Source organism: Felis catus, chromosome A2 (assembly GCF_018350175.1).
Source record: "Felis catus isolate Fca126 chromosome A2, F.catus_Fca126_mat1.0, whole genome shotgun sequence".
In the NCBI taxonomy this organism is placed as follows: Eukaryota; Metazoa; Chordata; class Mammalia; order Carnivora; family Felidae; genus Felis; species Felis catus.
In genome coordinates, this window is record NC_058369.1 from 2,390,500 (window position 1) to 2,456,736 (window position 66,237).

Consider the following 66,237-nt stretch of genomic DNA (forward strand, 5'->3'; position numbering starts at 1 on the left):
GGGTTTGTAGGACTGCGGCAAGTTCAGCCTAACCGAGAGGACTGAGTCTAGGCGGGGAGTTTCTGGGGGACTCTAGGACAGTAATGTTCTCAGGAGCCTGGTCGTGCAGGGCTGAGGTGGAGAGAGGGTGTGAGGCTTAGGGAGTCTGCGGGGAGGAGATGAAATTTCTGCCAAACATTTGAGCTGAGGATTTGAAGGATGAGTAGGAGTTTGCTAGCCCTGACCCTTCAGCAGCCCCTGAACTAGGGAGGAAGTTTGCACGGAAGGAACCCGGACAGAGAAAGGGACCAGATGGGGAGCCAGCAAGGCAGGGGAGGGGGGCAGTGCTCTGCTCAGAAGGGTCAGGAGACTCACTCATTCCTTCAGTGCCTCCTTCCTGACACCTTGGCCTGGAGCTGAAGACTGGGGACCAGAAGGTGACAAAAGTCCAGTCTTTGCCTCCAGGAATCCACTGGGAGCGGGCCTTGAAGGTTCCCCAGGAGGCAAACCGAGGGAGGAGGGGTCAGGATGAAAAGGGTCCTGGGTTGACCGTTGTACCACTGGGATAATGCACAGTAGCAATTATTACTATTATTGTGGTCGTCGTGGTTCTGTCATTATTGCGACAGAAGACGGCACTCGTAGACCGTTTACTGGGTAGTAGGCCTTGTTTTCAGCATTGTGCGTACATTCAATCTTCTGAGATAGGTGACGGTTCTATTTGCTTTATAAAAAGGAAATGGAGAAAGATTGAGTCACTGCCTCAAGGTCACGGCTCAAGGTCTCCAAGCTGGGATGTGAACCTAGAAACCGAAGGGGCAGAATCTGGGCCGCTACCGACCAGGCCGCTTCTCGCCATTCCCAAGCCTCCAGCTGGTGCCGCCCCATCATCATCACCAGCCTGGACCCGCACAGTTCCCCCCCCCCGCCCCCCTCCCCCACGGTGTCTGTCCTCCCCAGAGAAGCCACCAGAGGGCGCCCGTGAGCACCTGAGTCCGTTCCTTCCCCCGCCTCGGCTCACAGCCCTCCAGGGCTCCCGCCTCCCTGGGGTAAAAGCCCAAGTCCTCTCTGAGGCCCCCAAGGCCCTATAGGACCTACTCCTGTCCCCTCCCTGCCTTCCCCTCCTCCCTCTCTTCCCCGTTCACTCTGCTCCAGCCACACGGGTTCCCTGGCTGTTCCTCCAACTTTGCGGGCCCTGTCCTGCCCCAGGACCTTTGCACTGGCTCTCTCTGCTACCTGGAATGCTCTTCTTGTAGATAGACTTGTGCCTTGCTCACTTCCTCAGAGAATGCTGCCTTAATCCTTGCATCCATGTATCCACTCCCTTCCTAAGCCCCGTACTCTGCTTATGTTTTTGTCTTTAGCGTGTACTACTAATGTCAATATACAGTTGCCTCTTGAACGACTGGGGGGTTAAGGGTGGCGACACGCCACACGGTCAAAAATGTATGCATAACTTCTGCCTCCCCCAAGACTTAACTATCAATAGCCTACCGTTGATCCAAAGCCTTACCGATAACATAAACCGACCGACACGTATTTTGTATGTTACCTGTATTATTTACTGTATTCTTACAAATAAGTCAGCGAAAGACAATGTTATTAAGAAAATCATCCCCTGCCACCCTTTCCCTTTCCACTTTCAGAAAAAAAAAAATCATAAGGAGGATAGAAAATACATTTATAGCGCTGTATTTATCAAACAAAGTGGTGTGAAAGTGGACCCGTGCAGTTCAGAGGGGTGTTGTTCAAGGGTCTGCTGTATTTTATTTTATTGTTATTTTTTTTTAAGTTTATTTCTTCTTGAGAGAGAGGGAGGGAGCGCGAGCGAGGGGAGAGAAAATCCCAAGCAGCGCGGGGCTCCATCCGACGAAGCAGCGAGAGACCATTGACCTGCGTGGAAATCAAGAGCCGGATGCCTAATCGACTGAGTCCCCCAGGAGCCCGGGGCCAGTTTATTTTAATTACTTCTATCTGTTTATTGTCTGTGTGCCTCCACTTACAATGTGAGCTCCCCGACGGCAGGGATTTTTATCTGTTTTTCTTCATTGCTGCGTCCCCAGCACCCAGAACTGTGCCTAGATCACAGTAGGTGCTCAATAAATGGTTGTGGGATTAGAAACTGGCTCTATCATGTTCATTCAGCCCATTGTAATGATGATCCTGACTATTTATTGAGTGCTTTCCGCGTTCAAGCCTATGTAGGAGGATTTTAGTCATTGATCTATCTATCTATCTAAAGCTGCGGTTTACACACCCCAAAATTCACCGTTTTAAATAGTATGATTCAGTGGGTTTGGGTATGTTTACTATGGTGTGCAACCATTACCACTAATTCCAGAACATTCTATCACCCAAAAAAGAAACCCGTCCCCATCAGGAGTCACCTCCCATCCCTCCCCCTCCCCCAGCCCCCACGAGAGCCCCCTTCCCGTCCGTGGATGAGCCTGTTCTGGACGTTTCACACACTGGGACTCACACCCCGTGGGGCCTCTCGCGTCCGGCTCCCTCTCTGAGCGTCGCGTGTTCGGGTCCGTCCGCGGGGCGGCGGGGGTGGGCGCCTCGCTCCTGCTCGCGGCGGGGGGACCTGCGCGTGCGCGGTGGGCTCCTAGTATTTGCACACCCATCCTTTGATGGACGTCTGGGCTGCTCCCACTTTTTGGCTGTTGTGAATCATGGTGCCGTGGACGTTCATGGGCACGAGGCTCGCGGTTCCTCCACACCCTGGCCAGCTCGTCCTACTGTCTGTCCTATTGTCCGTCCTTTCTCCTCGTGGCGTGGCATCTCTCCGTAGTTGAGCTTCGCATTTCCCTGGTAACTAATGATGTTGGGGATCTTTTTTTTTTTTTTTTCTTTTCAATCACACAAACCAGAATTTTTCGGAGCCTCTTTTCATGTGCTTATTGGTAGGTGATCCCGTGGTAGGTAAAGGTTTAAACTTTTAATTTTTTTATTATTATTAAAAAAAAATTTTTTTTAACATTTATTCATTTTTGAGAGACAGAGATACAGAGCACAAGCTGGGGAAGGGCAGAGAGCGAGGGAGACACAGAATCCGAAGCAGGCTCCAGGCTCTGAGCTGTCAGCACAGAGCCCGACGCGGGGCTCGAACCCACGAACTGTGAGATCGTGACCTGAGCCGAAGTCAGATGCTCAACCGACTGAGCCACTCAGGCGCCCCAGGTTTAAACTTTTTAGACCCCAGCGCACTGTTTTCCCCTGGGGCGCCCCCACTTCGTGTTCCCGCCCGCTGTGGATGAGACCTCCCGTTGTCCCTGTTCCTGCTAGCACTTACTATGGTCAGACTTTTTCGTCTTAGCCATTCTGGCTAATTTGCTTTTTCCCAAGTGCTCGTGGACCCTCCGTATGTCTTCTTGGGTAGAGAGCAAAACCTAATACGTACGGAGGTGTGCAGTACGCATATGCCTGAGTGCCTGGTACCCACCAGGCCGGGTGTCGGGCGCCGGGAACAAAACCGTAACCCTCACGGACCCGGAGCCCCTCGGTCGCCTTGGATTGCGCCGGCTTTGAGAAAGCGAAAAAATGCGCCCGCCAAGAGCCTCTGCGATGGCGGGTTGGGGACAGCGCTGGGGACACACGGCAGGACAAAGACTCAAGCCTCCCTCAGGCTCCTGGGGAGCTAAGTGTCCACGTGATGCTGGTGAGTTCCTTCTTTCTTTCTTGTTTTTCTTTTAAAGTGCAAGCAGGGGAGGGGCAGAGAGAGAGAGAGAGAGAGAGAGAGAGAGAGAATCCTAAGCAGGCTCCGCGCTGTTCAACGTGGAGCCCGATGGGGGGCTCGAACTCATGAACTGTGAGATCACGACCTGAGCTGGCGCTCTGACCCTGGGTGCCCCTCCGACCTGCCTGCCCCAGCCTGGGCCCCCTCACCTTTGCTCTGTGCCAGGAAACGGCCTCTCCCCCAGCCTCCGGACCCCTCATAAAATTGAACTCCTCAAGGCACGGGAGGCCAACTTCCAAGGACAGCGGAGGCCAGGAGGCCACCAGGAGCCAGGAAGGCAGGGCCTCCCAGCCATCAAGGTGTGGCAGCCACGGACTTTGTCTCTCTGGGTGGGGAAACCCAAGTCAGCGTTTAGCAACTGCCTGGGCCTTGGAGCCAGTTCACTGTCTCTCTGTGGACCTCAGTTTCCCTATTTACCCACTGGGGCCCTTCCTGGTATACGCCCAGCTCCCTGCCCGTAGCAGGCACTGGGAGAATGGATGAGAAGGAGGAGGCGCCCCCTGTGGATCTGCTCCCCGCACCTCCCCCTACTTCCTCCTCCCAGGCCCCCCTCCTCCCCTCCTCCCCAGCAGAGCTGTGGTAGGAGGGGCGGCACCCATGAACAAGGGCACAGGGACTCCTCTCCCCCCAGAGTGAGCCTCTCCCTGCCCTCAGCTGCAGTCCCAACCCCGCCTGTCCCTGCCTCAGTGTCCCTTTAAACATTTTATGCATTTATTAAGCACCTAAGGTTTACCTGACATGTGATGAATCTCACGCTTATTTTTAAAAATTTTTTTTTAATGTGTATTATTTGAGAGGAGAGAGACGGAGAGAGAGAGAGAGAGAGAGACAGAGAATGGGCAGGGGAGGGGCAAAGAGAGAGGAAGACACAGAATCTGAAGCAGGCTCCTGGCTCTAAGCTGTCAGCACAGAGCCCAACTCGGGGCCGGAACCCGTGAACTGCGAGATCATGATCTGAGCCAAAGTCCGACGCTTAACTGGCGGAGCCACCCAGGTGCCCCCTGAGGGGGTCTGTCTTATTGCATCACAGGAATTCTTTTTTTTTTTTTTAAAGTAACTTGTTTTTTCAAGTTTATATAGAGAGTGGGAGGAGGGGAAGAGAAAGAGAGAGAGAGCGAATCTTAAGCAGGCTCTGTGCTCAGCGTGGACCCTGACCTGGGGCTTGAGCCCACAGCCCTGAGAACATGACCTGAGCCAAAACCAAGAGTCGGACGCTCAACCGACTCAGCCACCCGGGAGCCCCGAATGTCAGGTTTAAAGTAGACAATTGGAGGACTTTTGTCACGTGTCTACCTCCGTGAAACCACCGGCATAATCAAAATGGCGAAAACCCACGCCCATCAGCCCAGAAAGTCCCCCTGTGCCCCGGCCTGTCCCCACCCCCACCCCCCCAGACAACCAGAAACCTCCTTGTAGTCACTCCAGATCTCTGAACTTGGCATTTCCCAGAATTATACGTAAGTGGAACCGAACAGCACATCCTCTTTTGTGTCTGGCTTCTTGCGTTCAGCAGAAGGCAGCGAAGGTTCGCTCAGGCTGTTGTGTGTCTTCCCCCTTTTTATGGCTGAGTAATATTTCAATGTATGGGTGGACCACACTTTGTCCACTCACCTGCCGGTGGACCTTTGGGTCACCCCTGCTTTAGGGGTGTTATGAGCAAAGCCGCTCTGAAGTTACTTTATTTTGTTTTTCATTTTTGAGAGAGCGAGCATGAGCGGGGGAGGGGCAGAGAAGGGGGGGGGACAGAGGATCCGAAGGGGGCTCTGTGTGAGAGCAGACAGCCCGATGGGGGGGCTCGAACTCACGAGCCACGTGACCATGACCTGAGCCAAAGCTGAATGCTCAAGGGACTGAGCCGCCCAGGCGCCCCTGAGGGCAGGTCTTGGCCAGCGAGGTTTTCTGTGTTCATTTCTCTTGGGTGCGCGTGTTAGTTACCAACTTCTGTGTAACAAATCACCCCGAAGCCTGATGCTTGAGAGCAAGAAACATTCATCGCCTCACACAGCGGCTGAGGGCCAGAGCTTGGAGAGCCCCTAGATGGATGGTCGTGGCTCGGATCTGTCACACTGTCAGCCAGGGTGGCTTCATCTGAGGGTCCCCCCCCCCGCCCCCTGCAACTGGGGCCTCACTGGGCGCTGGCGGGAGCCTCCACCCCACCCCACCCAGCTTCTCCGGCAGACACTACAAACTCAAGAGGGAGCCCAAGATGGAATCCAGAAACACCGTGTCACCAAATCCTGGAACCCGCATCTTCCGTAGTCGGTGTATCAGACGTAACTCACAATCGCTAAATTCGAGCCGCATCCTAGCTGGCGGGTGAATCACATAAGGCCGCGAATACCAGGAAGCAGGGCTCTCTGGGGGCCATTGTAGGGGTAATCTGCCACCGTCCATGAGTATTTAAACATTTAAGCAAACGTTAAGCTTCTACTGTGTGCTTCTCGAGAATCATCTCCCTGGCTATTTACAACAGCTCTCTGACAAAGAACGAGCATTATGCCCACTTGACGGATGGGGAAACATGCCCAGAGAAGTGAAGTCGCCCACCTACAGTCCACCCAAGAGTGAGCCGCCTAAAGGAAGATTCCATCCTGAGGCTTAAGCCCTGCATACGGAGGAGGCCGACAGCAGCGAGAAACAGGAGGCAAGAGATTATAGCGATTGCTTTTTTCTCCAGAGACAGAGAAGAAGCAGGCAAGGGAGCTGGGCTCCTTTGCGGTTTTCATAAACATTTATCGAGCACCCACTGTATGCCGGGGCTGTTTTCGTGCTGGGGGCACCACAGGGAATGAGACGGACAAAGTTCCCTGCACACGTGGCGCTCACACCGTGAGTAAGTGATTTCACTGGTCACCGTCCAGCCAGCACCTGGCGCACAGGAGTGTCGCTGGCGCAGGAAGGAAGCCCAAGACGCGGCTGGACTTGGCGACCCCACGGGGACCAAGACACATGCGGTCATTGCCTTCCCGGAGCTCACGGTCTGGTGGTCACTGTGGATGGCAAACAGCACCCGGAACTTTTGTCTATTCGTGGGGGGAGCCCCAGGCCCCTTGCCCGGGCTGTGTGTCCCACTCAGGTGCGGATGGAAGTCCCAGAGAGGAGAGTTTCAAGGAGCCGATCTTCCCACACACCCAGTCAACTCATAAATGGAGCCTTTGACCCTCCCCTCACCTCGTATCTCAAGATAGGCTAGAACAGCAAGTCAAGGTGCGGCTTGCTGTGGATCTGGGCATGGCCAGGCGGGGAGAGGAGGTGGGCGTCCTGCTGGGTCAGGGCTGGGAGAGATGCCATTGCAAGGACCCGTGCCTCGTGGAGCCTCAGTTTCCTTGTCTGCCTGCACTAGGAACACTTCAGGCCCTTTTATTCTCTTTCTGTCATTCAAAACACGTTGATGGAGCACCCTCTCTGTGTTGGAACCTTGTTCTAGGTCTCTTTTGGTGAGAGGCCAGATGGTAAGCATTTTAGGGCTGTCGGAACTATACAACTCCATGCGTTCAGGGTGAAAGTGGCCCAGGTCCATACTTACGTGAGAGGGCCTGGCTACGTTCCAATAAAATCAACTGGGCAGTAGGGCTGGTTCAAAGGGCTTAAAGCGTGCTGGGTATACAATAGGCATCTCATTAATTCTTGTCTCCTGCCTGAACACAGCAGGCGCTGCACTGGTCCGTGCCTGGTTTACAGTAGGCACTCCAGAACGCTTTTGCCCTGTCTGGTACGCAGCAGGTATTAACATTAGTGCTCGGCCCATGTCTAATTGGAAAGCAGATGCTGCTCCAATGCATAGGCCACATCTGGTATACAGCAGGTGCTACGGGAATGCCTGGTCCCTGCCTGGTTTACAGCAGGCTCTCCATTAACGCTTGCTTCATATGCATATGGAACATAATACCCCGCAAATAGCAGGCACTGCGTTAACGCTTTGTAAGTGGCTCGTATACAGTAGGCGCTGGAGTAATGCCTGGTTCGGTGCCTGGTTTATAGTCAGTGTTCCATTAATGCTTGTTTCCTGCTGGGCATATAGCAGGCGCTGCTTTAGTGCTGGGCTCGGGCCCCATATACAGGAGGCGTTCCTTTAAAGCTTAGCGGATGAGAGGAAGGTTCGTTTCCGGCCAGGCAATGCCAAGGCGCCTCCCGGGAGACCGTGAGCGCTGGTACCCCAGCGTCTCGCGGCGGGCCGAGGTCCCCGGGTGCCGCGACCGCAGCTACGGGGTCCACGCCGCTCGCTCCGGGGCCCAGCGGACCGCCCGAGCGGGGCCGCGCGGAGCCGAGCACAGACGAGCCGGCCGGCCGAGTCCGCCACATTCCCACAATCCCGGGCGGCCCCGCCCGGCTCCCGGCTGCGCGTCCCCCTTCCCACGTCGGCGCAACCTAACCCGCGGGCGCGCCCGACGCGCCGCGCCCCGCCCCGCCCGCGCGTCGCCCCGCCCAGCGCAGCCGCTAGTCCCGCCCCCGCGGCGGGCGCGCGGGCCACCGCCCCCTCCCATTGGCCGCACTGCCCGCCCGTCGGCGTTGTCCAGGCGCGGGTTAGGTTGTGCACCGCTTGTCGCTCGGTCGCGGCGGCTGCGGTTGGCGGCGGCGGCGGCGGCGGCGTCGCGGGCGCGGGCGCGGGGCAGCTGGGCGGGAGTGCGCGGCCGAGCGGGGACCGGCGCTCGTAGGCGGCCGAGGCGGACCGGCCGGCCCCGGGGGCCGAACGCCTAGGGCCAGGCGGGCGCGGCCGGGGCGGCTCCGGGCCAGGGCCAGGGCCGGGCCGGGGGGCTGCGGCGGCGGCGGCGGCGGCGGGGGCGGCCGGCGGGCGGCCGGGGCCGGGACGATGACTCTGGAGTCCATGATGGCGTGTTGCCTGAGCGATGAGGTGAAGGAGTCCAAGCGGATCAACGCCGAGATCGAGAAGCAGCTGCGGCGGGACAAGCGCGACGCCCGGCGCGAGCTCAAGCTGCTGCTGCTCGGTGAGTGGGGCCGGGCCTGCCGGGGTCCCGCTGGCCAGCGGGCGTCCGCGCCGGCCGGGTGGGGCCGCCCCCGCCGTGCTGCCCGCGGCCCGTGCCGTCCGCGGCGGGCCGCCGTCCCTGCCCGTGCTGTCCGCCGCACGGCCCAGCCTCCTCCGGGGCCGGCCTTGCCGGTGCTGTCCACGGCAAGTCCCAGCCCCTGCGCGGTCAGCCTTGCCCGTGCTGTCCAGATCAGGCCCCAGCCTCCTCCGGGGCCGGCCCTGCCCGGTGCTGTCCACGGCAAGTCCCAGCCCCTGTGGGGTCAGCCGTGCCTGTGCTGTCCGCGTCGGGCCTGGGGAATCCTCCCCTACTTCTGCCGTCCACATGAGATGTCCAGGCCCTTGTGGGGTCAGCTCCTGCCTCTACTGCCTGGGAAGGGACCCAGAACCCTCGAGGGTCAGCCCTGTGCCACTTCTCACCGCAGGAGCCCCTTGCCCACGCAGGGCTGGCCGTCTGTCCCTGCTTTACCGAGTCTAGCCGGTCGCTGCCCCAGCGCTCAGCAGCGGACCTCTGGGCTGTCATCCGCTAGCTGTGCCCCTCACCTCCCGGGATCTTGTCTCGGTTCTTCCCAGCAGGTGGAGCCCTGTTCCTGTGTGCGGGGGGTCCGTCCCCCGTCTAGCACCCCATTCCCGCTGCGGGGAGAACCTCCTTGAACGGTTTTACATCCCTTCCGGGAGAAGACAGCCTTCCGTTCCCTCGGGGTTTCTGTTTCGGGCCGAGGCCAGGGTGCGGGCACTGCAGGAACTATCCCAGATTCTTAGAAGCGGCCAGCTCACCACCCTTCCGCAAACCCCTTCCTTCTGTCTCGGTGAGAGAGGGCTCTCCCAGGTCGGCCTCCTCCTGCAGAAGATTCCTGTCCCATCGCCCCAAGGCACACCTGTTGTAGGGACGAGTGGGCCCGGCTGTTGGCAAAGTGCTGTCACCCTAGTGAGGGCTGTCGCAGGGCACCACCGCCAAAGGCAGGAAGGTCGTTTACAAAACAGAAACCCTGGCCCTTCCCTGCTCTCCCCAGCCCTGCGCCCTGCACCACGGGGAAGGCTGGAAATGCTCCCTCGCCCTCAGGGGTAGCCTGGACGGGCCCAGAGTGGGAGCGGGCGGCTGGCCCAGGCGGGTGCGCCCAGACAGTGGCGGGGGGTTTAGAGGAGCCGAGCTTGCAGGTGAATGAGTGGTGGGTGGCCCTTTGGGAGGTGGCAGGTCTTGAGGGGGATGCATTGCGTTTCCTGCTTGTGGTAACCCACGTGGGCCCCCCATTTGATGAAGTACCTTTCTTGTTGTTTTTTTTCCAAACATACGTCCCGATTTACCCGAAGACTGCAAAATAGGCCATCCTTGCAGAAAAGACAGGCAGAGAGTAATCTTCACGTTTGGGGGAGACTTGCAGTGGGGCCGAGGGGTCTTTAGGGGGACAGCATGGCTCTGGCTGGCTTTCCCAGTGTGACACAGACTTTATCACGGGAGGGGGGCTTCGGAAGTTCTCGGCCTCGTAAGGGTACCACCAGTTGGCCTTTGCCGGGGGCTGTGTGAGCCTCCAGGTGCTCCCGCCCCCTGTCCCGAGCACGCAGGCTTTGGGCTGAGTGGGGTTCGAGGGGGCAGGTCAGCAGCTCACGCTTCTGCAGCCTTGGTGTGCGTCTCCAGTGTCCCTGGATTGGGGGACCCAGCGGGGCCACCTGCTGAAAGTGTCGGTGCCTGTCTGTGGGCGGGGGTGGTGCCTGTTTACAGCCCCACACCTCTGCCGCCCCGTGACCCCGGAGAGGCACCCAGCCGTCCCCCTGCCAGCCTGCACTGTGGGGGGTCACGCACCCGTCCCCGAAGCCGTGACGTGCTAGGCATGGGGGGCAGATGGGAAAACCAAGGGGTGGGCTTGCGGGTCCGAGGTGAAGGTCTGTGGCATAGAGCACGGCAGCAAATGCCTGGGGTGCCCTGGAGGCAGGGTCGCCCCCATTGGGAACCCCCCCCCCCCGCCCCAGGCCATGCTCCGTGCCAGCACACGAGGTCCAGTGCGGGCTGTGGAGCCGGGGTGTAGGCTCGTCAGGTGTTTGGGGAGGGCTTTCGAAGCGAGTTCTCCATTTGTCCGCCAGAAAGCTGCATCCACACGTGCGTGTCTGGTAGGCCGTGTGTGTGCGAACGTGTGCGATGCGCGCATGCAGCTCTCTGGTTACCGTTTTGTCCTGTCCGGAGCGGGAGTAGAGGGCGCGGCTGAGCGGGGCCAGCTCCTGGGATCTGGGTCCTGAGGACTCAGAATTGTGCGCGGGAGGACCCCGTGGCCTGCGGGCTGAAACCCCGTCAGGAGCTCTAGGGACAGGGGTCCCGGGCAGGCCTGGCTGGCTTCTGCCTCCCGTGACCTCTTCTGGCCAGGTCCTTTGCTGTTGTGTTTCTGTCACTTGGCGGTGCCCCTCGTCTGTTCCTTAGGGCGGGTTTATTTGAAAATCGAGATCTTCACGGGAACCCCGGTCACTGGAGGTGGCAGCGAGCGGCCCGGCTGAGCCTCCGCGGCTCTGGGACTTCTAAATAAAGCAGGGCGGTCAGTTCCACAGGCTTCCTGTCGGCTGCGCCGGCCCCCAAAGGGCAGTGGAAAGGCCCGGAATCTGGCATGGGGTGTGGTGGCCTTGGTGGGAAGGGCGCGCCTCCCGGGGCTTCGAGGCGCCGAGCGGAGCGTGTGGAGCGTGGCCGCCGGCTCCCGGCAGGGCGGTCATGCTGCGCGCCCTGCGACCCCGGAGAGCGGGAGGCACCTCGGGGAGCCCCTGGGCTGCGGCGGGCCCGTGACCCACCCCAGGATGTGCCGACGCCCCTTAAATCCAGATTTCGTTTCTCCTGCCCAGAGGGTGTGCTTTCTTGGGGCGCAGTCCGTGTTAGTGCTGCGGGAGCCCCGCGCTGCCCTCAGAGCTCCCCCTCCCTCAGTTTCCCTGCACGTGCGGGAGGACGCCAGCGCCTGGACGCGGCTCTCTCTCCTTCCCGCGGGGCCGCCAGGTGTGCCCCGGGGGCGCTGAGCTCTCATTGCGCAGATGCACTGATGGAAGATCGAGGCCTTTCCAGGCTCTGCTCCTTCCCCGCGTGCGCCGTGCCAGCCGGGCTGCGGTGGGACAGGAGGAAGTGTTCTGCCTCAGATATCTAACCGCAAGAGGTTTCACTTTCATGTTTTTGTGGTGGAGCCCTCCCGGTGCAGCCCCAGGAGCGCGGCCACGGGCATCGCCGCTCGCGGTGCCCGGCGTTTGGCGCTTACAGAAGTCCGGGGCGGGGGCGGGGAGGTGTGTTTGTCCCCCTCGGTCCCAGATGGTGCCCGGTGCGAAGTTCAGCCGGGGCGGGCGGGTCTGGTCTGGGGCTCCGGGCCACGCCGGGTGGACTGAGTGGGTGGACTGAGCCGGACCCACTGCCCTCGGGAGGAGGGGCCCCATCTGCGGGCCCCTGCCGGGTACGGCTGTCCCGGCGGGCAGGGCGGCCCGGGAGCCGAGGACAGCCAGCCTCTGGGGTCCGCGGGCTCGGGCTGCTCACAGAACCGCCATCCCGGCCCTCAGGTGTGCAGCCTCTCGCAGGTGTTTGTAGCTCCTGTGCCCACGGTCCCGGTGCCTGTCTTCTGGGGCAGCCACCGTATCTGTCCCCTGTGGGGCATCCGGCCCGCGTCTGGGTCCCATCCCACGGCCACTCAGTCGCCGTGCGGTGTCGTCCTTGCTCCCGCTGCTGCTCCCCACCTTCGGGTCTCCGCCACCCCGGCCCCCGGGGCAGAGCCTGCAGTCTCAGGAATGGTGGCCGGTGACTTCCATTTGCTAACGGAATTCACATCCCCCAGGGAAGCGGGACGGGAGTGACTTGGTGCTGCCACCACAGCCCTTGGGGACCCGAGCCTCCCTGCTCAGGTGGGCCCGATGCCATCTCACCTGTGGCCCTCTGCTCTGATGTGAACAGATGGGGACCCCAGCGGACAGCTCACGGTTACCCTCCTCGGGGGCTCCTGCTGGTGGGTGTGGGGGGCTTGCTCTGAGGGCTCCCTGTGCAGCCGGCTCGGAGCAGTCGGGGGGCGCTGGCTCTGGGGCGGGACCACGGCTCCCGCCCTCGGTTTCCTCCTCCGTCTGATGGGAGTGACTGTCCCGGGATTAAGTGTGATGGTGCCACTGGGGCCCCTAGGCACACAGCAGGTGCTCGGCAGGCAGAGGGAGCCCTTTGATCCTGTCGCTGCCCGTCCTCCTGGGAGGCACCTGTCCCCACCCCTCAGCACCCGGCCGGCAGGTGTGGGGTGGGGTTTCTGTTCTGCGTGACTCCCGGTCTCGGCGTTGTCTTCTGGAAATCGGAAGTGAGGGTGGCGGGGAGGGACAGACGGGGGCCGCCATCTCATGTCTGTTCGACCACACCGTCCACCTGGCTGGCAGTTCCCTCTGCCCCCGAGCAGGGCCACCCTGTCCTGCCGCACGGGGACTCACCGTCTCACTGCCTTTCCTCCTTACCTTTCCTGAGCCCTGGCAGCTGGGTGGCGCTCTGTGCCCCGGGCACTCGCAGACTCCTCTGAAGGGGCAGCTCCGGCCGGTCCCCTGGGAACTGGCCTCGTGTTGGCCCCGGGGCATCGTGTTGAGAGGGACAGGAGGTGTCAGGTTAGAACCCGCCCAGAGTCCCTTGGGGCAGGCGCGTAAACGGGAGGCTGTCGCCATCTCTGCCCAGCTGGCCTGTCCTCCGAGCCTCTGTGGAGGTGTCGCTGAGCTGTGCGGGCCCCGCCCCTCTTCCCCAGCCGGGCTGGATGGGGGGCTGGGCAGGACTGGGGGCTCACAGGGTCCTGGGTACCTCGGTGCCCCAGGAAGGGCTACGGTAGGACTTGGCACACGGGGGCAAAGGCGGGGGCGCAGTGACACGTGTGGGGTGAAGGACGCCCGCCAGCATCAGCAGGGACAGCTGTCCCACCGTTGGGCTGGGAGGAACAGCCGACGTCACGGCCCGGCGTCTGCGCCCCGCGGCCCCAGCCCCGGGGTGTCCTCCCTCCTCTCCCTCGTCACCGAGGTGCACACTGGTGTCTTCTCGCTCTCTGGGCCCCACACCCGAGCGACGAGCGCTCCGCCCCAACGCCGAGGCCAGATGGCCCCAGGCTGTGGAGGTCCGACGGTCCCTGGCTGTGTGACCCTCGGAGCGTATCCCTCTGCGCCTCGCCAGAGGGGATGTGGGGACAGTGGTGTCACTGAAGGAATGAGTGGGTTTGACTCGCCATCCTCAGCTGCTCAAGGACTTTACGGTGTCTCTGTCCTCCCGGGTAAGCTCAGCGTCCCGTCTCTGATATCAGACTTGCTGGCACAGCTTGAGGTCTCAGGGGCATCCGGGAGTCCCAGGTCGCAGGGGTGCTCTCGCGTGGTCTCCCCGCAGTCCCAGGAGCTCCCGGCTTCACTGCCCACAAGCCGGAACCGTGGCGGCCCGCCCCCGGGGTCCAGGGTTCAGCGGTCCCATGCTTCCTGCCTGTTAGGCCTTGGCCCCGACGGCGTTGGGTGCCTTTCCCGCCCGTCTGGGGCTAGGGCTCACACTTCCTTCCTCCCTGCCCCCCACCCCCTGCCCATCCCCCAGAGCTCGGTCCCTAGTGAGGGCGGACAGCGGCATCTCCTCCGACTCTGGCTTCCACTTTCTTCCCTCGTCTTTAGCTTGTCTCAGCTGGGCGTGGGTCAGATGCGGCCCTCCTGCCAGGGATGCGTCAGAGCGCACCCGGGGGGTGTCCACGGGCTCCCGGCCCTGCTGCGTCCCATCTGATCCTGTGGGGCAGGCGCCAGGCCGGGCTGCCCCCCAGGGGCTCCCTGTCCCTGAGTTAACAACCAGTCGGGTCCCCCGCCCGGCACCGGGACGAGGAGGACCCGCGGGGGATGCTTGGCGGAGCCAGCCCGTTGGATGGGGGCCAAGTTCGTTCTGTTCATTCACAAAAAGCTTGTGCAGCATCTTCCGTGAGCCGGCCTGGGGGGCGGGGGCTGGGGGCTGGGGGCAGGCGGCTTTGGGCAGGATCCCCCCCTCCCCCGCCGCATGAATAACTGGGGTGGCATTGTCTGGAGCGAGAAGGGGTGGAGTGGCAGGGGGCCGAGGACACTTCTAGGAAAACCTGAGGTTGCGTTTCTGCGAAGGGGGCTCCAGTCGCGCTGGGGGCGGCTTATGTCCCCTGGGGGCACAAGTGCCCACGGACGTCTCCTTGAAATGATGAGCCGCAGGCAGGCCAGGGGCCCACGGTCGTGGACTTGGGGGTCTGCCCCCAGCCAGGACCTGGCGCCGGCACGGTTCCTTCCAGGGAGGCGGTGTGATTTCATCACTCGGCCCAGGGCGCCCCACCGCAGGGACCCCTGCCACCCATCTCACCCTGCGTCCGCGGGGGTTCCCACTAGGCTCTGAGTGCGCTCCGCAGCACGGCTGGGCCGCTGTAACCACCTGCCTGGACGTGGGGGCCTTGGGGGGCCTCCGGGCCGATGCCGCTTCTCGGCGGCTGTAGGAAAGTTCCAGGAAGTCACACGTGGGTGCTGGAGTGAAGACACCGGTCTTTGCCGGAGCGAGCGACTTTGGAGCTCCTGGGTCCAGGGCAGCTGTGCCCGCGTGGTTGGGGGCGAGGAGGGGCGCGGTAGGCGAGTGTGCGTGGGGGACTGGGGCCCGGTCTTGGGTGTGTCACACGCTTGGGCACGAGGTGGGGCCTTCCCTCCCTGGTGGGCAGCCAGAAGGTTTTGAGCCAGGAGGGCATGTGCAACCAGATGTCTTTCAGGGGGAGTGTGAGCGTGGGCCAGCCAGGTTGCACCGGAGGCTGGAGACTGAGCGGGGCGGTGGGCCGGGCAGGAGAGAGCCCCGTGGGAGGCGAGGGGGGCAGGGCTGAGTGGAACCCGGGGCGTCGACCACGGCGCGGGGCTGGGTGAGCGGCTGGTTCCAGATGGGCTCAGCCGTGAGGTCCAGGCAGGCCTGGCCTCCGAGACGCTTGTGGGCAGGTGCACATCGGGTCAGGTGTGTGGCAGTTCCTGGGGCCAGGGATTCTGTCACAGGCCCCAGTCCCAGCTTCCAGGCGCTACGTGACGACAGATATGGCAGGGGCTCAGTCTTGCACGGAGCCTGGTCCCCTGCGTCCAGCCCTACCCCCCCCCCCCCCCGGACGCTGCGGTGGCCCAGCGCCTCCTGGGCAGCGGGCCTGGCCTGTGCCAGGGCAGAGGGCCCTGCTGGCTCCCGCCTGCTGTGCTGCGGCACCGGGCCTGGGAGGCTTCCTGCTCCATTGACGTAGGCCCAGAGTGTACGCCACATGCGATACGTGGCGTTTTTCTCTGAGGTCCTCCCCTGTCCACACCTGCCTTTCTCTCCATTCCCTCCTTTCTCCGTGGCTGCCGTGGGCAGGGTCACTGATTACCCCGTTTCCCAGGCAGATGGGGACTGTCGGCCATGCCGGTCCCTTTTGCGTCTCTCTTCCCCTCGGCTTTATTGACACGTGAGCGATGTCGATGCTGAGCAGGTTTAAGGTATGCAGCTTGATGGTTCGATGCGCTCACGTACCGCAAAATGATTGCTGAATCAGGTCAGTTAACGCATTATCTCCCATTAGGGTACTTAGCACATCGTCCCACGGTGTCTTTGTGCACTTCGCTTCTGCTGGAGTTTGACCACAACCTCGGCCTTTGCTGTGGCTACTCTGCCGTGTGGGGGGCGTTTCCAGACTAGACAGCAGGCTAGGTAGGGACCGTGTGACCTCGGCCACGCAGCTTGTCCGGTGCCCCCGACCTCTCCGGGAGCTGATTGTGTGTTTCAGGCTTCCCCGACATCCTGCTTATATCTCGGTTTTACGGAGAGTGTCCCTGCCACCCCCCCGTCCTCCCTCAGCCCGGCTTCGTACCAGATGTGGGGCTGCTCTGGCTCGGCGTCGAGGGCCCCTTCACGGGCACACCTGCCTCACCTCCTGTCCCCTCTCGGGGCTCACAGCAGTACGTTGTGCTGATTGACACAGCCGTGGGCGTGGGTGTGGGTGGGTGGGTGTGGGTGTGCGCACTCGTGTGCCCTTGTGTACATGTGCGGGTGTGCACACGTGTGTGTGGACGTGTGTGCACGGCCCCCGGAGCCTCCACGGGGGGCTGCTTCCCTCTTTTGCCTTCATTTTTATTTTTGTTCTGTAATTTTAATTACAAAATTTTTTGATTTTTTTTTTTTTTTACAAATTTTGTTTTTAATTTATTTTTTTTCCAAGTTTACTTATTTTGAGAGAGCGCCCAAGCTGTGTAGAGGCAGAGAGAGCGTTAGAGAGAGAATCCTAAGCGGACTCCGTGTTGTCAATGCAGAGCCTGATGTGGGGCTTGAACTCCCGGCCAGGAGATCACGACCTGAGCCGAAATCAAGAGTCGGACGCTTAACCAGTTGAGCCACCCAGGCATCCCCCAATTTTTTAATGTTTTAAATAAGCTTATTTATATATTTTGAGAGCGGGAGAGCACGTGTGCGTGCAAGCGCCCGCACGGGGGGGGGGGGGGGGAGGGGCAGAGAGAGAGAGAGAGGGAGAGAGAGAATCCGCAGCAGGCCCCCCACCGTCAGCATCGTGGAGCCCAGCTCGGGGCCTGAGCTCGCGAACTGTGGGATTATGACCTGAACCGAAACGAAGGCTTGGAAGCTTAACCGACGGGGCCCCCAGGCGCCCCTTGCTTTCATTTTTAAGGAGCCGGTGTGAGGTCGGTCCTCGGCTGCACACGGTGCGGTCCACAGGCCCCTCCCGTGGTCTTCCCCCGCCTCTTATGGGAGCCATGGCCTTGGTCTCTCCCATCCCGAGGTTCCCACGTGTGCTGCCCTCGGGGCGGTGCCTTGTGGCCTCGGCGTGCGACCTGCCGTGTCCACACGGCGGGCTGACCTGCGGGGCTGCGTCGGGGGCTGTGGCTGTGACGCGGGTACCTGGTTAGCTGTTTCCTGGGAGCGAGCCTCCCGAACAGACCAGAACAGACCAGCCGGGCAGTTTCCCTGCAGCAGCGTTTTTGTCAAAAGTAGGGCTTCTCAGGGCAGTCCTGCCCCCTGGAGGTCACTGGGCCGTGTCTGGGGATCTGTGGTTGTCACACTGGGGGGCTCCTGCCATCGAGGGGGTGGGGCCGGGGATGCTGCCCGACCCCCACAGCGACCCCCACAGTGCCCGGGTCGCCCCCCAGAGAGTGAGTCGGCCTGGGGTCAGCAGCGCCCAGGGGACAGGCACTGCCCAGGAGGAAGGCACGGGAGAAACTGCGTTCCTAGCACGCACGCCCCTCCCTGCGGTGTGTGGTGAGGGGGAGCAGTGTGGGACCCTCGCCGAGGGGCGGGGGGCCGGTCAGGGCGCGCAGGTGGCCTCCTGTCACTTTCACAGCAGAGGCGAGTTGTTTGAAGGGGGGTGGATGGAGGAGGGCGGGCGGGTAACCACGTTACCTGATGACGGACCCAAGGGGACCCGAGGTCGTTTCACTTACCCCGCGGCGGATCCGAGGCAGTTGATGAAGGAACCAGACAGGCAGCCAAGGCCCCGCTTCGTGCGGGTCTGGTTAGGGGCTCGGGTCTCCCCGAGTGCGGTCAGTCACTCAGATAGTGGCTCAGGGCCTCCCGGCCGCAGGACAGTGTGGACACGCGGGGCCCGCAGGACCGGTCTCCTGCGGAAGCTCCTGGGCCGCGGAGGGTGCCGGCTGCAGACACCTGCAGAGAGAGCCCCCGACTCGGGCAGCGGCCACTGTCCACCCCCAGGGCGCGGGGCTTTGTGGAGCGCGGATCGCCTCATGGGCCACGGCGTGGGAGGTGCGTGGACCGACCCAGAGCGGTGAAAATAAGCCTGAGCAGCGGGTGGGGCGGGTCTGGGGCCTCGCTCTGCGAGTGGGTCCCGTGGAGGGTCGTCAGACAGCAGTTTCAGGCGTCGCGCTCTCAGGAGTTACAGGTTGTCTCTGCTGTGTGATCACGTCACTCCGGGACTCAGTCTCTGGGGGTCCGGGGTCTGGGTGGCCCTGGTTCGGGGTCCCCACGTTGCAGAGCACGTGTCGACCACGTCCGGCTGCGGTCCCCCCCGTGGCCTCTCTGCCCAGCGCCGCTCGAGCGTGCTCGGTGTGGCGGCCCCCCCTTCCCCTCGGCCAGTGGTGCCGGGCGGTGCGGACCCAGTCTCGGAAGTGACGCGCCGTCATCTGTCCTCTGTCGGCTGCAAGTGAGTCATGGAGTCCGGCCCGCGCTCGCTGCCGGGGCCTCGGTCTCCCCCTCGGGAAGGGGGCGTCGTGGAGGTCCGTGGGCATTAACAGCCTCTGCAGTGGCTGGCCCTGAGTGTGGGGTGCCCCCTCCACCTGGGGGTGCGAGGCCGACGCAGGAGGGGAGCCCGGGCTGCGTTGTGCTGCGGCGAGATCACAGCGTGCCGGTCCGGGGCTCCGTGGGGCCGGGATGAGGGTGCGGTGGCCACGTAGCCCCTTTCCAGCTGGCTCTCCGATCCTTTTGATCCTGGAGGCTGAGGCGGGGGCCAGCGTGCTGCCCTGGAGCAGCCCGGTGAGCCCCGCGGCCGCTCGTGCTTCCGGGGGAGAAGGGAGACCCGGGGCTGATGTCGTGCGTGCCAGCTCAGCGGGCCGGAGAAGGGAGCGGACGCCGGGCTTGGCGTGGCTTCTGGGTGGGCGTGGGACACGGGGCTTGGACTCCTGGTGCCGCGGTCGCTCCGGGTGAGCGTGGAGCGCTCAGCAGGCGGCGTGACGCTGGGTGGGTTTGTGAGTTCAGGGCTAAGGGGGAAGGAGCTTTCGGGGACCTTTGTGGGGACATATTCGGTCCTTAGAGCGTCCAGGCTTCTGTGCGGCTGCCCGACTCTTGACCCAAAGGAAGGCCGGCTTCGGTGGGGCCCCTGGTCGGGGGCCCGCGGAGATGTCGCCACGTGACGCTTGGTGTCCACGGTGGGCGTGGGAAGGTCTGGGGGGCCGGCCGGCCGTGGGGGCCCTGGAGGAGGAGTAGCTTGTCACCTGAGAGTCCAGGGGCAGCGGCATGTGGCGGAGACACGGCCCCGTGCCTCCCCGGGGCACCAGACCCAGCGTACCTGGCAAGCGCTCACGGAGGCCAGTCACCCTGCCAGGTGGCTGGGCCGGACGCTTGGGGTACCTGCCCGTGTCATACCTCGGAGCCGGACGCACCGCAGGCGCCAGCCCCCCAGCCCCAGTTTCCCATCGTGTGGCAGGGTCGTATGCTTGGGGACACGAGGGAGGTAAGACGGGGGACGCGCCTCCCAGACCGGCGGCGTGCCGGCCGCGCGTATCCCACGCCCGCCCCGAGCGCCGAGCTCTTGGGCCCTTGGGCCCTTGGGCCCTTGGGCTCTGACTCCCCCGTGGGCCCTCCTCTGCCGGGTGGGCCCCCGGCCTTGGCTCCGGCCTGTCCTCACGCGCCCTGCTCTGCAGGCACGGGCGAGAGCGGGAAGAGCACGTTCATCAAGCAGATGCGCATCATCCACGGGGCGGGCTACTCGGAGGAGGACAAGCGGGGCTTCACCAAGCTCGTGTATCAGAACATCTTCACCGCCATGCAGGCCATGATCCGCGCCATGGAGACCCTGAAGATCCTGTACAAGTACGAGCAGAACAAGGTGAGGCTCTCGGGCGGGAGCGGGCGGGCTGGACGCGGCGTGGGGCCCGGCCCCCGGCCCCCGGCCCCCGGCCCCGGTCCCCGCCAGGGCCTGCCTGCTCGCAGCGCCTGTGCGGGCCCGTCCCGGCCGGGCCTTAGCGCTCCCGTCGTAGGGCAGGGAAGCCGGCCGGGGGACGGGCCCCTCAGCACCCTGTGTGATGCTCTGGGGGATCCCAAGGGAGGGGGCGTTTCCCTTCCTTTTTTTAAAGCTTATTTATTTTAAAAGGGAGAGCGAGCGAGGGAGCGCACCTGTGGGGGGGGGGGGACGGGCAGAGAGGGAGGGAGAGAATCTCAAGCAGGCTCCACGCTGTCAGCACGGAGCCCTACATGGGGTTCTGTCCCACAAACGGTGAGATCATGACCTGAGCCGAAATCAGGAGTTGGACGCCTAACCGACAGCCACCCAGGCGCCCCTCCTTCCTTCTTCTTTTCTTTCTTTTTTTTTTTTTAATGTTTATTTATTTTGAGAGAGAGAGACAGAGACAGAGCGTGATGGGGGGGGGGGGGGCGAGAGAGAGGGAGACACAGAATCGGAAGCAGGCTCCAGTCCCCGAGCTGTCAGCACCGAGCCCCAGGCGGGGCTTGAGCTCATGAACCTCGAGATCATGACCTGAGCCGGTCAGACGCTTAACTGAGGGAGCCACCCAGGTGCCGCCCACCCCCGTTCCTTTTTTTTTCACTAACAGCTGTTGGGACAATTCAGCCACCGTGCAGGCCTCCACTTAAGTGTGCAGTGCACGGGTTTCTGACGCACAGAGCTGTGAAGCCACTACCACATCCAACGGGGAACATTCCCTCCCCCCAGAAAGAAGCCCTGTCCCCCTCAGCCGTGACCTCCCCTACCCCTTCCTCCCCCGGCCCCCACGAGCCCCCTTCCCGTCCGCGGATGAGCCTGTTCCGGACGTTTCACACATGCGGATTCACACCCCGCGTGGCCTCTCGTGGCCGGTTCCCTCCCTGAGCGTCGCGTGTTCGGGGTCTTTCCGCGGGGCGGTGGGGGCGGGCGCCTCGCTCCTGCCCGCGGCCGAGGGACGTGCGCGTGCGCGCTGGCCACGTTCATCTGTGGACGTGCGCGCGCGCGGAGGACACACTGTGTGAATCCACTCACCGCCTGATGGACTCTTGGATCGTTTCCACGTTTCGGCTCTTGTGAATCCTGCTGTTGAGACGCTCACGTGCAGTCTCCGCTCTCGGGGGCCTGTTCTCAGGAGTGGAGACGGGGGGGCGGTCCCAGGGCAGCTCGGGGTCTGCCCTTGGGCGGAGCTACCAGCCCACTCTCGCCGCAGCGTCCCCGCCGCCCCGCACCAGTGGGCTCGCGCTGCTGGCCTCCCTCGGCTTTGCTTTTGTAGATCTGTTTTTGGAGTGTTTCCTTCAGCCCCAGAAGTCTGCCCTGGGCTAACATGAGGTGGTTTAAATTAATCCATTTGCTTCGAGGCTTAAGAAGGTCAATCAACTAGATTGCTGATGTATCTCCGATTGGCACCTTCCTCGCTTGACGCCTGGTTCACAGATGATCAGGGACCCCCCAGCGGGGCCTGATGTTGGGCTTGTTGGGGGGGTCCCTGCCGTCCTGGCCGTGAGCCGCGCGTACGGGGCCTGCTGGAATCTCTTGTCCTCTGGGTCTGGGTCAGTGTGACCTGCACCGCCGAGGCCCCTTCCAGCGTCCCGACCGTGTGTCCCGCGGGTCCCGTGTTTGGACCGTAGGTGTCCATCAGCGTCCAGAACAGGGGCCACCGGCTGTGGCCTGTTTCTGTAAACAGTTTTATTGGTTCTCACCACGCTTACTCGTTTACGTAGAGTCCCCAGTGGCTTTCGCTGCATTGGCAGAGACAGTGTGGCCACAAAGCTGACGACACTCCTCTCTGGGCTTTACAGAAGCAGATCACCGGTCCCCGATCTCCACGTGTGCACAGTCAGTGGGTTTTCGGGGGCGGTGCCTGCTTCTCCAGGCCCCTGACCGAGAGGCAGGTGAGGGCTGGAGGCCACGGCTGGGGGACCGGAGAGCATCATTTGGAGGGGGGACAAGTGGGGGCAGCCCTCGAGTCCAGGAGGAGCCTGCTGGCCTTCGGCACCCTGGCTAGGGCTCCCTCATTCCCCATTTTGAGTTCTGTCCGGCTGTGTCCTCCCTGGTCCCCCAGCTGGTGGCCGGTTGTGTGGGCCTGACCACCCTGAGGACAGGCACGTGGAGTGGGCTGCAGGAGGAATGGAGAGTCTCCTGAGCCACCTGCCTCGCTGTTGTGTGTGTGCACACGTGTGTATACGTGTGTGTGTGTGCACGCATGTCTGGGGCATCCCTCGGGGCCTGGTTCCCCAGGAGCGGCTCCCCTCGCCCTGCGGGTTCGGGGGTGCTGTGCGGGTTCCTGTCGTAGTTGTGAGTGAAGAAGCCACTGGCTGCGGTGATTAGCTCAGCTCCAGCCCCTCCCCCTCCCCCTCCGCTGGCAGGTTCCTCGGCCCAAGCCCCACCCCCAGCCTCCTGTGTGCCAGGTGGGGGGGCGGGGGGGTGCAGGCCAGACAGCGGCTCCCTGACTCGGTTCCTGCGCTGGCTGGCGGTGGTGGTCGTTCCGTCGTCCCGTTTGCCTTCGGTCCCTTTGCTTGTGTGTGTGCGCGGTCTCCTCCAGTCCCACCTGCTGCCCCGCGGAGCAGGGCCCTGACCCAGCCGGGCACCCCCCGCGGGCACCGCCTCGTTCCCGGGCCCTGCTCACCGGGGCACAGCCGCTGCCGCCCACCCTTGCCCCCGCCTGACGCGCGCTCCCGCCTAACCGGGTGACGGCCCGCCTCAGTCGGGCGCCCCGTGTGGCCGGGCCCCCGGCGAGCCCACGGCTCTCCCTACCCACGCTCGCAGGCCAACGCGCTCCTGATCCGTGAGGTCGATGTGGAGAAGGTGACGACGTTCGAGCACCGGTATGTCCACGCCATCAAGACCCTGTGGGACGACCCTGGCATCCAGGAGTGCTACGACCGGAGGCGCGAGTATCAGCTCTCGGACTCCGCCAAGTAGTGAGTAGGGCGCCCGCCCCGCGGGTCCCAGCCAGGGCCACGATGGGGTTGTCGGGCGCCTGCTGGTCGTGACACGTGGGCCACGCTGGCGAGACGTGGTCACTGTAGGCAGCCTGGCTGTGCCCGAGCGTCTGCTGTGGCCACTTTTCTGTGAGCCTCTGCTACTGTGCTAGAACGAGAAGGTTCGTTTTGGAAAGTCCCCTGGGAGAGAGTCCCTCAGAGCCGGCTCGAGTCGTGCGGCTCCCCTGGCCACGGGACCCAGGACGGGGCTGCTTCACCCCTGTCAGTGAGGGCTGCTGGGGGGACCGTGGTGGCCAGGCCGTCCCCCCACCCCTCACGCGCTGGCCCGAACAGCCTCGTCCCTGCCGTGTTACAGCTACCTGGCCGACGTGGACCGCATCGCCACCTCGGGCTACCTGCCCACCCAGCAGGACGTGCTGCGGGTCCGAGTGCCCACCACCGGCATCATCGAGTACCCTTTCGACCTGGAGAACATCATCTTCAGGTACCTGCGCCCTGGTTCCCTGGGGGTGGTGGCCCTGGGGCTGCCTGGGGCTCTGTGAACTGCAGGAGGGAGGGGCCCAAGCACCTGCTGTGGAGACAGTGCGATTCACTGGGTCCCGGCCTCTGCTCCCAGGGAGCGTCCTGCCCCGATGGGAGAGAAGGCTCCTACAGCTGCCACCGAGTTTCCACGTGAGCCGTGTCCCGGTAGTGGTGTGGGTCGTGGCAGAGCTGGCCAGAGGCGGCCTGGAGGGGAGGGTCTTCCGGGGGGCCCTCTGTGACGGGGCCGCAGATGAGGGAGGGTGATCTGGAGTTCCCGCCAGACCTGGATACGCTTCAGGGCAGTGCGGGCTTCCTGACGGCCCTGGGGACCCACACAGAGCTGGGTGACAGGAGGGTCCTGGACTCTGGCTCTCGGGCCCACTGTGGCTCGTGGCACGTTGGCAGAAGGGGTGCGGCGGTTCTCGCTTGGGGCCAGAGTCGTGTGGCCAGAGTAGACTTGGCGCCTTGAGGTCCTTGAGGACCTGGGCCGGCCTCTCAGTGGGGTCCCAGCTGGTGGAGAGTCGCTAAGTGGCAGAGGGCAGGTGCATGTCTGCTGGGCCACCGTAACAAAGGAGCACAGGTGGGCGGTCGTTTCTGTCCTGGCTCTGGAGGCAGAGCTGGTTGAGGCGAGGGCGCGGCTGGTTCCTTCCGAGGCCGGAACGGTCTGTTCCGCGCGTCTCCCGGCTCCCGGGGGTCGCCGGCCATCCTTGGCACCCCCTGGCTTGTAGGCGCACCACCCTGTCTCTGTCTCTGTGGCTACGCAGCCTCTCCCCGTGTGTCTGCGGCCAGCTGTCCCTCTTCCTGTAAAGACAGTGGTGATCGCAGTAGGGCCACCCTGTCTAGTGTGATCTCCTCCTAACCAGTGACCTCTGCAGTGGCTCTGCTCCCACGGCGGGTCCCGTGCCCGGTTCTGGGTGCGCTCGTTTGGAGGACGTTCAGCCCAGCGCCCCCGGCACGGCGCCCTCTGCTCCTTGTGTGCAGGCTCACCCTGGGGAAGGGGCCGGTGCCTCCTGGGCGTGGGTCCCAAAGAGGCGGTCAGCCGTGGCCCCTGTCCCCGGCCATGGTGCCCCGCTCCGTGGCCTCAAAGCGCCAGCTCTGTTGGCCGTGTTCCGAGGGGCCCTTTGGCCTTCACCCCTCCCTGCCGTCCGCACCCTCTCTTACCTGCCGGGCCTCTGTCGGAAGCCCTCTGGGGTCCCCGGAACCTTCAGAAGCTGTGGGCACCCGCCCGGTGTGTGTCCGACAGCCCGTTTTCCTGGTGACAGCTCTCTGTTTTAATTAGATCCTCGGCGGGGCTGTGACCTCAGAGTTCAGACCTGAGGTCTCCAGAGCACAGGCTGCGGCTTGACGAGGGTTCCCCGAGCCCCCATTTCAGGGACTCCTCGCGGCCTCACCCTGAGCTCCACGTGTCCTGTGCCTGCTGTGTCCTCCCCCTCCCCTGCCCGAGCCTGAGCTGAGTGTGTCCCCTCTTCTTGGCGCCATTTCCCTGGTGCCCCTCCCTGTCGCCCCCTCTCTGTGGGGTGCCCGAGCTCTGTCGTGGGCCCCCACCCCCTCTGCCACTGCTGTTCCCCACCCTTCGTTAGCTGCATTCTTCCGCTCCAGCCGCGCCCCTCCCCTCCAGCCGGGCACTCGTGGAGACAGCCTCCGGGCCCTGGCACTGAGCTTGGCTCTGGCCCCTCAGCGGAGTTGGGACGGCACTGAGTAATGGCCTGACGGCCCCGGTGTGTGAGGAGATGGGCCTGGTCCCAAACAGGGGCCTTGCGTGGAGACCTGGCTGCACACTGGGGAGGCCTCGCTTTCCAGTAAGGCCGTGGCCCCAGATGCCGTCGGCCCTGATGGCACTCCCCGGACTGGCCCTCACACAGGGCCCTCGGCCAGTCCCCACCCTCCTGTCACCACTGTCCCGTCCGTTCAGCGTCACCCTGGCACATCCACCATCCACCTGTGCTCTCTGGAGTCTCCCGGCGGGGAGCGCTCTGCCAGGAAGCCCTGCTCCCGTGGGCCAGGCCGGCGACAGCCCTGAGTGTCAGCCCCTCCCTGCAGCCCCCGCTGCAGCGGCGGCCAGAACCCCTGCCTTCTCGGGGCCGGGGCTGGGGCCAGGCGACTCCCGGGTAGCCAGCGGCCAACCCCTGCAGGCCGGCCTGCGTGATGGGGTGTCCCTGGTGTTTCCTCCCCCTGCTGCTCCTTCTGCTTGTGAGCGTGTTGTTAGTACCGTTACTTTCCGCGCGTGGGTCCTGCTGGGCAGGAGACCTGCTGGCGGAGACAGTTCGCTCTCTGAGCCGCCCCCTTGTGATGCCGAGGTCCTCTTGTGGAGATCGAGACCGTTCCCCGTGTGTCACAGACATCTGTGCACGCTGCGCAGACGAGGGGATGGGTCTCCAGGGGTTGCCCCCCCCTCCCCGAGCGCCTGGGCCCCCGGGCTCCCCAGTCCTGGGACTCCTTCAGGGGCAGGTGCCCGGACGCAGTGCGCCCGGCCAGGGCAGCGTGTCCCGCAGGGGCTCTGCCGGCCCGGACAGGTGGGGGGGGGGGGGCCGAGGCCTCGCAGATGTCTGTCTGCGGGCGTGGGTGCTGAGCCCCGCCGGGCTCCTGTCCCCCACAGGATGGTGGACGTGGGGGGGCAGCGGTCGGAGCGGAGGAAGTGGATCCACTGCTTTGAGAACGTGACGTCCATCATGTTCCTCGTGGCCCTGAGTGAGTACGACCAAGTGCTGGTGGAGTCGGACAACGAGGTGAGGCACCTTCCTCCGCTTCCTCCCCCTCCCTGCGGCCGGGGCCCCGCCCACGCTCACCCCCTCCTTCCCGCAGAACCGCATGGAGGAGAGCAAAGCCCTGTTCCGGACCATCATCACCTACCCCTGGTTCCAGAACTCCTCGGTCATCCTGTTCCTCAACAAGAAGGACCTGCTGGAGGACAAGATCCTGCACTCCCACCTGGTGGACTACTTCCCGGAGTTCGACGGTGAGCCGGCCTCCTCCGCCCCTCGTCCCGCGGGCTCTCGGGGCCTCAGTGCCTGCGATGCGGGGACGCGGGTGAGGACGGTGTTTCACGCGGGCCCTGGCAGAGGCTGGTGGCTCAGTTAGTGCGAGCCCGGGAGCTTCCTGGAGCTCTGGTGGCTTCACGGGCCCCCTGCCTCGGTGCTCCCTCCCGAGCCTCTGTGTCCCCAGCGGGGGCGTCCTCTTGGGGAGGGCGTGCGCTGCGCCTGGTGCACAGCGGCAGAGGGACCCGGCCGGTGCACAGCGGCAGAGGGGCGGGTGGCAGAGGGACCCACGCGGACGCTGCTCTCCCAGGCCGCCACCCAGCCGGCAGTCCGCCCCGCCTCCCACCCCTGCAGTGGGAGGGAGCGAGGCACTGGCAGCGAAGGGGTGGCCCAGAGAGTGCCCAGGGTCCAGCAGAAGGCAAAACTGAGCAGAGACGGCCCCCACCTTGCCCTTCCGCATCCCCGCAGCTGCCTCCCAGGACACAGGACAGGGAGAGGACCCAGGCCTGAGCGGTCGGGGTGTGGCCACTCCCTCCCCATTGGCTTTGTCCGGCTGGTGGACTACTGTCGCGTGGCTGTGGGCCGACGGCTGGGCCGGGGCTGTGCAAGTGTGCACGCGTGTGCAGGGGCGCATGGAGCCGTGTGTGCATGCGTGTGGCCACGTGCCCGTCCGTGTTGGGACGGGGGTGTGTCGGGGACGCGGTGGGGAGGAAGGTGGGTGCGGTTTGGAGGTGGTGGGGTGTCCGACGTAACGGCCGACCGAGAGGCGTGGGGGGGGGGGGCGGTGACCTGCGTGGAGGCCGGTAGGCGCTGGTGGAGCTGCCGCCTCGGGAGACCGCAGCTCGGGGCCTGTGGCCTCCACGCGGGACCCTCGTGGGAGCAGGGAGGAGGCGGTGCCTCTGTATGTGCGCGTGCGCGGCGGGGGCGGGGCCTCACCCGCCTCCACCTCCCCCAGGGCCACAGCGGGACGCCCAGGCCGCCCGGGAGTTCATCCTGAAGATGTTCGTGGACCTGAACCCCGACAGCGACAAGATCATCTACTCCCATTTCACATGCGCCACCGACACGGAGAACATCCGCTTCGTGTTCGCGGCCGTCAAGGACACCATCCTGCAGCTCAACCTGAAGGAGTACAACCTCGTGTGACCTCGCCGCGGCCGCCCGAGGGAAGGGGGGAGCCCCAGGCGGGCCCCTCCGTGGGGCGCCGCGCCGGCCGGCTGTCCCGGCTCCGCCCGCAGACCGGTTGATTTCGTTTTCATATTTTTAACAAAAGGTTTTTATTTCACAGTTATCAGGGGACGTACGTCTTTCTTTCTTACACCTCGTGCACCTTCTCACCTGTGTCAGCGGCAAGGCCGCCTTTTCTTGGCCTTGACTCGGGGCTCGCTTTTTTCTAAAAAAATAAAACAAGAAAACAAGAAAAAAAAAGGAAACAGAAGAACGGATGGAGACAAGTGGAGACGAGCGGCCCCGGGCCGGCGGCCTCCCGGCGGTCACGCGGGGACAGAGCCAGCCGCCGGCCTCGGACTCCCCGGCTTGCCCTCCCCCCGTTTCTTGGTCGTTTCCCTCACAGGCGCGGCTGCGGAGGCCTGGGGACTGTGACTTCTCTCTCTTTCTCTTCCTAAGTTATTGACACCCTGGACTCCAAGAAGTGGGGGTGGGTGGCGCCCCCCGCTGCCCGCCCTGGGAAGTGCCTAACCTTTTTTTTTTTTCTTTCTTTCTTTTTTTTTTTTTTTTTTTTTTTTTTTTTTGGTGAGGAAGGAAAACGCAGTGTGCCCACTCTTTGGTCAGGGAGACGGCCTGGCTCGCAGCCCTCCCCGCCCCCGCAGACCTCTGGGGGCCCTCCCAGGGCCCTGCAGGCTGCCATCCGCACACCCCCGAGGGTCACGTACCCTCCGGCCCTGGCCGAGGGCGCCCCGCTGCATCCAGGAGGCCAGAAGGAGGCCCCCTTGGACTGGGAGTCACTTTTGATGTGTTCTGTTTTGAAAGCAGTTTGGAAACAGTGCGAGTGGGGTGGGGACTTTTTCAGAATCTTCTCAGGTCTGTCCCCTGGAGGCAGGAGCGGAGGAGTCGCCCCTGGCGGGGTTCTCGGAGGCTTCCGGCAGCAAGCACTTGCCCCCACGTCTTGCAGGTCTGCCCCGAGCCCCACCCCGGGAAGCGAGCACGCAGCACACGCACTTTGCCCGGAGCCATCGAGGGCCCGCGGTGGCCAGGCCGCGTGGAGGCCGGTAGCTGGCGCCTCGGCCCCCTGGTGGTTTCCAGGCCTGGCCACGGCCACGGGCCACGCACTGAGCCAGAGCCGGGGCCGCCTTGCCTGAGCCCCCTTCTTCCGAGGGGCTCAGAGGGTGGGAACAAGCAGGGGGCTGTTTTGGGGGGGGGGGTGGGATGAGGTGGCCGTTTCATCTGACGTAGACTGAGCAAGCACTACAGTGTTTTTCTGTGGGTTGGTTGTTTTGATTTGCACAAAGTAACAGGGATGAACCGCCGGCGATGCCTTGGACCCGCCCAGGACATCTGGTCGCGGCGCGTTAGCGGTCTGTGTGGCTGCTGCTTATTGGGGCCGTCTTCAAACACGGTAGAAACAGCTCAGCCACCAGCCCAGACGCCGGTCCTGTGTGCCTGGCCCGCTTCCTCTGTGCTCCGGAGGAGAAAGGACGCGTCTTGTGGCTCCCGCACAGAGTCCCTCGAGGGCGGAGTGGCTGCGTTCCTGGTGGTCGGCCCTCTCTGGGGGCAGAATTGGCAGGGGGGGCAGGGCCCCCGCTTTCTGTGCCAGTCGTCCCTCGGTGCCTCTACCAAAAGGGCCCTTGTGCCGTGTGTGTATGCGAGGTGTGTGCTGTGGGCCGGCAGTGGGGAACGCAGGGTCCTGGCTGGGTGGGCACCTCCATGTCTTAGCGCCTCTCTGGGGCCCGGATCGCCAGGGAACTGGATTGGGCTCTCAGGGTGACGTGCGCCGCGGGCCTGAGGCACCCAAAGTATTCACTTTTCCCAGAGGGAGCAGTATGCCAAGCACCCCAAAGCCAGAGCCTGGTGCTCCCGGAACCCTGGGAGGGGGGCGGGTGCCGTGCGCCGCGGGGGGTGCGAGACCAGTTCTGTGCCAATGTCAGCGGGGGGGACCACGTGGTCCGGGCCCCTCCCTCGCCCATCTTGTGAGGTTTGTTTGTGTTGTTTTACGCCCTGGTGGACTTTCTCGAGAGTGCGGGCCTCCCGCCCCTCCCGCTGCGTCGTCAGATCCCCAGCAGAGGGGAAGCCGCGCCTGCTCCCAGTGCCAACGCCCCCCCTCCCCCCCCCCCCCCCCCCCGCGGCCGTGCGGGGACCGTGCGGGGATCCTCCGGCAGGCCGCCGGCAGACGTTCTCCGGTTATACTTGTATATTACACAGGCCTGATTTCAGACGATTTAAACCTTAACCTATTTTAAAGAAGAATATTATATAAAAATACTGTTTTTAAACCTTTTGTCATTTGAAATGCATGTATTGTGAGCGCTGGGGGATGGGCACGTTAGCTCAATGCCAACGTCCTGGGGCCAAGGCTGCCGAGATCGGGCGGGCTGGACGGCAGGCTTTGCTCATCGTGTCGGGGCCCTGACCCCTTAATCCAGAGATACCTGATGGAAATTGACTTTTCATATCTTTCTCCTGAAATGAATTCTGTTTTAAATTGGAATAAATTCTGTTCCTAAATGCCGTGGCCCCCTCTGGCTTATTTCCTGTCGCTGGCCGTGGTGGGTGCTGGGCGGTGCGTTGGTGCCGAGGGTCTGCAGGGGGCTGCCTGGTGTCTGCGCATCTGGCTGGGACCCCAGCACCTTTGGCCAGGTGTCTGAGCTCCGGGGACCCGTGGCCACAGCTGCCCCGGGATATGCCTGTGCCTCCGGCCCCGGGCAGCGACTGTGGCATCGGGGCTCCTGCTCTGAGGGCCTCTTTCTGGCCCCTGGCTTCAAGTCCATTTGTGCTGCGGGACTAGAGCATCGTGCAAGAGTAGCGCCTCCTCACTGGGGGCAGGGGACCGAGGAGCCCGGTTCTGGGCCGGGCTTGCTACTCGCCGTGGGGGCCGTGGGGGCCGTGGGGGATGCTCTTGTGGAACACGTTCTCCTCCCCCACCTGTATTAGGCCAGTCTCCGCAACCACTCCTTGGATTTTTTCCTTTTTAAAAAGTGGTAAGTGCACATAAATGTACCATTTGTGGGCGCCTGGCTGGCTCAGTCAGTTAAGCATCTGACTCTTGATCTCAGCTCAGGTCTGGGTCTGCGGCTCATGAGTTCAAGCCCGGCACTGGGCTCTGCACTGGGCATAGAGCCTACTTAAAAGAAACATACTCTTTAAAAAAAAAATTTTTTTTTTTTTGATGTTTATTCATTTTTTGAGAGAGCATGAGTGGGGAGGGGCAGAGAGCGCGACACAGAATCCGAAGCAGACTCCAGGCTCTGAGCTGTCCGCACAGAGCCGGACGTGGGGCTCGAGCTCACGGACCCCAAGATCATGATCTGAGCCGAAGTTGGACGCTTAACCGCTGAGCTGTCCAGTGGCATCAAACACACACTGTCGTGCACCCACCCTCCATCCGTCTCCAGAACTTTCCATCTCCCCAGACTGAGACCCTGTCCCCAGGAAGCACGGACTCCCCACCCCTGGCTCCCACCATCCACTCTCTGCCTCTGTGGACGGGACTCCTCTAGGGACCCCCTGTGAGTGGGGTCACGCAGGACGTGTCCTGCTGTGTCTGGCTCCTGTCACTGTGCAGTGTCCTCCGGGTCCATCCACGTGGTGGCAGGCGGCAGGACGTCCTTCCTCGCCGAGGCTGGACGATCATTTTATGGATGAGCCACTTTCTGCTTTACCGTCGGTGGACACTCGGGTTATTTCCACGTCTCAGTGACTGGGAATCATGCTGAAGGGGACCTGTGTGTGCAAACATCAGGCTGAGAGCCTGCTTTCCGTTCTAGTGACTACAGACCGCACCAGCAATCGCCAGATAGCTCACGGTAGTTCTACATTTAGCTTTTTGAAGAACCACCAACCCGTTTCCACAGCGGCCGCCCCGTTTCACACTCCCACCGGCCGTGTCCAAGGCGTTCAGTCTGCACGGCCTCCTCCAGCTTTCTGCACTTGCTCATCAGTGGGATAGGCCTTGAAGGCTGTGGCACCAGACACAGCAGGGAAGCCGGATGGGGAACAATGATGACGTGAGAGGAGGGCACCCCAGGCACGGGGGCACAGCCCGTGCAAACGTCCTGGGGCAGCACTGGGCTCACATGTCGGAGGAACAGTGAGAAGGCCCGCGTGGCTGCAGCAGAGTGGGTGAGGGGGAGAGAGGGAGGAGGGGAGGGCAGGAAGGGGCAGGGGCAGGTCTGCAGGGCCTTGAGAGCCTCAGGAGGACTAGGGCTTTCCCGCCAGAGAGGTGGGAGTCCCGGAGGGCTGCGGGCAGAGGAGGGCCAGACCTGACTCGGGTGCTCACGGGCGCCCTCCGATGGCCGCCATGGGGAGGACGGACTTGGAGGGATGAAGGCCCGAGCCGGGGATCCACGGCGGAGGGGACTGCTCTGGTCCCCGCGGGCGTGATGGGGGCTGCACCAGGTGGGGGCAGAGGAGGGGGCAGGATCCAGGAAGTGAGGCGGGGAGGAGAAGGCCCCGCGACGCAGCCGGCGCACCTGGACGTCATGCCCGCCGCGTCCAGCAGGTGCCGCTCTCGAGCTCTCCGGCCTTCCCGCACACCGGCAGGCTCCGACGCGCGTTTTTCCGCGCGAGGGCCTCTCCTCCTCCTCTCATGGGGAAACCAAGGCACGGGGTGGCCAGTTCCTTGCCCTGACGGTAGGCCAGCGCTCGCCAGCCATGGGCGCCAGCCGCGGCCGGTCCAGCGAGGCGCGGACACGAACTAAATGAAAACACACGATCTTTGTTAAAAAAAAAAAGGGGGGGGGGGATTTCAAGACGGAAAACCTGCAGAAACGGGTTGCTACGCCCACGAAGCCTGCCCCACTGACCTGTCGACGGCCACCTGGGGCTGTGAATGATGCCGCTGTGAACACAGGTACGCAAGTGCCTGGATAGTGCTTGCCATTCTCCTGGATATAAAACTAGCAGTGAAATCGAGGCAGGAAGACTTTCTCGTCTTCTCCAAAGAAACGATCAGTTAAAAACTTGGTTATCCCAGCATTGACTCCGGGCCTTTGCGGGGGGGTGGGCAGGACCTGAGGTGTGCCCAAGGGCCGGCGGGGACAGCCGTGGCCCTCAGCGGCCAGCACTCCCGGCAGCCGAGGACTGGGAGGCACTTGGGAACGATGTACAGATCGTATTCTTGTTGGGCACAAAGGACGCTTGTAAAACCAGAGACGCGGCAAGGCGCGTGCCGTTCAGGAAACAGGAGACGGAGGGAACGGACGCAGCTCCGTGGCGCATGCGCCGTGGCCAAAGCCAGGCCCTGGGAAACCCCTTCTAAGCCACCGTTCCGCAGTTAGGTCTCTCTCCGCGCAAGGTCGCCCCTACGGTCACCAGCGGCCTGGGCCACATGTCCACCGCTGGCCCGCTCGCTGCAGCCCAGGCTGAAATTTAACCGGGCGCCCGTCAGCGGTCCAGGGTGGCTAGCGCGGCCTGGGGACCGTGGTTAGTGACACTGTACCGCACAGGTGAACGTGGATGAGAGGGGATCTTAGAAGCCTTCATCCCGGGAAAACAAAATGTCCCCTAACGAGACCCCTCGTGTGATGGTTTCTCGATGGGCACAAATATCGGATCGTCACGCTGTACATCTGAAACGAACGCGAAATTACATGCCTGCTTAAAATAGATAAGCGTTGGGGCGCCTGGGTGGCTCAGTCCGTTGAACGGCCGACTCTTGATCTCTGCTCAGGTCATGATCCGGGCGTCGTCTCTCCCTTTCTGCCCATCCCCCCGCTCGTGATCTCTCTCTCTCTCTCTCTCAAAAAAAAAAAAAAAAAAAAAAAAAAATATATATATATATATATATATATATATATAATAAAATAAATAAATGAAAAGACTGCCATCTCTCGACCGAATTGTCATTGTATTTACCAAAAATCACATCACCATATTGATCCGAGTCTATGCGGTCGATGGTGGTGTTCAGATCTTCTATATTCTTGCTAATACTCTGCCCACTTATTCTACTGATTACGGAGAGAGGGGTGTCAACGTTTGGGAGCAGATTTGTGGATCTGCGGATTTCTCCTTTCAGGCCTTTCGTATTTTGCTTTTCTGTGCCTCGTGCATACACGCTCCGGGGGCCATGTCCTCTGTGAATTGATTCTCTTATGTAATGTCCCTCTTTGCTTCCTGGCTTTTTTTTTTTTTTTTTTATTTAAATTTAAGCTAGGTTTTTAAAATTTACTTATTTACATAACAGTTTCTAAAAATGTATTTATTTTTTTTAAAGAAACTAACACTTTAATTTTTTCATGTTTATTTTTGAGAGAGAGAGAGCGAGTGAGCAGGGGAGGGGCAGAGAGAGGGGGACCCCAGGCTCTGTGCTGACAGCAGAGACATCGATGTGGGGCTCAAACCCCCCAACCATGAGATCGTGACCTGAGCTGAAGTCGATGCTTAACCCACTGAGCCACCCAGCCGCCCCTAAAGTTATGTCTTTAAATTCAAGTCAGTTTTTTAAATTTATTTGAATTCAAGTTAGTTTTTAAAAATTTGTTTATTTAAATTCAAGTGAGTTTTTTTCAATTTATGTCTTTAAATTCAAGTTAGTTTTTTTTAATTTACTTATTTAAATTCAGCTTCCTTGCTTTTCTTTACAAATGTACAGCTGAATTAAGCTACCCTAAAATTTGTGTTTCCTTTTCTCCATTTGTGAACTTTATCTGCGGAGAGCTGCGCAAGATGAACTGTGGTGAGTCATTTCTATCTATCACTCAGTGTCACATCTGTGTGACACAGAGTGCTGCGTGTCCTTGTGGGTCGTCAATCCTCACCGCCAGCTGTGGCCGCAACATTCCTTTGGGTGAATATCCCACATCCGTTCTTTTGTTTTTCTTAAAAAAAATTTTTTTTTAACATTTATTCATTTTTGGGGGTGAGAGAGACAGAGCATGAGTGAGGGAGGGACAGAGAGAGAGGGAGACACAGAATCCGAAGCGGGCTCCAGGCTCCGAGCTGTCAGCACAGGGCCTGACATGGGGCTCGAACTCATGGACCTTGAGATCACGACCTGAGCCGACATCAAGAGTCGGACGCTTGACCGACTCAGCCACCCAGGCTCCCCGAGAGACGACAGTCTTTTTAACAAATGATGCTGGGACAACTGGACATTCACATGTAGAGGGAGAAGGAGAAGGAAGAGGAAAGGCAGGAAGGGGAGGGGGAAGAGGAGAGAGAGGAGGAGGGGAAGGGGAGGAGAAGAAGGAGGAAGAGGAGGAGGGAGAAAGAGAGGGAGGGGGAAGAAGGGGAGGGGGAGGAGAAGGAGGAGGAGGGGGAGGAGGGGAAGAACCTCTAGTTTCATACAAGAAAGAACTTCGCGTGGTCGTAGCTCTAAATGTAACATGTAAAACAATAGAACTCCCAGAAGAGAAGATCGGAGAACATCTCCACCTCCTCGGGTTTGCCAAACAGTTCTCAGATAAAACACCGAAGACATAATCCATAAAGTTAAAAAAAAAAATTGATTCATTGAACCATCATCGAAATTTAAAACTCCTGCTCCAGGGAAGACACAATTAAGGGGACGGAAACCCGACCTACGGGCTGGGGCATTTGCAAACCACCCGCGCGATAAAGGACTTGCGCCCAGCCTGCCCAACGGATTTTCAAAACACGGTCATAAGAAAACAAGGCACTGAAAGTACGGCCGCTTCACCGAGAAGCACACACGGATGTCGCGTGCACACACGCGAGAGTGTTCAATGCCACTGGTCCCTCAGGGAGACACAGGTGAAATCCATAAGGAGACACACACGTCTGAAAATGGCTAATACTAAAAATACAGACAATGCTAAGTGCTGGAGACGACACGGAGCAATTGGACCTCATTCATCGCTGGGGGGGGGGGGTGGCGTGGGGGGGGTGGATGCAGACTGGGGTGGCCACTTGGGAAACCGATCGCAGTTCCTCACAAAGCTAAACAGTTACCCTGGCCCGGAGATCCCCCTGCTAGAAATTTCTCCCCGAGAAATGAACACGGATGTTCGTCCGAACCCCGAACACGTGCGTGTGCGGCAGCACTGTTCGTGATCACTGCACCCTAGAAACAACCCCCGTGTGTTCTGTGGGTGAGCACTGCCGTGTGGGGCCCCACAACCGCTCAGCAGCCGGAAGGAACAGGTCCCCGGTGCACCCCCAGCTTGCAGAGGACGAATCTCAAATGCTCCGTCAAAGAAGCCAGTCTGAAAAGCTACCTGATACAGCATTCATTTGTGCGACCTCCAGAAAAGTACTTTAGAAATCATAGCAACAAAGATCAGTGGTTTCCGGGGACTGGGGACGAGGCGAGGGTCTGACGACGAAGGAGTCCCTGGAGGGAGTATTTCTAGGTGGTGGGAGCACATTCCGTCCTCTGTTCGGGTGATAATTTACATGGCTGTGTGCCTTTGTCAAAATCCCAGAACCGCACACCCAAGAAAGGGAACACGACGCCACGTACATTTCAGAATGAAAACTAAGATAAGTCTGGGGGCGCCTGGGTGGCTCAGTGCAGTTAAGCATCCGACTTTGGCTCAGGTCATGATCTCACCGTTCAGGAGTTCGAGCCCCGCTTTGGGCTCTGCATTGACGATGCAGAGCCTGTGTGGAATTCTCTCTCTCTCTCTCCCTCTCTCTCTCTGCCCCTCGCTCACTTGTGCCCTTTCTCTCTTCAAAAGAGAGAAAGAAAGAAAGAAAGAAAGAAAGAAAGAAAGAAAGAAAGAAAAGATAAATCTTATTACCAAAAATTACTCCCCAAACATAGAGACACCGTAGGAGTGAGAGCACTGGGGACCGTTGGGCACTTCCTGGGGCTGGTGACATCTTCAGTCTTCACCTGGGTTCAGATCAAGTGGATGCAAGTTTCACAAGAATTTATTGGCTTACTGGGGCGCCTGGGTGGCGCAGTCGGTTAAGCGTCCGACTTCAGCCAGGTCACGATCTCGCAGTCCGTGGGTTTGAGCCCCGCGTCGGGCTCTGGGCTGATGGCTCAGAGCCTGGAGCCTGTTTCCGATTCTGTGGCTCCCTCTCTCTCTGCCCCTCCCCCGTTCATGCTCTGTCTCTCTCTGTCCCAAAAATAAATAAAAAACATTGAAAAAAAAATAAAAAAAAAAAAAGAATGTATTGGCTTATATATTCATGCTTTATGCGGTGTGTGTATGTGTGTGTGTGTGTGTGTGTGTGTCTTAAAAATATGCAAGAGCTCGCCCTGCTATTCCCGAATGAACTAAAACGTGACAGATTCCCGCTGGCGCCTGGCACGGGGTGGGGGGAGGGGAGAAGTTAAGGGAACTGAAAAGGAGATTTATTTTGAAGCCGGAGAAACTCACGGAGGCCGGGCCTCCGGGGGGATCGAGGACCCCGGCCGTTTGTTCCGAGGGGTGAGCGGGAGCCACAGAAGACGTTAAGCTAGACCCCATGACACCTGGGTCCCGTCGTGGCGTGCTGGGGGCCTGGTGACCCTCAGGGTCCTGGGCCTGGTGCCCGCATCTGGACCCGGGTCTGTGACTCAGCCTGGCCTCCGGGTTTTTGCAAGCTGGTTATTTCTGTTCTGCTGTCCCCGGCTCTGCGTGGCTCAGACCTATTTCTGCTTTTCATCTGCCCGGAGGGTGGAAAGTCACTCAGGCCTCCGGCTTTGGGGAGCATCTCTCCTCACAGCCATCCGGTTGCGGGTGGGGGTGGGGTGGTGAGCGGGGCAGCGCCTGCCAGCCCCAGTGACCCAACGGGGGCCCTTATCCAACTTCCCATCTGCTGTTCGTTATGAATCAACAGCAAAGAAAACCACACGGGTCTTGCGGGTCTTGCCGGTCTTGCCGTGGGGGAGGGCTGACGGTTGCTGCTGTGTGACCCCAGGCACATCACTCACCCTCTCTGAGCCTTGCTGGTGCCATCTGAGAGGTGTCCCGAATTATGTGTATCTCCAGCGGGAGGGGTTTTCCAGAACTTTCTAGAGCCTTCTAGAACCTCTCAAAGCGGGGTTTCTACCGTCAAACAGGGCAAAGATCTGCTGGATTGGAGACAACCCAAGACGTCCCCTTTGGCTGTGAGTGCCCATCCAGAAAGCAGCCATGTGTCACCGTCCTATTTCTAGGGTCTCGGGGGCCCAGAGGGCAGGGGCAGGTGGCCCCATGGCCTTGTCGGGAAAGTCCCTGAACGGCACGTTCGACCCTCAAGGTCCCCCTGTGGCTAGGCTGCCTGTCCGACCTCCCCCTCCTGGTGACCTTCCTTGACCCCTATTTAAAGCCCCAACCCAAGCACCCAGCGTGCCCTACCCCCTGCTCTGCTCTCTTTTTCGCTCGGAATGTACCGTCATCCAACAGCCTTGAATGTTAAACAGGTATTTCCTTATCTGCGTCTCCATCTAGAATGTTAGGCTTAGTGTTGTCACTTTGCGCCCTGCTGTGCTCGGCACTGTCCCTGGCACACAGTGGGCACTCGGTCCTCGTCGGCAGGAAGAAGGAAGCCGCCTGGTCAGCGTTGAGAGCCTGGGGCCCTGTGGGCGACAGCAGACTCCAGGCCCTGTCTTGTTCTTCCGCCCGGCGCCCGGGCAACTCACTTCCTGGCCCTGTGCCTCGGTTTTGCATGTGCCCATTGGGGATCACGGGAAGTCGGGGCGCCGTGCACCTGAGACGGCCCCTCCACGGGAGCCCCCTGGCTTCCGCCCGTTTCTGGAAAAGATCCTTATTGGCCTTGCCACGACCTCTCGACCTCCCCTCACCGGCTCCGCTCCGCGGAGGGGAAGAAGGGGTGTGCCTGAGGCCCGCCTGGAGGCGGCGTCAGAGGCCCCCGGGAGGATGGAGTCCGCCGGTTCTCCAGAATGAGGAAGGAGGGCCCGGTGGGGCGCTGCGGGGACGCTCACTGCACCCTGTGGTTGGGCCTTTCCTCCCGGCACCCCGCCCTCCCCGGGGGGCACCCGCCCTCAACCAGTTTGGCAGGGCAGGCCGGGTCTGGAGATGGGCGGGGAGCCCTGAGCCTCCGCGCCTTCCTGGGCGCCTCCTCCCGCCCCCAGCCGCCCGCCGGACACCCAGGCCTCGCCGAGCCGGGCGCCGGGCGCTCGAGGCCGGGGAGTCGGCGTCCCCGGGGGTGGCCCCCCCCAAGAAGGGTGCGCGGCCCCGGTACGCCCGACGGCCGTCCGGGCGGGGAGCCCTCCCCGGGGCGGGGCCATGCCGCCTGGCGCCCGCTGAGGCCCCCACCATGGCCCGCTCGCTGACCTGGTGCTGCTGCCCCTGCTGCCTGACCGAGGATGAGAAGGCGGCGGCCCGGATCGACCAGGACATCAACAGGCTCCTGCTGGAGCAGAAGAAGAGGGACCGCGGGGAGCTGAAGCTGCTGCTTCTGGGTGAGCGGGCGGGTGGGGTGCGCACCGGACCCGCCGGGGGCCCCACGGGGCCGGGAGAGCCTGGCCCACTTGGGGGCGAGAAGTCTAAGGCCCAGGGAGACCAGGTCCTCGCCCCGAGGTGTGGGCAGCGGGCGGCCGGGAGGGGCTTGTGCAGGGGGGGGGAGGGGGGGGCAGGCCCCGCGTGCCAGGGCGATGAGCCCAGGCGTGCAGCCCGCCCCGGGGCCTCCCCGTCGTCCGCCGAGGGCCCTGCCCCCTGTCTGTCTGCCCCACGCTGGCCGGGGAGGGCCTGGCCCCCGCCTGCTCTGGCGGGCTCACGGCGGAGTCCCTGGGCCGGGGCACTGCCCACCGGCTGTGACCCACTGGCTCACGGATTCATTCATTCGAGAAGTATCGACTAACTCTCCGGGCGGGCGCCGCAGCCACGGAGATGGGCGATGTCCCTGCCTCCGGGGACCTCATCTTGCCCACAGGGAGACAGACGGCCCAGAAGCCAATAAGCAGAGAGAGAATTTCCGGCGGCAAGAAGAGTGAGGAGGAAAATAAACCAGGGTGGAAGGGAAGAGTGACGGGGGCGGCAGGTCGTAAGGCTCCAAGGTTGTGGCCTCCCAAAGCGCAGAGTCTTGTCCCCAACGCGTGTCCACTCCCTCCACCCCTAGGGCCCTGCGGGCCTCCCCTCCGGAGGCCAGCCTCAGAGGGGCTCCCGGGACATCCTGAGCCCTGGGGGGGGGGGGAGACACCAGGGAAGGTCTCGGGTGTCCGGAAGTCACATCTGCCTGCCCTGGGCCAGGAGGCCGGCCATCCGTATGGTGGCCTCACTCTTCCCTGCCTCCGAGGTGGGGGGGCAGAGGAGGGTGTAGAAGCCTGGGGCCCCCAAGATTGCACCTTAATTAGGGCCCTCCTGACTCTAGTCTTTTATGGAAAAGACATTCCCCCCCCCCATTTAGTTTTCCAAGGAACCTGGCATGGGGGCGGTCTCAAGTCCAGCCGATGGCCCCGTGGCTGGCCCCTCAGACCCCAACTCCTGCAACTTCCTCCTGCGATCCTTTGACACAGGCCCTTGCCTTCTCTGCTTTTTTCAATTATTTCATTTTCCTGAAGCTTCGGTAAAATCGTCAGTGAGGCTATCTGAGCCTGGAAGGTTTTAATTAAAAATTTAATTACTTGGGACGCCTGGGTGGCTCAGTCGGTTAAGCGTCCAGCTTCGGCGTCAGGCCCCGTGCTGACCGCTCGGAGCCCGGAGCCTGCTTCGGATTCTGTGTCTCCCTCTCTCCCTGCCCCTCCCCTGCTCACGCTCTGTCTCTCCCTGTCTCTCAAAAAATAAGTAAACATTGGGGCGCCTGGGTGGCGCAGTCGGTTAAGCGTCCGACTTCAGCCAGGTCACGATCTCGCGGTCCGGGAGTTTGAGCCCCGCGTCAGGCTCTGGGCTGATGGCTCGGAGCCTGGAGGCTGTTTCCGATTCTGTGTCTCCCTCTCTCTCTGCCCCTCCCCCGTTCATGCTCTGTCTCTCTCTGTCCCAAAAATAAATAAAAAACGTTGAAAAAATTTAAAAAAAAATAAGTAAACATTAAAAAATTTAAAAAAAAAGAAATTACTTGGGGCGCCTGGGTGGCTCAGTCAGTTGAGCGCCTGACTTCAGCTCAGGTCACGATCTCGTGGTTCATGAGTTCAAGCCCCACATCGGGCTCTCGGCTGTCAGTGTAGAGCCTGCTTTGGAGCCTCTGTCCCCCTCTCTCTCTGCCCCTCCCCTGCTTGCATGCTCTCTCTCAAAAATAAATAAAATACATTTTTTTAATTAAAGAATTTAATTACTGTAATTGCTATCTCTATTTGACATCTTCAGACTAGGTAGTCTATTATAGGAAGAGGGTGTATGATATATGATGTGGTATTGATCCCCTTTTAATAATAATATTATTAGGGCTACTTAGGCTATCTGTTTTTTCTTGCGTCAGTTTTGGTTATCGATGTCTGTCAAAGAACTTGTCCCTTTTCTTCGAAGCTGTCGAAGGTATGGGAATCAATCGTGTGCCCCACTCCCTCGTCCCGAGGGACATGTGAAGCGTCCATCTTTCATTCTGTTTGTCTGCTCGCTTCCTCTCGATCCACCCGGCACGGAGGTTTACCGATGCTGGCGATCTTTCCTTGCACACCTCGAGTTTATGTATCCGAACCTCAGGGCCTTTCCACTTGCTGTTCTCCCTGCCGGTGGCTCTCGGCATCACCCACGCCTCCAGGCGGCCGGTGCTGTCACTCAAGGCAACACAACTCGTGTGTCACCTCCGCAGAGAAGTCTTCCTGGATTCCCTGACCACAAAGGCGGCCCATCCTTCTCCTTCCTCCTTTCTTCAGGGCACGTACTGACGTTCTGTAGATTTGTTTAACTTGTTCTTTCCTGTCTGTCTCTCCAGTTACACGGAGGTGGGGACCGTGTCTTTCTTGTTCGTGCCTCTGTCCCCAGCATCCGGCCCAGGGAGCATAGTGAACCTGACAGAGAACAGATGCCCAGAGCATACTTTATGAATGAATAAGCGAATGAAGGAATCCTGTCTCTGGGGCGACTTCCCCTGGAGCTGCACCGCATCTTCCAGAGCTGGGAAGGTCCCCGGTGCCACGCCACGCTGACCACTGCCCAGCCCTCCCCACACCAGGAAGCCCCTTCTGCTGGCGTGCGGTGGGGGCAGGGAGGTTGTTCATGTTCCCAAGTGCTGATGGTGGCCCTGTGGACCACTCTGTGGACTGTGGTTTTGACCTCCCCCCTACCTCCCAGCCCCAAGGGCTGCTTCCACACCTCTCTCCCTTCTTGAAAACAGGAATTGAAACCAAAAGTTATTTTTTCCTGGAGGTGGCTGGTCTTTTTGAGGAAGCAGGCTGAGGGGCCGGGAGTCTGTCCCTGACAGGAAGCGATTGGCGTGTTGGAGAATGGTGGGGGGGGGGGGGGGGGGGGGAGGGGAGGGGGACGTCAGAATGAAGCCATTAAAGGAGCCAGCTCTGTCCACAGAGCTTGAGGTGGATACCGCTCCTGTCCCCAGGTGGGGAAACTGAGGCCCAGAGAGGCGAAGCGATTTGCCCAAGGTCACACAGCCAGGATCGGAACCTAGAATTCTGGTTCCGGAGCCCATGCATTTGACCTCCCTGTGAATGTGCCTCTGGAGGGAAAAGCCACAGCACCCCAGTGACAGATGGGGAGACTGAGGCCCAGGGAGGTGATGGGATTGGTCTGGGGTCGGCAGCCACTCTGAGCCAGAGCTGGACCTAGAAGCTGAGCCTCCTGCCCTCCGGCATGGCCCCGTGGCCCCGTCTCCCGGAGCATCAGAGGTCTGGGGCGGCCTTCCGCCATGGAAGGAGCCACCCGGTTCCCCTTCCTCTCCACCCCCAGGAGGAAGCAGGCCCTACCCCTCTGGCCCACCAGGTGGGAAAGCTGTCCCTGCAGCCCCCAGCCCCATTTGCGGACTTTCCCGCAGCAGACCAGGAACCTGGGGCTGGAGAGTTTCCAGAATCCTCCGTGGCTTCAGGACAGTCACGGGCTGCAAAGAGAGGGTTCCACCCAGTGGAGTTTTCAGACTTTAGGTTGTGACCCAGTCATGAGTCACAAAATCCATGCTGTGGGTGGCGACCAGGATTTTTTTGTTTTTCCTTTAACGACACAGGGGAGAAGAAAATCAGTGCCTCGCAAGTCAGCCGTTGCTCTGTGTGACCTTTGATGGGTCCCCACATGTCTGGGGGAGACCCGAGGTCTGAGAGTTGAAAGGCTACCGGGAAGGAGGTCAGAGGGTGTGGTCCCCTGCGCTCGTCTCAGTCCCCCTTCCCGCAGCCCCCGCAGGACCTGTCCGGCTCCCGAGTGTCTGTGGACGCGTGACGTTGACATGACGTTCGTTGTCCGATGCTCTGATGGCGCCTGACCCGGCAGGCTGGCCGGAGCCCATTTTGTCAGTGAAGGACCCACCAGGGCTGGAGTTTACTCCCCTGCTTCTCTTCTCGCTGTGGGACCCCGGGAAAATCACCCCACCTCTCTGATGCCCGGGTGTCTTTTGCAAATAGCAAACCGGTGGGACTCTTTGGGGGGGGGGGGGTTGGCTGAGGACAGGCACGTGGTATTTCGGCCCAGACACCAAGAGTTAAATCAAGCTCGCGGTGACTATGGATATGGGGAACTTTCTGGTTTAATACCGCTAACCCATGAGCTGTGCACTTGGACAGAACGAGGTCTGAGTCCCAGCTTGGCCCCTTAACCGGCTGCGTTGGCCCAAGGCAAGCCCATCAGCTGGTCTGGGACTCAGTTTCCCCATATGAAGAGTGGGCCAAGAGCCGTCCTTCTGTCAGGCGATCTCAGACACATACGGCTCCGTGTTGGAGACTTTCAGGCTGTGGACCCGGGGCGTGGGGGTGTTTTGGGTGTTTTTTGGGGGGGAAACTTTTTATTTCGGAATAATTTTAGATGTACGGAAAAGTGGCAAAGACAGAACAGACAGTTCCCGTCCACTAAACGGCTTCCCCTGTGTTAACATCTCGTATGACCCCGGTGCACCTGTCACAGTGGGAGAGCTCCCTCGGAACCTCACGACTGCGATCCGCGAGCGGCGCTCCGGGCCTGGGATGTGGCCGGTTCTCTGCGGGGGGGCCCTTTTTCTGTTCCAGTTTCCCATTCAGCACCTCGCATCACATGTCAGGCTCTTCCCCTCGGTTAACTTTTCAGTTTGAAATGCTTTCAGACCCACTGAAAAGTTGCGCCCGGTTCTTCTGCAAACGTTGGTGTTTTACCATATTTCCTCTCTTCTCCATCTCCCTCCCTCTCGCTCCTTTTTTTTTTTTTTTTTTTTTGTAAGTTGACTTATTGATTTTGAGAGAGAGAGTGTGGGAGCAGGGGAGGGGCAGAGAGGGGGCGGGGAAGGGAGAGAGTCCCAAGCAGGCTCCGCGATGTCAGCGCAGAGCCTGACGCGGGGCTCGAACCCACGAACCACGAGATCGTGACCTGAGCTGAAACCGAGCCTCGGACGCTTAACCGACTGAGCCACCAGGTGCCCCAGAGCAACTCATGTTCTTGGACCTCGAGTCCAGCGGACTTAACCACACCTGGTGTCACCCCAGGCCTGCCCTTGGTTGCCCACAGATATGTGGGGACACGGAGCTCCTGGGGGGGCACCTTCGCTTCTCTCCGCCTCCTCCACCCCCACTCTGCTCCCTCCGACTGTTTCCTCTTTCTGGACTCCACCCCTTCCTTTCCTGCTGCTTCCTGTTCCTCCTTCCAGTCCCCCCTCCTGTGCCGGGAAGGACCCCATGCCAGGGTCCCCCAGGAGCTGGGCGGGGCAGGGAGCTGTGGGAGGAGCCTCCCGGTCCCACCCCTCCTGCCTGGCTATCACACCATTTTACAGATGGGAAAACGGAGGCACACACACACACACACACACACACGCCAGGGCTCAGGCAGCAGGGAGTCGAGCCTTCCTCTCTGAGCTTCCAGACCGGGACTACCGAAGATCTAAGTGTTATCGTCGCAAGCCCAGGGCTGGCTTTTCTGGGCGTGGGACCCGGGCAGTCCCCCAGTGCCCTGGGCTCAGAAGGGCCCCGGCGTGCACTTGGCCCCGTGAATCGTGTAGATGGCCCTGCAAGGACCCCTCTCCCCGCTCTGGTCCATCAGCGAAGCCTTCTCAGTCCGTCTCCCAAATATCTCTCGAATGTCTTCTTTCCACCGGGTTCAGCCCCCGTCGTCACTCACCTAGACCTCCACCCCGGACGCCCTACCCCTGCCCTCGCCCCCGCAGTCTGTCCTCCTGCAGCGGCCACCACAGAACACCTTCGACGACCTGGGTCGGGTGCCCCACTCCGCATAGCTCTCCAGGGCTCCCACCTCCCTGGGGTGAAAGCCCGAGTCCTCTGCGTGGCCCCCAGCCCCCCGCACCACCTGGTCTCCCCCCCCCACCCCCCACTCTGCTCCAGCCAAACAGCCTTTTTGCTGTTCCTCAGTATTTTCAGCCCCGCGGGCCAGACCCCCTCGGACTGCCTGCTTCTGCTGCCCGAGCGAGCAAACAGCCAGAGGCCGTGGGGACACAAATGGCCGTGACTGTGTGCCAATAAAACTTTATTTAGGGACGCCAAAACAGGAATTGCATACCAGCTCCACATGTGATGAAATACTCGTGTTTTTTTTTTTTTTAATTCCTTTCAATCGTTTAAAAATGTCAAAACCACAAGGACAGAAAGTATTTGAGCCGTGAAAGCTGTCGTACAAACTGAAAACCTGCTGGGCACGCGGACACAGGCTGCCGGCTGGCTGGCCCCTCGCGCCCTGGTTGGCTGACCCCCCCCCCACCAGGGGCCTCTTACGGGGGGCTCGTTTACCCTCGCAGGCAGGCTCTGACAGCAGGGGAAACTGAGGCACGGAAGGGGAAGGCGCTCGCCCAGGGTTCCGGAGCGGGGTTGGAACCCCGGAGGCCGGGGTGGCGGGTGGCGGGAGCCCCGGGGACTGAGCTGCTGGTGTCCCCCCCCCCCCCCCCCAGGCCCCGGCGAGAGCGGGAAGAGCACGTTCATCAAGCAGATGCGCATCATCCACGGGGCGGGCTACTCGGAGGAGGAGCGGAAGGGCTTCCGGCCCCTCATCTACCAGAACATTTTCGTGTCCATGCAGGCCATGATCGAGGCCATGGACTGGCTGCAGATTCCGTTCAGCAGGCCCGAGAGCAGGGTGAGCGAGCGGGGGGCTCGGGCCGGGGCCGCGTGCTGGTGGGCCTGTGGCACTGGGGGTGGGACCCGTCCCTTCCGACCCCCGGGCCCAGGCTGTGTCCACTAGGACCCCCGGGGCAGGATGCGTGCCCTCTGACCCCAAAGCGCAACACATCTTCCCCTCACAACTTCCGGGGCAGGACCGCGTCCCCTCAGACTCCCCCACCCTCTCAGGCCGAGTCCCCTCAGAAACTGCCACCCTGTCAGGGCCGCGTCCCTTCAGACACCCCCACCCTGGTGAGACCATGTCCCCTTGGACCCTCCAGATCAAGACTATGTCCTCTCAGAACCACAGGTCTGGGCCGTGTCTCATAGAACCCTCCGTTCAGGGCCATGTCCCTTTGGACACCTGGGACAGGGCCGTGTTTCTTGGGTCCCCAGGTCTTGTTAACTCTACCCCAGGAGTTTCTGTGCATTCCAGGCAACTTGGCATCAGCTCCCCTCTCGTGCTGTCCTGTGGGCCCTGCGATGACAGGGGTGGCCTGGGGGGGGGGTTCCCGAACCAGCACCCGCTTTGCTGTAGCAATGTCAATACCATTGACCGGCGACAGAGTCCGGCTTCGGGGCGGGCAGCTCCGTGTGCACGTGTCACGGGAACACTTCCCACACTCTCCACCCTCGTCACAAATGGTGGGGAGCACAGTGCAGTACGGTTCCCGGCAGGCCTCTCGCACGTGGTCCTCCTGAGGAACTAGAAGGTTACGGCCTCGAGTGGCAGATCCCCATATCTCCCTGCCCCAGCCCCACGCCGCTGTCCGTGTCCATGAGTTTGCTTTTTCTAGAAGCCTCACGCAAGTGGGGTCATGCGGTATTCGTCCTTCTGTGCCTGGCTTATGTCACTTAACGTGATGTCCCCCAGATTCATTCATGTCGTTACCTATTGTGGATTCCTCTTCTTTTTTTAAGGCTCAGCAATAGCCGTGTGTGTGTGTGTGTGTGTGTGTGTGTGTGTGCACATGCACCACATTCTCTTGATGGACATTTAGGTTGTGTCTGCGCCTTGGCTATTGTGACTCATGCTGCAGTGAACACAGGATGTTAGTATCTTTTCAAGATCCTGATTTCAATTCTTTCGGTTAAACGCTCAGAAGTCGAATTGCTAGATCATAGGGTAGTTCTATTTTAATTGTTTTCAGGACCCTCCACACTTGTTTGCATTCCCCCAACAGCACACGAGGGCTCCAATTTCTCCACAGCCTGGACAGCACTTGTGGGTTTTTTAAAAATATTTATTTATTTTTGAGAGAGAGAGAGACAGACAGACAGAGCACAAGCAGGGGAGGAGCAGATAGCGGGAGACACAGAATCTGAACTGTCAGCACAGAGCCTGACACGGGGCTCGAACTCACAAACCGTGAGATCATGACCTGAGCCAAAGTTGGATCCTTAACTGACTGAGCCACCCAGGTGCCCCTAGAATAGCGGTTCTAACTGAGATATAACCCACGTGGTGAAGAAGCCAGTTCACAAGCTCAGTGAAGCCATCACAAGGTAAGTGCACGTGTGTAATCACTGCCCAGGACGAGAAGCAGAACGTGTCCCCAGAGGCTCCTTCCCCAAATCACTACTCCCCCAGGAGTAACCAGCAGCTATTTTGACGTTGCCTAGTTTTGAACTTCTCATACATGGAATTATACAGAACGTTCTCGCATGTCTGGCTTCTGACACTGCTCTGTATGTCTGTACTTCTTCCATCTTTGGGGGCATAGTTGTGGTTTGTTCATTTCTATCATATGTGTTTCTTTTAAAAAAAATTTTTTTTTTCAACGTTTATTTATTTTTGGGACAGAAAGAGACAGAGCATGAACAGGGGAGGGGCAGAGAGAGGGAGACACAGAATCGGAAACAGGCTCCAGGCTCTGAGCCATCAGCCCAGAGCCCGATGCGGGGCTCGAACTCCCGGACCGCGAGATCGTGACCTGGCTGAAGTCGGACGCTTAACCGACTGTGCCACCCAGGCGCCCCTGTGTTTCATGAAGACCTACACATCTCTGTTGGGTATCTATGTAGAAGTAGATTTGGATCATAAAGTAGATTAGATTAGGAGGAGACACCAGACCGTCTCCAAGCGCTTGACTATTTCACACTCCTGCCAGCAGTACATGAAGAGTTCAGTTGCCACTCATCCTTGCCAACACTAGATGCTGTCGGCTCATTTTAACCATTCTGGTGGGTTCTTGGAAGTATTTCATTGTGGTTCTGATTTGCATTTCCCTGATTAAGAAGGAGGCTGCACACCTCTTCACAGGTTTGTCGGACATTTGGATATACCATTTTGTGAAACAACTGTTCAAATCTTTCGCCCATTTTTGTTTTTGGCTTTGTTTTGCCCTTTTTTTTTCCCTTACTGATTTATAGCAGATTCTTTGTATGTTCTGGAGGAGAGCACTTTGTTGTGTATTTTGTAAATATTTTCTCCCCATCCATACCTTGCATCTTCATTGTTTTCACAGTGTCCGGATGAATAGCTCTTAATTTTAATGAAGTCCAGTATGTCAGTCTTCTGCTTACTGGTGTGTTGTTGGATTTTTGCTTTTTGTGTTTGTTTGTTTGTTTGTTTGTTTGTTTGTTTTTGGTAGCCAGCTTAAGAGATGTTTTTCCCCCTCAAGGTCATGATGAAATTCTCTATCACTATCTTTAACTTTTTTTACTTACTTGTTTTTTAAAGCTTTATTTATTTATTCTTGAGAGAAAGCATGCTCATGGGAGCAGGGGAGGGGCAGAGAGAGAGGGAGAGAGAGAGAATCCCAAGCAGGCTCTGTGCTGTCAGCATGGAGCTGGATGCGGGGCTCGAACCCACGAACCGGGAGATCACGACCTGAGCTGAAACCAAGAGTAGGATGCTCAACCGACTGAGCCCCCCAGGTGCCCTCTATTGCTGTCTTTTAAGTGGAGCTTTATTGTTCCAGATTTAGATTTACCTTGTACCTGGAATTGATTTCTGTGTAGGGTGTGATCACGTTTCTTTCCTTTTTTATCCTCCTGGTGCAGATATTCAGTGGTGGCAGTGCCCCTTGACATTTTCCCCACCGTACCAGTCTTGTCTTTGTGATCAATCGGGTGTTCAGATGTGCCTGGATCTGTTAACGCTCGCTGTTCTGTTCCGTTGGTCAATTTCTCTGCCTTTGAGCAAACATCATTTCATGTTAGTGATTGTAGCTTCCTAATACGTAGTCTCGGAGCCTGCAAGTGGAAATCCTTCCACTTTGTCCTCCAGAATGGCGTTGGCTGCTCCGGGCCCTTTTGCATTTCTACATTAAGTTTAGAATTATCTTTTCAGTGTTTACGCGCACACACGCCTTTCTGGGATTTTGGTAGAATTGCATGGAATCTGTAGATTAATTTGGGGAGAACTGGCAGCTTAAAAATGCTGAGTCTTTCAATCCACGAACACGGCACAGCCTTCCAATTATTTAGATCCTTTACATTTTTTCTTTAGCGGGACGTCTGGATGGCTCAGTCGGTTAAACGTTCGACTTTGACTCAGGTCGTGATCTCAAGGTTCATGAGTTTGAGCCCCGCGTCGGGCTCTGTGCTGACAGTGCAGAGCCCCCTTTGTTGTTGTTGTTTTTTAATGTTTTCTTTTTTTCTTTCTTTATTTAGAGAGCATGAGCAGGGGAGGGGCAGAGAGAGAGAGAGAGGGAGAGAGAGAATCCCAAGCAGGCTCCATGCTGCCAGCACAGAGCCCGATGCGGGGATCGAACTCACAGACCGTGAGATCATGACCTGAGGTGAAATCAAGAGCCGGGCGCTTAACTGACTGAGCCACCCAGGTGCCCCGCAGAGCCTACTTTGGATCATCTCTCCCCCCCGCACCCCTCCTCCGCTCACACAAATAAACATTTAGTAAAGAAATTTTTTCTTTGTGATGTTTGTATATTTCAGCGTGGGGAGATTTCACGTGTGTTGTTAGATTTATTCCTAGGTATTTGATATCTTTTTTTTTTTTTTGCTACTGTAAATGGGATTTAAATTCTTGAAAACGTCCACCAGTTGGTGGTTAATATGTAGCCACACATCGGATGTGTGTCTGTTGATCTCGCCAAGGTAACTATTCTGACAGCTCATCGCTAGACTGTGTTGGACTTTCTACGTGCAGTCATGCTCTCGGCGAGTAACCACCGTGTGACATACTCCTGTCCAAACCTGACGCCTTTCGTTTCCTTTCCCTCTTGGGTGGCCCTGGCGAGGACCTCAGTAGAAGTGGTGGCCCTCGTCGTCACACTCCCAGGCACAGAGGCACACACGCCCCCCCACGAGCATACACGCACGTGCCCACACGGACACACGCACGCACGTGCACAGGCCAACGCAGAAGTCTGAGCCGCCGTCCCCGCTGGAAGGAAAGGAGGACGGGTGGAGGCAGGGGAGGGGCAGCACGAGGGGCCGGCGGGCGCACGGCTCCGGCTGCGTGTGCCTCGACCTCCCCGCGGGACCTGCACGCATTGTTTCATCACGCTACCTGTCTGTCGTGAGGGCACCTGTAGCGACTTGCCTCATGAGCGTCAAAGACGCAGAACTGATGTCCCTGCACGTGCCCTCTCTGCTGCCCCTCTGCCCTCCACCTGGGGACAAAGGCGGGCGCGAAGGAAGGAGCAGAGGCGAGGCGGGGGGGTCTAGGAACTGCGGTGTGTGTGTGTGGGGGTCCGTCGCAGAGGGGCACAGTGGCTCGCGGGGATGTCTGACTCGCCCCATCCCTCCCTCCCCAGCACCACGCCAGTCTGGTCATGAGCCAGGACCCCTACAAAGTGACCACTTTCGAGAAGCGCTGCGCCGTGGCCATGCAGTGGCTGTGGAGGGACGCCGGCATCCGGGCCTGTTATGAGCGTCGCCGGGAGTTTCACCTGCTGGACTCGGCCGTGTAGTGAGTGCGGGGCTCGGGGGCGGTAGGTGTGGGGCCCAGATGCAGCCGGTGGCGAACTCGTCCCGGGACAGAAGGGGCCCAGGCTGGTTGGCTCCCACTGCGGGAGGTGCTGTGGATGGTCTTGCTCCCGGGTGACGTCGTTCCTAGGGGGACACAGCTCCTAGGGTGACGTCGTTCCTGGGGAGACACAGCTCCTAGGGTGACGTCGTTCCTGGGGGGACACAGCTCCTAGGGTGACATCATTCCTGGGGAGACACAGCTCCTGGGGTGACGTCGTTCCTGGGGGGACACAGCTCCTAGGGTGACGTCGTTCCTGGGGGGACACAGCTCCTAGGGTGACATCATTCCTGGGGAGACACAGCTCCTGGGGTGACGTCGTTCCTGGGGAGACACAGCTCCTAGGGTGACGTTGTTCCTGGGGGGACACAGCTCCTAGGGTGACATCGTTCCTGGGGAGACACAGCTCTTGGGGTGACGTCGTTCCTGGGGGGACACAGCTCCTAGGATGACGTTGTTCCTGGGGAGACACAGCTCCTGGGGTGACGTCGTTCCTGGGGGGACAGTGCTCATCACCACGCAGTGACACCCCCTGGGCACGATGCTGGGCATTGAGGGCGATTTGACACCTGCAGCCTGTTCCCAGGCCGTCACTTTTCTTGGGACAGTGCCACTCCTGGGGGTGACAGCTCTCCCAAGGTGACACCCCTCCCCCGGTGACACTGTTCTTGAGTTCACGCTGTCCTTGAAGTCCTGCTGTTCTGAGGGTGAGGCTGCTTCGCCCCGTGCTCCCTCAGCCTCAGGGTGATGCTCCCGGGGCCACCTGCAGACCCAGAGGTCCGGCCCCTCCCCAGCAGCTCCCCTCCCCCCGCAGGGTCATCTCTGGGCTTTGGAGGGGGGTCTGAGAAACAAAGGGAGGCTGCGAGACTAGGCCTCAGGGCTCCTCACTCCACAGCTACCTGTCCCACCTGGAGCGCATCACTGAGGAGGACTACATCCCCACGGCACAGGACGTGCTCCGGAGCCGCATGCCCACCACCGGCATCAATGAGTACTGCTTCTCCGTGCAGAAGACCAACTTGCGGTGAGCCCACAGCTCGGAGCTGGGGAAAGCTTCCTGTAGGAGGGGGCAAAGGAACTGGGGCCCTGAAGGATGAATAGGAGTTTCCCAGTACCAGTCCTCAAGCGGCTTCCAGGCTGAAGTAGGCTGAGCTGGATCTAGACACCTGGAGACCCCATGCAGTCAGGTGTGGGACCTGGAAGAGCCCGGAATGAGGCCACCAGAGGTCCAGGAGGGCAGGTCTTCCTGAAGGAGGGGACATTGGTATTGGGGCATTGAAGGTTGAATAGGAGTTCAGTCGGATAACTCGAAGGGCTGCTGGGTAGGAGGAGACGGAGACTGTGTGGTCAGCGGTTTTCCAGAGGGATCGATTTGGGCCTGGGGAAGCTCAGAGGGTGATCCCCCCGATGGGGTGAAGCTGGAGGTCAGGGGACTCAGGAGTGGGCGGGAGCCATGATCCAGGCAGGAAGCGCTGGTAAGGGCCAGGGCAGTGGTCGCGGGGATGGAAATGAGGGGATGGAGCAAAAATTGTTCCCGACGTAGAATGGGCAGGACCAGATGAGCCCAAGGATCAGAGAATCTGGGTGATGGGGTAAATGTCGGGTCACGGTGGTGGTGGCAGCGTGGGGGTGTTAGACTAGACAATGATGTCCTTTGGGGCACGTTGAGTCTGAGGGATCTGGGGCATCTGGGAGGTGGCTAGATACACACAGGCCTGAGCTGGAAGGCAGAGGCGTGAGTGGCCAGCGCAGCAAGGGGTCCAGGCAGAGTGACGGCCAGCGTCAAAGACTAAAGGCGAGGTCGGGAAGAGTACACTGGGAAAAGTGACTTCTGGGATTGGCATTTAGAGGGTCATCAGTGACCTTAACAAGCTCCGTGTCTGTGGGCTGATGGCAGGGAGCTGTGGAGGGTGCGGGGTGAGGATTGGACACAGGGGTTGTGCTCACCTCACCCATACTGAGTCTCACACTGTCCTGAATTGATACCCCAAACGTGCTCCTCTGGCCTTTGCAATAGTCTTCACCAGGAAGGCTCATAATTTATCTGTTTGCCATCGGTCTCCTCCTGATGGAGAGCCCCACAAGGCTAGGGGCTGAGTTTGATTCCCCTGCTTTGCTAGTGATGATCAGCTCAAGATCAGAGTGGAAGTTAGTGAATGTGGGAGGAGAGTTGGAAAGATGGAAGGATAAATGAGTGGATGGATGGGTGAGTGTATGTATGTATACGTGTGTGGAGGGTGGGTGGACGGGTGGGTGGATGGACGGAAGAGTATGTGGGTGGTTGGATGGATGGTTGGTTCAGTGGTTGGGTGGATGGATAGATGGATGGATGGATGGATGGATGGATGGATGGAAGAGTATGTGGGTGGTTGGATGGATGGATGGATGGTTGAATGGTTGGATGGATGGATGGATGGATGGACGGAAGAATATGTGGGTGGTTGAATGGATGGTTGGTTCAATGGCTGGCTGGCTGGATGGCTGGATGGATGGATGGATGGATGGAATTGTATGTGGGTGGTTGGATGGATGGATGGTTCAATGGTTGGATGGATGGATAGATGGATGGATGGATGGATGGATGGACGGAAGAATATGTGGGTGGTTGGATGGATGGTTGGTTCAATGGCTGGCTGGATGGATAAATGGATGGATGGATAGATGGATGGATGGATGGATGGATGGAATTGTATGTGGGTGGTTGGATGGATGGATGGATGGTTCAATGGTTGGATGGATGGATGCATGGACAGAAGAGTATGTGGGTGGTTGTATGGATGGTTGGTTCAATGGTTGGGTGGATGGATGGATGGATGAATGGAAGAGTATGTGGGTGGTTGGATGGATGGAAGGATGGTTCAATGGTTGGATGGATGGATGGATGGATGGATGGATGGATGGATGGAAGAATATGTGGGTGGTTGGATGGATGGATGGTTCAATGGTTGGATGGATGGATAGATGGATGGATGGATGGACAGAAGAGTGTGTGGGTGGTTGGATGGATGAATGGATGGTTCAATGGTTGGATGGGTGGATGGATGGATGGATGGATGGACGGAAGAGTGTGTGGGTGGTTGGATGGATGGATAGATGGATGGATGGATGGATGGATGGACGGAAGAGTGTGTGGGTGGTTGGATGGATGAATGGATGGTTCAATGGTTGGATGGGTGGATAGATGGATGGATGGATGGATGGATGGATGGATGGACGGAAGAGTGTGTGGGTGGTTGGATGGATGAATGGATGGTTCAATGGTTGGATGGGTGGATAGATGGATGGATGGACGGAAGAGTATGTGGGTGGTTGGATGGATGGATGGATGGTTCAATGGTTGGATGGATGGATGGATGGATGGACGGACTGAAGAATATGTGGGTGGTTGGATGGATGGACAGAAGAGTATGTGGGTGGTTGGATGGATGGATGGTTCAATGGTTGGATGTATGGATAGATGGATGGATGGATGGACAGAAGAATGTGTGGGTGGTTGGATGGATGAATGGATGGTTCAATGGTTGGATGGGTGGATGGACGGACGGATGGATAGATGGGTGGATAGATTGTAAAAGTTTAGGAATGAAGGTAGAGGTTGGGGAAGTCACAGGAAAGGCTGGGCTGAGGTGCTGACTTTTAAGTGAGAACCCTTGAGTGTGTTCCTAGGTGAGGAGAGAGCTAATCAGTGGGGTAAAGGATCAGAGGGATCCGATTAGGAGATGGGAGGCTGGCAAGTAACCTACCCCACATATCTCTCAGTCCGCTAAGCCCCACTTGTAGCCACTGCACCCCTATCCCGCTCTGGGGTTGGAGGGGGTCTGAAGAGGCACAAGAGGGGTTGGTTGGTCTGTCGGATCAGGAGCCACAGGCGCTAGCCTTGGCTTCCCGTCCATGCAAAGGAGCAAGTCCCTTCTTGCTCTGTGGCTTCTGGCATTTCCTGTTGGCTGCCTGTGTAACAGTCCCATCCCCGGGGAAATGATGCAGGGCTTGTTATCAGTGACCCACATTTCTTAGAGAGAGAACAGGAAGGCGGGAGGGCTCAGGCTTTGTTGTGGTGTGTGTGTGTGTGGGGGGGGGTGGAGGCTGGGCTTTCGCCCTGGGCCACACACCGAGGGGATGGCGTTGTCCAGCCAGAACCGTGTGGCTGCATTTCACAGATGGGGAAACTGAGTTCTGGAGTTCTTCTGCGCTTTGCCCCCCCTACCCACCCCCACCCCCCCCCCAGCCAGCCAGAACCAGGGCAGACTCCGGATGTGTCTGACCCTCTGTCCTCTAACACGGGGGCAGAAATCAGGCAGCCCAGGGCAGAAGCCCGGCAAAATGTCCCCCTCCCGTGCCTCAGTTTCCTCGTGTGTAAATGGGCAAAATAGTAACACCCACCTTGCGGGGCGGCTGAAAGGCAATTAACACACAAGGGGCCCTGATTGGGTCCGAGTTCTGACCCGGGCTGGCTCCTGGCAGGATCGTGGACGTCGGGGGCCAGAGGTCGGAACGGAAGAAGTGGATCCACTGCTTTGAGAACGTGATCGCCCTCATCTACCTGGCCTCGCTCAGCGAGTATGACCAGTGTCTGGAGGAGAACAACCAAGAGGTGAGGTCCACCGCGGGTGCGGGGGCACCGCCTCCTGCTGGCCTCCAGGCGTGCAGCCGAGTGGGACAGCCCATGGCCGCGCTTGATGGGGTCTGGGTGTGTCTGGCGTGGCTCTGAACCCCGCCCCTCACTCTTCCATGGTCAGAGCGCTGCGCCCCGAGACACAGATACACACACACACACACAAAGGGACGCCGGAGCCCCTGGACGCAGCCCCCTCCCCCCCCCCCCAGGAAGCGCAAGGCAGCTGGCCTGGGAAAATGGGTCATTGCCTCAGGGGCAGCGTCCTGCTTTTATTCCGCAAGGCTGGACAACACTCTTTTGTGAGCTCTTCTCGTAATTAAGACCCGGCCCATTTCCGACATTGGGGCTTTTAGGGGTTACGGTTCCACACGGACAGTTTGGGGATCCAGGGGTCAGATGCTGTCGTCCTGACTTTCAGACCGAATCAAACAGAATGAATTTGAGGTCGTTCTGCCACAGAGCTTGCTCCAAGGCAGCCACACGAGGTGTCCTAGTTTGCTGGGCTGTCCTAACAAAGTACCACAGCCCGGGGGGCCGGAGCCAAGGAGACTTTTCTCCCAGCGCCCGAGGCCACACACCCCGGATCCACACGTTGGCCAGGCTCGGTCCTCCTGAGCCTGCGGGGGAGACCGTCCCAGGTGCTCTCCGCTTCTGGGGGTCACTGGCCATCCTTGGTGTCCCTTGTTCTGTGCACCCATTGCCCATCTCCGCCTCCTGTGGTCCCATGGACTTTTCCCCACATATCTGGGTCCAGACGTCCCCTCTTTAAAAGGACACCTGCCACCAGACGCGACAATCTAGAAGGACCTCTTCTTAACTAATTACATCTTCAAAGACCCTATTTCCAAATATGGTCCCATTCTGCGGTTCCAGAGGGGCGTCAACTTGGGGACACTAGTCGGAGCAGTACGGGCCACACAAAAGCGTGGGCCACCCCCTCCGACCCAGCCAGGAATCGGGGAGCCCTGAGCTCCCGGACGGTAGGCTGGCAGCCCCCTCTCCACGTGGGGGAGGGCTCGTGTCTGGACCAAGGCGGCCGTCGTGTTGGAGCCGTGATCTGCCTGTTCCCCCCGAACAGAACCGGATGAAGGAGAGCCTGGCCCTGTTCGGCACTATCCTGGAACTGCCCTGGTTCAAAAGCACGTCCGTCATTCTCTTCCTCAACAAAACTGACATCCTAGAGGAGAAGATCTCCACCTCCCACTTGGCTACCTACTTCCCCAGTTTCCAGGGTGAGTGGTTCTAGAACTCTCTAAGCCCTTCAGCTCCAACGAGCAGCTCCCAGGAGAGATGCTGGTCCAGACCCTGCCCCAGCTGGAGTCAGTGGAGGTTCAAACGGGATCAGACAGACCTGAGTTCCAGACCCAAGCTGTGAGCCTCAGTTTCCCCCTCTGTGGGGGTGGGGGGAGGATGGCAGCCATCATTCCCGAAGCGCCTGCTTCAAGCAGGGGTTCTAAAGAGGCAGGTGTTACAGATTCTTTGCACATGGTCTGCTGTCAAGTTCATTGTCATGAGCCACACCTGGAAGGAAGGTGTCAACCTTTTCCAGACTCTGCCTAGGTTTTCGAGACTTCTTTTGAGTCTTTCATAGTCACTGCATCTATGTCTAATCAGCAGAATATTTTAATTGTTACTTTTAAGAGAGAGAGAGAGAGAGAGAGAGTAGAGAAAGGCAGAGAGAGAGGGAGACAGAGGATCCGTAGAGGGCTCCACATTGAAAGTGGGGGGCCCGAGGTGGGGCTCGAACTTACGAGCTGCAAAATCATGACCTGAGTTGAAGTCGGACGCCCAACCGACTGAGCCACACAGGCACCCCCTCGGTTAGCAGAACACCGAGGAAATAGGTGCCTGTCCTTTGAACAAGTCCTTCCAGGACACAACGTTTTCACAGATAGAGCAGCCCTCTTTCCTGCGGTGCTTGTAGCTAACAGGTTTGTGCAGCGTCCCGGCAATTGCGCGTGAATCGGGACAGGATGACCTCACTGAGCGGGTTTGGGGGCGAGCCGTCAGCGCAGACGGAGGGGTGAGGGCCTGGCTGCCTAGAGAGGATTACGGGGGAGTCGGGCACAGGTCAGTGTATCCCGCAGAGGGGAGGTGGGGTTTCGGAGGGTCCCGGGAAGGGGTGTATTGGCTAGCACTTTCCGCCCAGGGCCACTGCGAGGACGCAGCGTGGCTGTCTCAGGGTAGCCAGACGTCAGCCCGGGGGGGTGGGGTGGGGGGAAGCCTCTGCTCCCGACGTGGTGGCCTCAGAGGTCCCGGATGGTCACAGCCGCCTCATTCTATGGCTCAAGCCAATCAGTCAGGCCAGCTCCCACTCAAAAGGGGACAGACTCTCATCTTGGTGGCCGAATGGCACACACATAAGGGGGGGGGGAGCGATGGGAGCCGTCCTGGGGACAAGCTGGCTTCATCTCCTGGCATCGCAAACTAGGAGGCTGAAAACAACAGACGTGGATCCCCATCAGTTAAGGCGCCCAGAAGTCTGAAATGAAGCCGGGGTGGGTTTTTTTCCAGAGGCTCTGAGGTCGGATCTGTTCCTGGTGTCTCTTAGTTTCTGGCGTTACCTGCAATCCTCGGTGTCCCTGGACATATGGATACATCCCTCCAATCTGCCTCTGTTGTCACATGGCCTCTCTCTCTCTCTGTGTCGTTCCTCTTCTTATAAAGACGCCAGTCATTGGCTGTAGGGCCCCCCCCAATCCAGTGTGACCCCATTTCAAGCTAACCAATTACATCTGAAAAGACCTTATTTCCAAATGAGGTGACTCGGTCATATTCTGAGGTTCTGGGGGGACGTGGATTTGGGGGAACACTGTTCGCCCCAGTACACAAGCAACGTGGCAGATGAAGGTCTTAAGCCCGGTGACGTCACCACGGGCGTGACGCTTGGCCTTGTCAGGTCTCGCAGCCCACGAGGCCAATCTCAGCCAATCACACCCAGAAGACTTAGGGGCCCGAGAGACAGATGGCAACTTGTCCCAGCATGGCGGATGCCCCTTGTTCCCTTCCCGGCTGGGCGGCCTTGGGAATGGGAACGTGGTCCGGAGAGTCGGGGGAGGGGGATAAAGTGGATAGTTTTGAGGGACTGTTTTCCTTCATGTCAAAGGAAACGCTCATGACTCACCTTTTTCTCCCAGCCAAAGGAGTACTCTGCCGACTTCCGGGTCTCAGTCCTTGCCTGTTCTGTACTGAATAACGTTTGTGATTATAACAGCGGCTAAGGTATCTAACACTGCCCGAGGCGCCCTCACGTATGGATTCATTTGATCCTCGTTAAAAAGTCCTGTGCAGTGGAGCTCTTCCTCCTCACCGCTCTAGAGGTGGGGAAACCGAGGCACAGAGAGGGGCAACCACTTGCCAAAAGTCACACGGCCCGCGAGTGGCAGAGGCAGGATTCGAACCCAGGCTGTCTGGATCCGGAGCCACCAGCCTTAACCACTGGGTCCCCTGCCTGTCTGGAAGGATCAGAAGAACATTCTGATTATGGAGCACAGAGCCCTCCCCATGATTGCATTGAATCCTCACAACTCTGGGAGGCTTGGGACTGTTAGGATCCCCATTTTACAAATGGGGAAACTGAGGCTCACAGCGCTAACATGGACTAACATATAAGGCAACCCAACGAGTAAGTAGGAGAACCAGGGCTTGGGTTCTAGAAGCCCTTGCCCACATTGTGCTTGGGAGAGAGAGAGAGAGAGAGAGAGACTGAGCATGGCAGGTGCCTCACCAGGGTGGCCACCCCTCCCCTTCTCTTGGCCTTGGTTTACCCCTCTGCACCTCTCAGGAATGTCTTTCTCTGCAGCTCTAGGCTCCCATCCCCTTAGCTGCAAGCCCAGCCAAGTGAGAGGGTTTCCTTCTTTAACACAGTTCTGCCTAAAGTCCCAGGGCCAAGTCTTATTGGTCCATTCCAGGTCATGTGACTCACCTGAGTCCATCCTCGGTGATCCCATTGGCTGGACCTGATAGTCACGTGACCCTCTAGAAAAACCAAAGATGGCGCCGGCCTGCACCATGGCGCGTGGTTCCTGGGGCGCCTGCAGCCCCGTTGATGTGCATGCGTGGAGCAGGGTCTCCAGATCCCCTCCTTGACCCAGGAGACTCTCCCTCCTGCCCCACGAGCCCCGTGCCCTGACTGCCCATCCCCCCTCCCCTCCCCCAGGCCCGAAGCAGGACGTGGAGGCAGCCAAGAAGTTCATCCTGGACATGTACACTAGAATGTACTCCAGCTGCGTGGACAGCGCCGACGGGGGCAGGAAGGGTCCGCGCTCTCGGCGACTCTTCAGCCACTACACGTGCGCCACGGACACGCAGAACATCCGCAAGGTCTTCAAGGACGTGCGGGACTCGGTCCTGGCCCGCTACCTGGACGAGATCAACCTGCTGTGAGCCAGGCCCCGCTGCCCCCGGGCTCAGACCCGCGCGTGGCAGGCGGGACCTGCGGGCGGACCGGTGCTCAGGGAGCCCAGATGTCGCTTGTCGCTCGGCCCCAGGTCCAGGTGGCCGAAGGGCTGTGAGTGAGTCAGAGGTTGACGGCGGCGGGTCGTCGTCCCCCTCCTGTCTCTGCCCCTCACTAGGACAGCCCCTGGGTTTGCCCCCCCGCTTGACTCAGTTTACCTCCTCGGAAAGGGAGGGCAAGGGCCACTTGGGATGCCAGGGTCGGGGGGAAAGTGGGGCGAGCAGAGGATGTAGGATCTCTCCTGGGCAGAGGCCGGGACCTCCGCGGAGGTGCTGCCCCAGCCCCGTGACGGGGGAGTGGGCCTTCCATCGAGGGACCGGACTCTGGCGCCCCCTAGCGGACAGGAAGCGGCACCGACCCGCTGAGGCCTGGGTAGCGCGGGGACTTCCTGTTCCCGGCTGGAAAAGCGCCCCGGAAAACGCTGTCCCTTTCACGATCTGAGGCTCACAGGGTGTCCTGCCCTGTTTACAGACGAGGGAACCTGAGGCCCACACGCATCCCCCCGCTTCCCAGGCTGGGGGCCGGGCGCACCGCAACCTCCCTTCTGTATTTATTCCCTCCCCTTCTGTGGCGCCCCTCGCAGGACATTAAAGAAACGACATTCTGGACACCTGTGGTTTCTTAGGGTCGTCCTGTTTATCACTGCGCAGCCCCTTCTCGGGGCGCCTGTCCCAGGCGGGGTGGCACCACGGAGCAGGAGGGAAGCGATCGTGTGGACGTGTGGGACGTGTAAGCCCACCCTGTGTTGTCACCCCAAAATTCCAGGGGCCCCCACCCACCTCGGATGAAGGTGAAGGTTCAGACGTCGAGGGCTCCACTTACCCGGGACCGCAGTCTCCCGCCACCCTCAGGGCCCGGCGGGTCACAAGCCCGCCCACCTCTGCTTTGCGATGAGGAAACCGAGGCACAGAGACACGGAATCATCTGACGAAGGCTCCAGCCTGCGAGATGGCAGGGCCGAGAAAGTGATTCATCCAACACTTTTTTTCTTTTCCTTTTAAACATATAAACTTCATGTTTCGGGATAGTCCCATTGACAGAAAAATTGTGAAGAGAGTACAGAGTTGCCTTACGAAACCACACTCCGTGTCCCCTACTGTTCACATCTTATGTTAAGATGGTACTTTAAAATTTTTCTAATTTTTTTTTAATTTTTTTTTCAACATTTATTTATTTTTGAGACAGAGAGAGACAGAGCATGAACGGGGGAGGGGCAGAGAGAGAGGGAGACACAGAATCGGAAACAGGCTCCAGGCTCCGAGCCATCAGCCCAGAGCCCGACGCGGGGCTCGAACTCACGGACTGCGAGATCATGACCTGGCTGAAGTCGGACGCTTAACCGACTGCGCCACCCAGGCGCCCCAAAATTTTTCTAATTTTTAATGTTATTTTAGACAGGGCGGAGGGGAGAGGGGCAGAGGGAGAGAGAATCTTACGCAGGCTCCTCACTGTCGTTGGAGCCTGATGCGGGGCTCAATCTCACGACCGTGAGATCCCGAGCTGAGCTGAAATCAAGAGTCGGGCGCTCAACCGACTGAGCCGCCCATGTTTGTTTGGTAATTTTAAAGAACTTCTTGGTTTTATTCAGAGATTCGTGAATCGGGGAGCATCGCATCTGGCAGACAGACAGAAGCCCCTGGCTTGATTTTGATGAGCTTGACAGTTTTCATGCACGCTGGGCGGGGATTGCCTTGGTTTCCCGGGACCACAAAATAAAGGGCCACACACTTTGTGACTTCATGGCAGATTTTTACTCTCAGTGCTAGAGGGCAGAAGTCAAGGGGCGGCAGGGCTCTCTCCCTCCAAAGACCCCAGGGCTGGATCCTTCCCTTCCCGCATCTTCCAGCTTCTGGGGGCTCCAGGCGCCCCTTGGCCTTGGCTCAGTCCCTCCTGTATCTCCGCCTCTCTTCATGTGGCCCCTTCTCCCATGTGTGTGTCCACGTTTCCCCCCTCAGAGGGGACAGCGGTCGTACTGAATGGGGGCCCACCCTAATGACCTCCCCTCAACTTGATTACACCTGCAAAGACCCTATTTCCGATGAGGAAGTGTGGTCACGTGAGGTCACAATGAGGTCACGTGCCCAGCTATCGGGGGGCGAGGACTCCAGATCTCCCTGCAGGTATTTCGGGGATCGTCCCTCGGTGGAGGTTTGCCTGGCGCTTTCCTCGACATTAGGCTGAGCTGGCGGGTTTCAGGGGGCAGGACCACAGAGGCAAAGGGCCACTCGCCCCTCATCGTAGCAGGAAGACCGGTGTGACACCGCTGTGGGCGTCGGGCCCCTGGCTGAGGGGTCGCCCAACCCTTTGAAAACCTTTTTTTTTTTTTTTTTTTCTGTCAGCACAGAGCCCGACGCGGCACTCGAACCCACGAACCATGAAATCATGACCTGAGCCGAAGTCAGATACTTAACCGACTGAGCCATCAGGTGCCCCTTAAAAGTTGTTTTCCTAACAACTGTGTTGGTAGAAAGACCAGGGAAATCCAGAGGGGGCTCACCGTTACCTATCCGTGATGGTTGTATTTGTTTCCTTCTTCTAATTTCAAAAAGGAAGGAAAGAGATTCGCACAGGCCCCTGAAAGTGTCAGGGGCAGAAAGCGTAAGCTGAGCCTGAGCCCAGGACCGAAAACCCCCATCCCTATGCAGTCAGTTGGCATTGACCCTTCCTGGCCGGCCCATTTCCGGCCCTCCCTCCTCCCGGCCCCACCACACCTGCCTCGTGGTGACTCTGATTATCCTTGACCTCGCTCCATTTCATCATCACGCACTTGAGGGCCCCCTTCTGAGACAGAAGGCCTCCCTCCTCCAAAGTCTAGCTAGCCCGTGGACTGTGTTCCAAATTGGCCAGCCTTCCGTGGACGCCCCTTTCCTGGTCCAGGATCCCTGATCGTGCTGGGTTGGCTCTGTGCCCTCATTCCGGGGTGGCTCGTCTTTGTCCCTCACGGCCCCTGGGAAGGGTTCTGTTCGGTTCCCAAAACTCGGGTTTGTCTGGTATTTGCTCTGGATTTGACTGACCCCGTGCATTTTTGGCCAGACTCCCTCGGGAGTGATGCTGGGACCCGCTCAGCGTGTCGCCGGACTGGGCCCACGGGGGCGTCACGTCTGCTCGCGGACGGTCAGATCCCGCAGGCGTTTTCTCACAAAGCCCACACGTGGTGTTTGGCCACTTCGGGGACAAACTCTTCTCATCTGTAAGCATCCAACGACCTTTTTCTCGCTGCCGCTGATCTGTCGAAGAAACCAGGTCATTTGTCCCGTATCCCAGCCTCCCGACTGGGCGAGTGGCCTCCCAGGCGTCGACTAACGTACTCCGTCCCCATTCCCCGGGACGCCTCAAGCTGATCTGTCTGGAAACGTGAGTGGACTTTCAGGACGCCGCTGTAAGCCCACCCGAGGACACGGAACGCTTGCTTGATTCTCGTCGTGCCAGTCCCCGTGTCCACGTCCCTCTCCAGGAGACACGTAGCCGGACGTCAAGTTCACTCTCTCTCTTTTGTGTTAACGCTGATCCCTGGACGGAGGGGGCATCCGTCCGATTCGTCCATCACGAATTTCCCCCATGAGCCTTTCTCCTAATGGCCGTAGCGGCCACTGGAGAACATTCCTTAGACACAGCGTTGGCCACGGCTAGAGCGGGGGGATAGCCTAATGCTTTCATTTGCTCTGCATTTATTGCCTGGAATTACTCTATTTAAAAACCACTCAGGGGGCGCCTGGGTGGCGCAGTCGGTTAAGCGTCCGACTTCAGCCAGGTCACGATCTCGCGGTCCGTGAGTTCGAGCCCCGCGTCGGGCTCTGGGCTGATGGCTCAGAGCCTGGAGCCTGTTTCCGATTCTGTGTCTCCCCTCTCTCTCTGCCCCTCCCCCGTTCATGCTCTGTCTCTCTCTGTCCCAAAAATAAATAAACGTTGAAAAAAAAAATTTAAAAACCACTCAGAAGAACTGAAAGGGTCTTGAGGCGATATTCGCACACCCGTGTTCCCAGCAGCGTCATTCACAGCAGCCGGGACGCGGAAGCAGCCCACGAGTCCAGTGATGGATGAACGAGAAACTCGATGCGGTCCATGCACACGCTGCAGTATCGTCCAGCCTTAAAAAGTTAAGACGTCCCGGGGCATCTGGGTGGCTCAGGCGGTTGAGCGTCTGACTCTTGATTTCAGCTCAGGTCGCGATCTCGTGGTTCGTGGGCTCGACCTTGGGATTCTCTCCTCCCCTCTCTATCCCTCTCCTGCTCACTGTCTCTCTCTCAATAAATACATAAGCTTTTTTTAAAGAGTTAGGATATCTTGCCACCTGCCACCACGTGGACGGATCCGGAGGCCACTGTGCGCGGTGACAGAAGCCGGACACAGAAGGACGCGTCCCGCGTGACCCCACGCACAGGGGGTCCCCAGAGGAGTCCCGTCCACGGAGACAGAGAGCGGATGGTGGGAGCCAGGGGTGGGGCAGGGGGCGGGGAGTCCGTGCTTCCTGGGGACAGGGTCTCGGGTCTGGGGAGATGGAAAGTTCTGGAGGCGGATGGCAGGGCGGCCGCACGACCGTGTGAACGCGCCTGACGCCGTCGAGCTGTGCGCTTAGAGACAGTGAAGATGATACGTTTTATGCTATGATTCGTATCACAATTAGTATCACAATTAACCCCACCGTCCACGAAATCCCCGTTATCCACGAAAGCGAACCACAGTCTGCTCTCCTCTGTGTCTCGGACCCCTGGATGTTACTGCTCGATGCGCTTCCGTCCCTCACGCCACCGCCACCCCCACCGTGGCTCCGGCCAGGAGAGGCCTCTGCGGGTTGGCTCCTGGGTCCTCGGACACGTCCCCACGCGCCCCGAAGAGTTCTCAGCCGGGCACAGACAGCCGCCGTTAGCTCCTCCCGCGCCCGCCCAGCCCCAGCCCTGCGCCCGGCCATTTCTCCAAGGAGCCCTGCTGCTACTTTTTCATGGGAAGCGATATTCCGGGACCACAACCTGACCACAAAGTGAGGCAACAAGTTGCGAAACGAGGACAGTGAACTCCCCGTGAACCCTTTATCTATAGGTCAGGGACTCAGCAACGACCTGTGCTGAACCTGTTTTGGCAAATGGCCAAGCCATTTACATACTGTCCCTGCCCACTTCTGCTACAACAGCAGCGTTGGGTAATTGGTTTTGTTTTTTTTTTTTTTTATTTTTTTAAAAATTGAGAGACAGAGAGAGACAGAGCACGAGCAAGGGAGGGGCCGAGAGACGGGGAGACACAGAACGTGAAACAGGCTCCAGGCTCCGAGCTGTCAGCACAGAGCCCGAGGCGGGGCTCGAACTCACGGACGGGAGATCATGACCTGAGCCGAAGTCGAAGTCGGACGCTCAGCCGACGGAGCACCACCCCCCCCCCCACCCCGGCGCCCCCCGCAGAGTTGAGTCATTGTGACAGAGACTGGCCCACAAAGCTGAAAATAGTTACTATTTGGCCCCTCGCAGAAAAAGTCCAACTCCCAGAGCTGGCTCCGCCCGTGGTTAACCTCTTGCTTGGGGTCTCTCCACACACGTTGTCTAAGAACATAGGATACGTTCGATAGAAAATCTTTTCCTTCATTTTCCCAAATGGTTTGGGAATGAGTCGGACACATCACGAACCTTTCCTCCAAAACGCCACGCGTTGTCAATGAACGGACCCCTCTTGTGGTCTAAGCCGAGGGCGATGGTCAAGTTTGGGGAATGCGGCAGTGAGAGAATGATGTCAGTTGCTAGGCAGCCCGAGTGAAAATCGCGTCGGTTGTCCCCGGATTGTCCTTCACAGCACCTTTCCCCCACACTGGCGTCCTGGGTCTGGGACTCCCTCACGGCCCTTAATTCCACGAGTCCTGGATCGCTTGTCATCCACAACAGCGCAGGCTTCTCTTTGTCTCACAACCTTTCGTGACCGCGACTCTTTGGAAAGTGTACGGGTCAGTCATTCTGTGGGATGTGCCTCAGGGCGAGTCTGTCTGCTGGCCGGGATATTCCCGGCAGGAATATCCGAGCAGTGACCGGTCCCCGTCACCTGGGTGACGCCTGGGTGGCTCGGTCGGTTAAGCGTCCCACTTCGGCTCAGGTCACGATGTCCCAGTCCATGGGTTCGAGCCCCGCGTCGGGCTCTGTGCCGACGGCTCGGAGCCTGGAGCCTGCTTCCGATTCTGTGTCTCCCTCTCTCTCTCTCTCTCTCTGCCCCTTCTCCGCTCATGCTCTGTCTCCGTGTCTCAAAAATGAATAAACGTTAAGAAAAAAGAGAAAGAAAAGAAGAAAAAGTGATCCGTGGGAAGATACTTTGAGATTATGCAAA

At 59.7% G+C, this 66,237-nt stretch overlaps 3 protein-coding genes and 1 long non-coding RNA gene across 5 annotated transcripts; 2 read left to right on the forward strand and 2 right to left on the reverse strand.

The window, feature by feature from the left end:
* The first annotated feature begins 8,302 nt into the window (after positions 1–8,302).
* On the forward strand, positions 8,303–30,434 carry GNA11 (G protein subunit alpha 11). The gene is made up of 7 exons (XM_023243621.2): positions 8,303–8,664; positions 20,016–20,200; positions 23,081–23,235; positions 23,612–23,740; positions 26,375–26,504; positions 26,581–26,734; positions 27,709–30,434. Exons 1-7 carry the CDS (start codon positions 8,529–8,531, stop codon positions 27,897–27,899), a joined length of 1,080 nt encoding a protein of 359 aa, XP_023099389.1. The 5' UTR covers positions 8,303–8,528; the 3' UTR covers positions 27,900–30,434.
* On the reverse strand, positions 24,520–26,288 carry LOC123381704. The gene is made up of 2 exons (XR_006589042.1): positions 24,940–26,288; positions 24,520–24,579 (listed from the first exon to the last, which is right to left on the reverse strand). It is a non-coding gene; the product is annotated as an uncharacterized LOC123381704 (long non-coding RNA).
* A 699-nt stretch (positions 30,435–31,133) lies between the features above and the next one.
* Positions 31,134–32,581, reverse strand: LOC123381392 (proline-rich receptor-like protein kinase PERK9). The gene is made up of 3 exons (XM_045042106.1): positions 32,558–32,581; positions 31,769–32,398; positions 31,134–31,649 (listed from the first exon to the last, which is right to left on the reverse strand). The coding sequence occupies exons 1-3, from the start codon at positions 32,579–32,581 to the stop codon at positions 31,620–31,622; spliced, it is 684 nt and encodes a 227-aa protein (XP_044898041.1). The 3' UTR covers positions 31,134–31,619.
* Positions 32,582–38,708: 6,127 nt separating this feature from the next.
* Positions 38,709–60,545, forward strand: GNA15 (G protein subunit alpha 15). 2 transcript variants are annotated; one of them, XM_045043408.1, is made up of 7 exons: positions 38,709–39,228; positions 45,723–45,907; positions 50,655–50,809; positions 51,762–51,890; positions 55,328–55,457; positions 56,560–56,713; positions 57,996–59,634. In XM_045043408.1, the coding sequence occupies exons 1-7, from the start codon at positions 39,084–39,086 to the stop codon at positions 58,166–58,168; spliced, it is 1,071 nt and encodes a 356-aa protein (XP_044899343.1). In that variant the 5' UTR covers positions 38,709–39,083; the 3' UTR covers positions 58,169–59,634. The 2 variants fall into 2 exon arrangements, with proteins under 2 accessions (XP_044899343.1, XP_023099391.2); XM_023243623.2 differs by lacking the exon at positions 57,996–59,634 and adding an exon at positions 59,641–60,545 and having other exon boundaries at positions 38,718–39,228.
* The last annotated feature ends 5,692 nt before the right edge of the window (positions 60,546–66,237 follow it).

Coding starts and splice junctions, on each gene's coding strand:
- LOC123381392 (XM_045042106.1), bottom strand. CDS start 32,581: ATGGCTGGCGAGCGCTGGCCTACC. Junction 32,399..32,557: donor CTGGCGAGCGCTGGCCTACC/GTCAGGGCAAGG, acceptor CATGACGTCCAG/GTGCGCCGGCTGCGTCGCGG. Junction 31,650..31,768: donor GGCGGCCGCTGTGGAAACGG/GTTGGTGGTTCT, acceptor TTGCACACACAG/GTCCCCTTCAGCATGATTCC.
- GNA11 (XM_023243621.2), top strand. CDS start 8,529: ATGACTCTGGAGTCCATGATGGCGTGTTGCCTGAGCGATGAGGTGAAG. Junction 8,665..20,015: donor GCTCAAGCTGCTGCTGCTCG/GTGAGTGGGGCC, acceptor CCTGCTCTGCAG/GCACGGGCGAGAGCGGGAAG. Junction 26,505..26,580: donor TGGTGGAGTCGGACAACGAG/GTGAGGCACCTT, acceptor TCCTTCCCGCAG/AACCGCATGGAGGAGAGCAA.
- GNA15 (XM_023243623.2), top strand. CDS start 39,084: ATGGCCCGCTCGCTGACCTGGTGCTGCTGCCCCTGCTGCCTGACCGAG. Junction 51,891..55,327: donor GTGCAGAAGACCAACTTGCG/GTGAGCCCACAG, acceptor GGCTCCTGGCAG/GATCGTGGACGTCGGGGGCC. Junction 55,458..56,559: donor TGGAGGAGAACAACCAAGAG/GTGAGGTCCACC, acceptor CCCCCCGAACAG/AACCGGATGAAGGAGAGCCT.